This window comes from Trachemys scripta, chromosome 4 (genome assembly GCF_013100865.1).
Source record: "Trachemys scripta elegans isolate TJP31775 chromosome 4, CAS_Tse_1.0, whole genome shotgun sequence".
Taxonomy (NCBI): domain Eukaryota; kingdom Metazoa; phylum Chordata; order Testudines; family Emydidae; genus Trachemys; species Trachemys scripta.
The window spans coordinates 62,475,949-62,530,195 of NC_048301.1; the positions used below are offsets into that span (position 1 = coordinate 62,475,949).

A 54,247-nucleotide genomic window follows, 5' to 3' on the forward strand; every position below is an offset into this window, starting at 1 on the left:
GTGTAGAGGAATGTGCCCACTTTATCCATGCCTTGAACCGAGGAGTCTCTGCCAACAAACCAGGATCTTTCTCCAGGACTCGGCACAGTTCCTGATTGGACTTCTACTTACAACTCACCTCTGGCAACCTGGCTTCAAATCCTAGATGGGTCACAATACAGAAGGAGTTTTGTGGCCTTAACCAATCTAGTCCCCAATGTTCACTTGTCTACATCACCCACACTTCAGCATCCTCTTCTCCCCAGAGACCCATAACTAAAAACATGTATCATCAGATCAGGATTGTTACACCTCACATAAGCATCCGTACCACCCTGCACAGCTGGAACTTTGATGCATCTGTGACTGTGCTGAATATCAAGAGAGGAACTCCTTTCCCCTCAAAACGTACACCTAGTTTGGTTTCTCGGTACCGAACATTTGGCAATGAAAGACAACTATTGTCATCTCTTTGGGTTTTACAAACTGTAGTGGAGTACAAAAGAGGTTGGGGGTTACACCATATCGGTTGTAAGTTTTCAGTGTGAAATGTAGGGAATTTAACTGTGCTCCCACTCAGGTGAAAGTGGCTTGCAGCTACTTTACCCATCAGCATTCCTACTTTATTCCTGGGGAACTCTGCACCAAAAAAATTAAAAATTCTGCACACAATATTTTAAAATTCTGCAAAATTCTGCATATTTTATTTGTCATAACACAATATAATCACACCACTTTCAATTATTTTTGGTCATTTATTTCAAAATACCTGTCAGCAAGTATGTCTGTAACAATACAGACAACAAACAAAAAAGATTCAGAAAATGTTTTTTGAGAAATAGATTTCTTACTAGGGATATTAATACATAACTGAGTAATAATTCATTTAAACTACAATACATAACTGTATTTCCTGCACCCCTCAGAAGCAGAGCAAAGGCTTGGGGGAGTCGGAGGTGAGGGAGAGGGAAGTAAATTGCTGGGGAGGAGCCTGCGTGTAAACTTGGAGGGTTATTGGGTATGGGTGGGAAAAGTATGGAACAGGTTTTTTGGGGAGGACAGGAATTGATTGTTAGGGAGCTTCCCCCATGCAGACCCTGGCTGACCTGTATCTTCAGGCACATCTGCCCCTGTCCCCATGTGTCCTTGCACATGCTGTGTGTGTCTCTCCTCCCCCACTCAGATGCCCACTCCCCCACGTCCCCATGTGGCCCTGCATAGCCTCCCAAGTGTCTCTGAGCCCCCAACTCAGCCATCTCCCTGTCACTATGTAGCCCTGCACTTCCCTCCCCCCGTGACCCTGCACCTGCACTTCCAGTCACCCCCTGCCCCAGTCTGTCCTCCCCCACTAACCATTATGAGCCCCTGTCTGAGCCCCAGGAGCCCCACACTGTCTGTCTCCCCATAGTCCTGTCTCCTGACCTAGCCCAACATGTGCTGTGAAGAAGGCTCTGCAGGTGCTCTCTCTTCCCTAGCTGGCCAGGAGCTGCTGCTCTGTTCTATCACCACAGCGCTCTCTAGTGAGCAAAAGGTACAACTGCAGAAACTTTCCGGCAAAAGCTGTTTTCTGCATAAAAAATTAAAACTATGCGTGGCTTATTAATTATGCATCCATAGTGGCACAGAATTCCCTCAGGAGTACTTGAACCATATGTCTTTGGTGCATTGCAGTCCATCTATGTCCTATGCCAAGGAGGTTCTCATTGCCCATTGCCCTTCTTCAGCTTCCTCCTGCTCAGAGCCAAATTTAGGGCCTTTAGGAGTATGTCCTTGTTGTTCAGAACATTGTAGCAGTTCACTTCCACCAGCCTGTCAAAGTCATAGGGCTCAAAGGTGAAGTTTAGCGTGCGGTAAGGAGAGTCTTTTCCCTCAATGACAAAATCACCAAAGGATTTCTCATCTTCTGACTCACGTTCTATTCCTGAAATCAGAGAAAAATAAACTGTGAAAGTCTTACTAGAACCCTTTAATTGAATCACCAATGAAGGTCACAGATCAACTAAGCAGGTGTCAACTTTTGCTCACTCTCCTGGTCAGGAATTGCATGAGAAGAGATTTCAGCACTTCAGAGTAGGGTCACAATACTTTAGCTTTCAAACTTTGAGCCAAAGTACCATCTCCACTTCATACTTCCACCACCCTCCAAAAAAACACAGATTAAAGAGAAAAAAATTGTTTTGTTGCAATAAATCACAGTATGGCACACTACAGGATTAAGCTATAATTTTGAGGTGAGAAATACTAACCTGACTTCAAGGTAATAAAGTTAATTCTTCCTGGAAGGGGCCGCCCACATTAGGATAACAGGTGTGTTTTTAACACCCTAATATAGACAGGGCCACTTGGGCTTTAACACGTGTTACCATAATATAGAAAAAGGCCCCCATGCCTTCTATTGTAACTAAACTTGATTTTAAAATGACTAATGGGGTTCTATGAGTAAAAAGGTGTTTCAGGTTCTCAGGTGGAAAAATGGCTGGGAATTCCTAAATTATAATCCTTGAGGCAACGCTAACTGATTGTATTTCAGACCTCTTTATAATGCAAATACAGTGACCATCACACCATCAGGATAAACCCCAGAAATATTAGTTCACATCTACATCTAGCCATTATATGTGGCAGAACTACTTGGTAAGGAAAGAGTTGGTTCATAAAGGAGCAAATAATTGTCTATTTAGATTCCCCCACACTTTACATAGCTTTTGGGACAGCCCTGTTCCTCCCTTCACCAAAATGAAACACTTCTGTTGCTCTTTCTGTAAAAAAGTAATAGAGCTCAATAGCTTACAGGGAACTAGGTAAGGGAAAGCTGTGATATTTTATGGTTAGAGAGACAAGGTGGGTGAGGTATTATCTTTTTTTCTTCAGGGCAGGTCTAAAACCCGAGGAAGAGCTCTGTGTAAGCTCAAAAGCTTGTCTCTCTCACCAACAGAAATGGATCCAATAAAAGATTACCTCACCCACCTTGTCTCTCTAATATCCTAGGACCAACACTGCTATAACTGCATACATTTTATGGTTAGGAAAGTTCAGCCAGTCTCACATTCTAGCTAGCTAATCATACCTGAATACCTTAATCATAGGATCTTGATGCACATTCCCTTACCCGGTGCTTTGTATTTCCGGAATGTATCATTCACCAGTGGGAAGTGAAGCACTATGGGAGCTTTTGGGTTTTCATCATCCACAAACATGTAACATTCTTTTGGTTTCTTCTCATCTTCCTCACTCAAGATGATTTGTGGAAAGGGGATTTCCTGTTCTTCACAGTATTTCTGAGTCAACTGTAAAACCTGTGGTCACAGAACAAAAGTCAAATGTTAGGTCCTGTTTTACCCAGCGAAAACAGAAAAATAGAGAATATTTTTCTTCTAACGATTATATTTATGGCACTACTACAAACTATTCAATTTTCATAATTAATTTATGTTATGTAGCAAATATTTTATAAAGTAGAGGCAGCATGTTCTAAATCACAAGTTTGGGAACTTTTCCACTGGCTTCCTCTCTGACCTAGAACAAGTCATTTAACCTCTCTGCCTCGGTTTCCTCATCTGTAAAATGGGGATAAGTTACCTGACAGGGAGTTTGTGAAAAAAATCAGTAAATATTTTTGAAGTGCTGCACATGTGTAGACATCCTAAGTATTATTACATTTAGCAAGTTTTTTTAAAAACACTTTCGTAATATATTTCAAACAGAAAAGTTAGTCAGTCACTATCATTTTACATAGCCAAACCTACAGTTAGACTTGGAAGGATTGGACTCAGATTTCTCACTTGGCTAAAAACAAATAAAATGCTTTCATAATTAAAATTCAAAAATTACATCGAAGAAAAGTTAACAGTATATTCTATGATGGGCTCGTAGACAAGTAATACACTGTGTTGCTGTCACCTTTTTCTGGCAATAAAATAAGGTGTTGACTAATATATGGATTTTATTACTGAATCTGATGGAGCTCAATTTCTGTAGACATATTTTGAACAGCAACTAGACTTGATGGTGCTAGGGAAAATATTAAAATCGATAAAAATAAAAATACTTGGAAATAAATTATGTCCCTTAAAATATACTACAAATTAAAATTGAATCATTTCAAGATTATATATATTGAATTTGACTAGCTGCATGTAATATTTTCTGAACATACATTTGTATACATGAAGTTCACAGTGAATTGCCTGGTCTGACAACTGAAGCCTTGAGTGGCCTTAGAGTTACTACAACATGTCCTACTTCAGGAGACTCCCTATTCAAACATCTTGGACTGATCCATGTTATGAAAAATGTATGTTTCCATGCTTCTTTCCCTGTCTAATGTGCTCACCTCAAATGGAGCATCCCAAGAGTAGTTAAATGACAGGATGACATCTACATCTCTTTCTGGCTGGAGCACCACGGGAAAGGGAGAGTTGATCGAAAAACCACCATCCACCAAGTACAGGCTGTCTTCCATGGGAGTCAGCTGGTTGGGAAAAGCATCAAGGTGTGTACCTAACAGACACCCCCACCCCCAAAAAAATCACCTTAGTTACCAAAAAGATGGGGAAAATGAAACAACCACTGAGACCTTAAGGAGAAACCTCTAATACATATTCTGTACTCCCACACCAAAAATCAGACCTGCACTCTGGATATTCCAGAAGCAAAGTAGAAAACAGGTCTGTATCACCAGCTGGGTGATATTATTTCATAGCCAACAAGTTCTCCGATTGTATCAAATTCTCTGCTGCTGGTGTAAATTTGGCAGCACTCCACTGACTTCAATGGAGCTGTTCCAAACTTATACTAGCAAAGAATTTGGCCCAAAATGCTAAAGTTATGCATGATTTTAAAATATTAACAGAATATCCAAAGCACAGTGATTTATTTCAAAATGGCTACCTTTCCAGGCTACAAAATTCCTGTTGTTGACATAATTTCTGTGAAGGTACAAGCCTTGCATGAAGTTGAAGGTTTCCCCAGAGGTGACACGGGACTTGAAGAAATCCTGAAAAATTTGTAATAAGGGTCCCCCTGGTATAACCAGACGAGTCTTTAACCGAGTGGCTTCCCGAAAATGGAATCTTTGGCAATCATCTATAACACAAGCCATGATAAAAACCAGAATATATTTAAAAGCATGCTCATTCAAACCTAGCATTTCAAGATACTAATCTTTTCACAAATGAAAGTTCAAACTAATGTCATATGACTGTTTTTCCCCCTACATATGTGGGCACTGTAAAAACGTATTAGTCTGATTTCCAAATTAACTGAGTCTTTACTGAAGTTTCGTCATTTAGGATGTCTTTCAAATCTCACTCATGAGTCATGTAGCCATTCCAAACTGATGCCAATGAAAACAATATGACATCACGGATATGCTCTCATATGGGACAACGGTCATTAGAAATACTGAACATTCACTACAATATTTCTTATGGTTACAAATGGGAAATAGTGTAATGAAACCTAACACTGTGGTATGACAAATGCAGAGTGAGAGGAAGGATGTTCTTTCTACCTACCTATTGAAGGTACTTCTAGACCTCTCCCCATCACCACAATACCTACGCATCTCACAGTCTTTAATGTATTTATCCTCACAGCACCCCTTTGAGGTAGGGAAGTGCTATTATCCCCCTTGCACAGATGTAGAACTGAGGCCCAGTGTGACTTGTCCAACATTACAGAGAAAGTCTATGGCCAAGGGAATTGAACTCAGGTTTCTCAAGTCCCCAGCTAACACTCTAACCACTGGATCTTCCTTCTTCTCTTTGTAGTTTGGATACAGGACTGGGACTCAAGAGACATGGGTTCAATTCCTAGATCTACCATCAGCTTCCTATATGCCCTTGGACAAGTCACTTAACCTCTCTGCACTTCTGTACCACAGTTCCCTATCTGTAAAACAGGAGTAACAACACTTTCCTACCGCCCAGGGATGTCACAAAATATTGTAGTCAATGGAACCAGGTAAGGGGGTGGGGCGCGAGAGAGAAGTTAATGGTGACCATTATTATTTAGTCTACTGTGTAAATATATAGGCCATATTGTTGAGAGAAACTACATGACAGAGGAGAGTGGAATGCAGCTTTAGAGAAACTGTGTTAATGATCCAGCCCAGCTGAGGCTTGTCTGTCCTTGGACATTCCACAGGACTTCTTAAATTTTGGAGTTACATTTATGTGATCGTTCTGAAAAGAAACCTCTAGAAAACCCAGTTTTTAAACAAAAACTGACTATTTTACGGGGTACTGAATGGCCTTACCTATGACTCTGATTACATCTTTCAGAGAATCTAGAAAGCTCAGTCCTGAACCAACCATCTTCAGACAGATATCATCCAGACTTGCGGCAAAGGCACTGCCCCACATTCCTATAGGCAGAGGAAGGGGTAGTGGAGACAGAAATAAAGAAGGATTTAACACCCTCGTAGGCTTCTTAAACCCAGTGCAGTCAATAGAGGCTCTACCATCGGGTCATTGCTTGTTACCGACTGGGCTGGCCCTGTAGGAGGAGTTGAGCCCTACGCCTAATTATCCCTTTCCAAAGTGATGGGTTGGGCTTCGGGCAGTGGTTGGGTCAGGTTAGCAGGCATCAGGTAATGGTAGCTCAGGGATAGTACCATCCTGTACAAGGGAGTCTACTCTGTCAGAGAAAGGGAGATTAGGGAAGACCTAAAGGAGACATCTCTACAGAGAGGCCCAGTCTGGGGTACTCCCAAAAGAGAGATCTGGGATATGTTGTGTTAATTTTGATGGCATATATGGGCCCAAAGAGTCAAAGGTGTTAACATGACCCTGAAACTGTCCAACAATGAAGAGTTTTAAACAAGGTTCAGAGTTTAGTATAGAGAGTGCTTGCTTAGCACCATGGAAAACACAAACTGTTTAATGGTTTCAACCTTTTATTAAAGATATAGAAAAAAAAAGGAAAAACAGGTAAAGCATTTGGAATGTAAAGTATTAACGAAGGCTTTTATTTTAACCATAACTCTTATCCCCTTTTCCTTTAGCTATAGAGAGATTTTATAAGGAAAACCCTTTGTTTGACAGTCTTTTAGATTATATTAAAGATAGTAATAACTGTCCCTTTTGGGGAAAAGAGAAGAGGTCAATTGAGATAGGCTGGAACTGTTATTGAAGTTCAATCCTGTTTGCTAAAGGCAAACACACACAAAAGGGGAGAGAAGAGAATAGCAGAGATGCAAAATACAAATTCTGTCTCTGATGTTGCATCCATTTGCAACCGCATTGCTAGAAAAACACAGGCACAGCACTTGGCCTTATCAGCCATTCCAAGTACCAGCATCAGGATGCTTAGGGAACAACTGCAGCTTTTGTCAAAGGCTCACAACAGTGTTGCAAAATATAGTCTTAGCCAGCTAAGGTGGACTCAGACAGTAGGAAAAGAGAAACGGGTAGGAAAGAAAAGAAATAAGGCAGGGAAGGAAAAGGACACGAGGGGTAGTGAGGAGACAGTCTCATATCCCAGTGTTTGGGATTCAGCCAGAGCCAGTGGAGGTGGCAATGTCATTGGGGCCCCTCTCTTGGACGGTCTGGTAGAATCTCTCTGGTTCCGGACAACAAAAACCCAATGGTGTCACTGTGGACCTCAGGGTCCCTGGAGTCAATGGAGGTGGCAGGCCAGGATAGTGAAGCTCACTCCTCCTTCCCCTTCTTTCAGTTAGCAATTATGCTCATGCTCGATTTCCCCTGCCCCCCAAAGTCTTATCTTTTAAGGACCTGAAAGAGGTCAGATTCACCCCTGCGGCGCCTCCTGCTGGTTATCCTGGGAATTAGCTCAATCCAGCCTGGAGCACCCTCTGCAGGCCGGTGATCCACCTTGTCTTCAGCTGGCTCCCGTGTCCCTCCCAGGACCCCGGTGCCCCTTGGCAATACCCACACATGCTGGGTCTCCCCTCCCAGGGGAACCCCCACTCACTAACCCCACCTCGCCTCAGTACCAGTAGGGTTACCATATCTAATAAATAAAAAAAAGAGGACCCTCCACGGGCCCTGGCCCCGCCCATTTCCCCCGGACGGGGGTTTGACTGCCGAAAAGCCGGACATGTCCAGGAAAAAGAGGACGTATGGTAACCCTAAGTACCAGGCCACTGCCAGTCACTATCAAGTCCCCGCTCCCAGTATAGGCCACTCATCACAGGCAAGGTTGGGTTTGGACCTGCTGCCTTGGCCTACCTCTGGGCTGCCCGCTGCAACCCCCAGTACCTTTGGCCTAATACTAGGCCGCAGCCTGGGGCTTTCCAGGCTGGAGCTCCCCAGCTCCTCTGCCTTTCCCCAGCCCTGCTCCACTCAGGTACCCTGTGTCTAGCTCCCTGCTGAGTGCAGAGAGACTCTGTCTGAGCTTCTGGCTTCCTGCCTTTATAGGGCCAGCTGAGTCTGTTTGGGGCGTGGCCTACCTGCAGCCATTTCCCCCAAATCAGCTCAGCCTTCTCCCAGGGCAGTTCCAAACTCCTCACAGCAGGAGCAGGTATCCACCCCGCTACAGAACCCCAAAAGGAAGAGAAGGGCAGGATAGCCCATCCTTTCAGTTATTGTCCACCAATTAGGCCAAATTTCCAACACACTCATTTTGGTTCATTGATTTCCAGGCCCACATTTCTCATCTACTAGACATGATCTTAACACAGCCCTGGAGTTACATTAGGAGGCCTTTTTGTTTGGACTAAATCAGTCACAGCCAGTCTCCCTTTTACACCTTTCCCATCAACATGGATTGTTGTATGTGATTGGAACATTTCATAAACTTTTATCTGCTTTCTCACAGATGAGTTCACAATTAGTGTAAGTTTGTTGGCTCAGTTATTACAATATGTGCCGAGAGAGACCTGAAGCCATGACAGAAGGGTAAGAGGAGAGAACCTTGCAGGGAGCAGGAAGTCACATGCAGGGGACCAGAGGAGACCCTGGTTTGAGTTCAGTGGGGAAGACACTCTCCCTATGAGCCAGAGGGAAAGGCCTAGCTGGAGCAGGAGTAGGGTTGCCAGGCATCTGGTTTTCGACAGGAATGCCCGGTCAAAAAGGGCCATTAAAAGTCTGGTCGGCGGTGCAGCAGGGGCTTGCCCTAGCTCCAAACAGTTCCCGGAAGAGGCTGCCAGGTCCTTGCAGCCCCTAGACGCATGGGTGGCCAGGGAGGCTCCACGCGCTGCCTCTGCCCTGAGTGCCGGCTCCGCAGCTCCCATTGGTCAGGAACCGCAACCAATGGGAGCTGCGGGGGTGGCGCCTGTGGGTGTGAGGGCAGCGAGCTGAGCCTCCCTGGCCACCCATGCGCCTAGGGCTGCAGGGACCTGGCATCCGCTTCCTGGGAGCTGCAGTAAGCACCACCAGGACCCCGCACCCCAACCCCCTGCCCCAGCCCAAAGTCCCCTCCCACACCCAAACTCCTCCCAGAGCCCGCACCTCACACTCCAATCCCCTGCCCTTAGCCCCCTCCTGCACCCCAAACCCCTCATCCACAGCCCCTCCCCACTACTCACACCCCCAGGCAGAGCCTGCACCCCCACACACACTCCCCAACCCCCTGCCCCAGCCCAGAGCCTCCTCCTTCACCCCAAACGCCTCATCCCTGGTGCCACCCCAGAGCCCACACCCTCATCTGGAACCTGCACCCCTCCCCGCACTCCAAACCCCTTGGCCCCAGCCCCGCCCCAGATCTTACACCCCCCAGCCAGAGTCCTCAAATCCCGGCACTTCAACCCCTTGCCCCAGACCAAAGCCCTCTCCTGCACCCTGGATCTCTCATTTCTGGCCCCACCCATAGTCTGCACCCCCAGCCAGAACCCTCACCCCTCTCCTGCACCCGAACCCCAGTGAAAGTGAGTGAGGATAGGGGAGAGCAAACAACGGAGGGAGGGGGGAATAGAGCGAGTGGGGGCAGGGCATGGGGTGTTCAGTTTTGTGCAATTAGAAAGTTCGCAACCCTTATCAGGAGCAATACCTCAACAAGAGTATTAGGAACCCATGAGGGCATAATGGACTGCTAAGCCTTGAGAAAAAAGCTGAGAGATTCTACTTTTGAGTTAAACTGTTATTTTATATTAATAAGTCAGATCCCAAGAAGGGGTGAGTACTTCAAGAGCACCAGTTATGGTGGTTTGTTTAACTGAGCAAGGGGGAAACTGAGGCATGAGCAGGTTCAGACACTAGATGAAGCTTTCCTATTTCCCTTTCAAAGCAAGCTGCATTAGAGCATACCCTGCAGATAGCAGATCCTGAGCTCTGGATGTTTCCGGATCAGCCGCCCCATGAAGAACTCACTGTCAAAGTCTTCTGTTCGGACAAAGGCTCCATACTTGCGGAATCCAACCTCATAGGGAGTGAACTCACACCACTCTGAGAGTAAGACAGCAGATCAACAGTTATCTCAGGAACACTGATGCGCAGTCTCATTATCCTATTCTTATAGGAGTGGTTAAAGAAGAGTCTCTGCTTCTTCCAGGATCACCTATCAGCAATTCCTTCCCCATAAAACCCCATATATAGTAGAACTAGTGTGGCTGTCTTGGGGGAACAGATAGTTGGATCTTCCAGAGAGGCTCTGTAGGAACTCCCTGTGCAGCAAGGTTTGGGGGACTAATCAAATCACTGGTATGCAGATCCACCAGCCATTGTCCCTTGCAGAGTAGGGGCACAAGAGCAGCAGGAATGATTGCTGTTTCAGGGTTGCAGCAGCCACCAAAGAGCTCCTCCACTTCTGCTCTATGGCCTGGGTTCGTGAATTCCTTAGCTTAGTCCCCATGAATAGTCCCTGCACCAAGCTCAGCATTAGCACGTTTGGGTACAGAGGGGAAGAGAAAAAGGATTTAACATCTAGAACTGGGGAGGGGTAACCCTCTCAGATGAGAGCTCCTTAGCTATACCACAATTTAGGATTTCTCACTATATCTCTCAATTATGGCAATGAGAGCAACTTGACTGTCTAGATGTTTGTCACAGAATGGGCTCCCTCACCCTGGATTTCTCTTTGCAAGCAGCCCTCTCACACTCTTATGCAAGTTCACCACAGTGTACTTTATTTACAACATCTTATGCAGCTTCATGTCCCATCACCATAAGGGACAGTTTCAAAGCACCCCTGTGGCACAGGAATGGGAGGAGAAGGGGGAAGAAGTCTCACCTCTCTGAGATCCTGAGCTTCTTTGCCCATCCTTCCAGCCTTCCCCTCCTTTCTCCCATTTAATAGTTCCCAGCTAACATGCTGAATCCCCTTGTTAACTGGTTAACCACCCAGTCCTAATCAAATCTCTCCCTATTTGGTCCATGATGGAAACCTTACAACATAGTGAGCCAGCCCTAGGCTACTCCCACTCTGTCACATCGTTCAACGATGAAAACATTAGTTTTCATGCCTTCGGCGGCATGCCTGAGGGAGGTCCACCGGTCCCGCGGATTCGGCTGCAATTCGGCGGCAGGTACCCCAAATCCACGGGACTGGCGGACCTCCCACAGGCACCCGCCAAAGGCAGCCTGCCTGCCATGCTTGGGGCAGCAAAAAAGCTAGAGCTGCCCCTGCTCATACAGTATCAAGATGATGCCTGCCTGCCTCTCCACTCAGCCAATACCAGCCTTCATCACCCACTCGTTCAATTTTCTAACGGGCACTTTTGTGCTTTCTCCCATGCTGCCCCCCAGACAGAGGCGAGGCATGCGGGGGGGCACACAGCGTTACGTGCCAGTGCCTCCCCCTCATTTCTGCAAACGCAAAGCTGCTCAGCTTGGAGGCTGCATCTCCAGCTCCGCTGACTCGGCAGCTGAACGCAGCCTCCTAGGTCCTAGTGCCAGTTGTGCTCCCCTTCTGTGTGCTGGGAGTCTTCCGGTCTTCTGTGCAACAGTGAGTGCTCGCGGTGGGGCTGGGTAAGTGGGGGTGGGGGGAGTGAGGGAAGGGGGGGAAAGGGGTTGGGGGGGGGGAGAGGCAGTAGGGAAGGAAGGGAGTGGAATAGGGTGGGGGAGGGGAATGTGGGACTGAGCGGAGGGGGATAGAGAAGAAAAGGGGAGGGATGGGGAATCACAGGGGAAAGTGAGAGCCCAGCATGCGGCATCCCCTCAGAAGCAGCTGGGGCTCCCCCGTTAAGCAGGCCCATCAAACCCTCACCCTGACAAGCCCTACCCCCTACACCTGGACCCTTCAGACAACCCCTCACACCCAGACCCCCACCCCACTGAGCCCCAACCAGCTACACCTGGACGCCCATCCCATCAAGCCCCAGTCCCCCAGCACCCGAACCCCCCCCACACACACACACAGACCCTTGCCAAGCCACATCTCCCCACACCCAGAGCTCCCCTCCCCCGCTGAGCCCAACGACCATCATCTGGATTCCCTGCAGAGTCCCACTGCCCCTGCCCCAATGAGCCCCTGGGCATCCAGATCTCCCACTGAGCTGCCCACACCCAAATTGCCCCACACAGAAACCTCTCACCCCACACCTGGACTCCCCACACACTAAGCCCCTCCACACTTGGATCCTGCTGGGCTGAGCTTCCCTACCCACACCTGGTGGGCCTGGCACAGAGGGGCAGGGCCCCGGGGTGTTTCTGGGGCAGGCCCAGCTCTTGCACTGTGTCAGGGTCAGGTGCAGCCTCACTGCTGAGTCCCTGTACTGGGGGATCTGGGGGCTTCAGGGTGATCTCCCACCTCAATGCAGCCAGTGGCCTGTGCTCCCCACTGCTATGCAGGAGTCACATTTATTTGACAAATACAATTTGCAGAATTTTAAAATATTGTGCGCATAATTTTTTATTTTTTTGGTGCAGAATTCCCTCAGAACTGGATCTTCAGTGATATAGCGATGAGGAGAACATAGGTGAAGGTGAACTTTGCCAAGCAGTGTCCAGTTTGACATATTAGCTATTGGGCTCCCAAATACTGGCTAATCAGCACCTCATGTCTCATGCTCATTATCCAAGCTTCAGGGAATGGGGGAGCTGCAAAGGGGATTAAGTCTCAGTGGGAGGGAGTTATTTACAAATTTTAAAATAGAAAAATAAACCTGTCTCATTTATACCTGCAAAGTCTTCATCGCTAATATTGGGCCTCACATTGATTGCTGCATAGATGGGATAGGGGTTCTGTGCCCTCTTCACTGCTTCCTGTTGGTCAGACAGCTTTGACAAGTCTTTCTGGTTATAACAGGGAAAGAAAAAAAGCTTAATATTTTTGGTGCTATGCTAAAGCCATCTCGCCACCATGCTCCAGTATTCTGGAGCTCTCTCACTTTCCAACCTCAGCTATAATCATATCACAGGCTCTGAAGCTCCTCTCTCCCCAGTGTAGGGCTCATTATATTTTACTAGAATATTTACATGGCCTAGATATTTTGAATTTTACAGGCATTCTTCACTAGTTAATTGCTGTTTTAATCAGATTCCAATTTGTGATTTCATCTAACTGTATCATTTTACATTCTGTTTTTGAAAAACCATATTGCTAGACATACGCCACCATATTTTCTGAGCCTTAACATTCCAAATGGCTGTCAAATGAATGGCTTGTGAAGTAATTTCAAATAAATACCTAGCTCTTACATAGCATTTTTCATCTATAGATCTCAAAGTGCTTTATACATTAGGTAAATATCATTATCCCCATTTTATATATAGGAAAACTGAGGCAAAAAACTCCCATGTTTCTCCCAAGACTCCTCTAATCCCAAGAACAATTCTATACAACAGGGGTCAGCAACCTTTCAGAGGTAGTGTGCCGAGTCTTGATTTATTCACTCTAAGGTTTCGCGTGCCAGTAATACATTTTAACATTTTTAGAAGGTCTCTTTCTATAAGTCTATAATATATAAACTAAACTATTGTTGTATGTAAAGTAAATAAGGTTTTTAAAACGTTTAAGAAGCTTCATTTAAAATTAAATTAAAATGCAGAGCCCCCCGGACCGGTGACCAGGACCCGGGCAGTGTGAGTGCCACTGAAAATCAGCTCGCGTGCCACCTTCGGCACGTGTGCCATAAGTTGCCTACCCCTGCTATACAATTTATGCATACACAAAGAGAAATCATTTTCCAGAGCACAAAAAGGTGGATATGTTGAGGTTCTAATTTGAAGGCAAACAGCAATACACTTCAGAGTCTAGAATTCTTTACCTTCTGATATAGAAAATACTCTATAATAAGGCCCCACAAGTCTATGAAAGAGACTTTCCGTCCATCATTCTCCATTGAGTTCAGCTCCTGGAAGTAATATTTCAATCGTTCTGACGAAAGTGCCCCTGCTTTGCTACTAGATACATTATCCCTGGCATTACTGATTGCACCTTGGAGGTCCTTACAGGACCAGTCTGTGTCTTGATACAGTGCAGACAAACACCTGAAAAACATTTACATCAAGATCAGTGAATGATATTAAACATCAAACTGCAGCTAAGTATTGTTACTATTGCAGTATTGAACTGAGAACTGTAGAACTCGGACAACCTAGAAGACTAAATACTAAAGCTAACAAGCATTATGAGATGGAGTTTTAAGTTCTAAAATACGCTGGGGAACCTGAGACCAACCTTACTGTTATCACTCTGTCAGCTCATCTACCATTCAGGGTTGTTCTGGAGAGCAGATTAGCTAATGCTAATTAGTTTACAAACATTAGCTAACCCATCCTCACAACAGCCCTGCGAGCTAGGTACTGTATGGGGTTCCAAACAGAGCCAGGGTAACTGGTTTCCTTCTCTGCACAGCAGAGAATCTGGCTTTGCAAACCTCCCTACACAAGTGTATAAGCTAGAGTTTTAGATGAGGAGCAGTACATATTTATTTACATTAAGTTATTTACCATAACTTTTCCATAAAGGGGGTGAATTTTGAAGGTGCAAATGGAAGTTAAGTATCCAACCCTCACAAAACCTCAATGGGAGCTGGGCATCTACTTCCTCTTTGTGCTTTTGAAAATCTCCCCCCAAAAGTGTTTTCTTTCTGTAATGCAATTATATAGCTTCTACTAGACCCACTGCCGTAGGTATTAAAAATAGTAATGAAACTCTCTTTTTAACCACCCAGAACATGATGACTGTCAACATCTGATAGACAATAGCAATATATTGGACCTACTGTTTTTTAAAGATTATGTGCATTAAATCTAGCATCTCACTTGGAGCTACACAAACCCTATCCAGCTAGAAGTTTCAGGGACCATCATTGCATATTACACACCAAGTAGAACCTGAAATTCCACACAGATATGTTGTGCTGTCCAAAAGGCTGAGCTGCTGAAGCCCTGACAGGCTGCCATAGAATGATGTCAGTGCTCTAGTCCCACCACCAGATCCCAAAACTGCTACCACTGGGACCTGCAGAGAGGCAAGAAACCAGGGAATTACACATTCTGAGTTAATTTTTGATCTGTTGTTTAATTTTATATTTATTTACTCTTTACTTATGTAAGGATGAGACCCTTAAAACACAGGAATAGTTATACTCCTGTTAATATACTGATTAAATTCCAGTATAAAGTTAATCATGACTGATATTTTAGTGATATAGATCATGTATTATAAAGATCGTAGTATTGTCTAGAGAGTTGTCCATTTGCTGAAAAGATGTGTGATGTATATTATGCTCCCCAAATGCTAGTCATTTAATCACACGCCTTGCAATAGCACATCAAACGTACACTGTTGTAAGCAAAAAATACTTTAATCGTTTCTGTAGCACTAGCACCTAAGACCCCCAAGCAGAGATCAGGACTATTGTACCAGGCACTGCGTACACAGACATTCCTGTGTACACAGACATTCCTTCTGCCCTTCCCTTACAACCATGAGCTTTGCTGGGTCCAAAAGCTGGCTTTATTTTAACATCCTGACAGCACATGATGCAGTAGCTTTAGATGAGAGAATCCAAAGAAATTCTGGAACCTCAAACCCCAGAAATTTTCATTGACCTTTTTGGAAAATTTTTTGGTTTTTGTTAAAATTACTTTTTGTTCCATAAAAGGAACACCTACAAAAAACAAAAAAGTCTGAAAAGATATCAAAATCTAGAACTCAAAATTCTTGGTCTCTAAAGAGAAACTCACCATAGGTGATGCTGTGAATGTTCCGTGAATGAAGGAAAGTCCTGTGGTTTACCTGCAAAGAGCCCTAAATGTTTAAATGATTACCAGTCATAGTGGCTCTACAGCCATCTCTAAACACTGTGCTTCATACCTCATCTTTCCCAGGGGCTTCTCTTAACTTAAGTGTCTTCATTAGTGCTTGAGAAACTATTTTCTTCCTCTTGTCCAAAAATTCTCTCTCTTCTTCACAGAGGTCAAAACCAAGGCGTACATCAAGATCCCAAGTGCTGATTACAGAAACAGGGGTTAAAAAGAAATTAGGAGTTTTCATAAATCTAAAGGGTTTGAAACCCCTTGAAAAAGGGTGTATGGTAATCTTCTCTAAGCAAATATTCTAGGCTTACAGTCAAATCACTGTAACAAACACAAAACTTGACAACCAATATTCAGTTAAAAAACAGAAGAGCGTTTTTTGGTTAAAGGTGAACTTCACTCATCCTCACTATTTTAGTTTGTGGTAAATTCAATCCTACAGTGTCCAAAGACCACGATTTGATAGTTTCATACAAATATAATTAAAGTTATGATTGGTTTAAAGAAACATAACTGGGCAGAGGGATGTCTTTAGCAGAGGGGAAGAGTCTCAGAGGGAGGTAGGGGGAGGATGCAGGTTGAAAGGCTGGATTCACTGTGAGAAGTACAGGGAAGGAAGGTGTCAGGATTAAGATGATAGTTTTAAAAGTATTTTAGTCGGTTTAAGAGAAGAAAACATCTTACTATGGGTTTGTAGACGAGGGTTGGATCAGAAACTAATAAATGCTATGTTAAGAGGCAATTAGGGATAGTTCTATTATATTTTTTTAAAATTGTAAGCTAACAAAACATGAATCTATCCACCCCTTACCCTGATCTGTTTTGCTTCAATGCGCTAATCCTTTCCCAATGTTTTTTTTAAATTTTATTATCTCATTTTATTTTAGATTGTAAAGCTCTTTGTGCCAGGAGCTGTATCTTCGTCTTTGTCTGTACAGCTCCCAGCACATTTTGGGCACATTAGTAGTAATAATAAAATACAAAACAGCCACTTTACGTTTGCACATTTAGCTGCTCATTTTTGAGGCCTAATCCCTAGGAATTTATGAAAAATTTGTTCAGATTTCAGGCCCTTTCCTGATATCAGTGCAGCAAAGAATAATTTCACAGTGAAAATCAAAATAGAATTTGGTTAACAGAAGAAAAATATCCAACAAGATTTTATTTTTTCATTCAAACCCAAGAAAGCCTCTACTAAAATGAATGTGCTTCAGGAGCAGTTAACACAGTCACTCAGATCATTCACTGCGAGAGTAAAGTATTTCCTCATCATAGGATCTGCAAGGAACATACTCACCTCTGAGGCTCTGACTCACCTCTTTTCAGCCTTCACAGTCAGGTCCAAACTTTGTCCCTGGAAAAATACAATAAATCCCTGAACCAAAGGTAGTTTTACAGGTGAGCCTACTAACAGGGCATGGAGAATGCCTTCACCATTATCAAATATTATGCAAGATAAGCACTTCCACCAGCAAAAGCAAATACACAGCACACCTTATATTCTCCCTGTGGCTGTTTTAGTGCAAATAGACTTCTCTTAAAAGCTGTTACACTGGAGTTAGATAAAGTTGGAGGACAGGGGAAGAGTGCAAGTATTATTCCTCTTGTGCACTTTTGGCTTTTCCTTCCTCTCTTTCACAGTCTATTTAATTTTTCCCTTGCTTCTGCAAACTGATGGGCACTGATGCTCATTTTGTAGGAATCAGCCCTGAAAATAGCACATCTGAGAATGACTGTGTTGAACAGTCTGCAGTGATTAACTCTATGACATCATTCCAAGAAATGTCATCTTCTTGAGGTGTTAATTTTTAAAATTACAGCAAAACCTGGTAGATGTCAAGAGTTCAATTAAGTCTTCAGTTATGGCAACACTGGCTTTTAGTCCCAAACTTTAAATATGCCTATTTCTAAATGTTGGAACCTTTATCCCAAGAGTATTAAAATACACGCAAAAATATTAGTGGGTTACCTCTCCTAAAGGAACAGCCATGTCTACTTTCTGTCCAACAGGAAGTGATTTAACTGGTACAGTTCCCTGTCCCAGAAGTGTAGTGTGCTTTTCCAGATCAGAGCTTATTTCATCCTAGTAACGAGAAATAGTAATTCTACAGTCAAAGAAAAATAGTTTTCATTAAAATAGTAATTTCACCTGTGAAAATTTAGAACCAGAACTGTCACAAAGTGGAGTTATTCACATACTGCAACTCACTACAACTCTTCAGAAGAAGGTCTTATGATATCATGTACTTTTGACCACCTTACAGGCTCTTTGTCCACCAAGCCTTCTTTCTTGGGACTATTTCCATCATTCCAAACCTCTAAATTACTTCAAAAATCTAACTGCTCTCTTTTTAAAATCAACCTGTCATAAAAATGTTTCTCTTGCCCCCAAATGGGAAATTTCCCCCCAAAAGAGTTGCCCTGGTCTGAGGCCAGTAATGGGCAATATGCAGTGCTGCATTCCTAATGGGTTTAAAGTCCAATATATTGTGACGTGTTTCAAATAGCACTTCATTCTAGCCCTGGAAGGTCCATTGATATCAGACTCTAGAGTCATGACATTTTGTCTAGAAAAGCTATTTTAATTCTTTTGGGGAGGTTCATTTTTTACATAGTTAGTAAAGCAAAGCTCCTTCAATTCCTACAGAATTTGATTCATGATAACTGAAGCACCTTGTTTTACAAGGGAGGGATACAAAAAACCAATCCCAATAGAAAAATATTTGTGTTTCAAAATTGTAAAATAGTTTTTCCGTAGCACGTATCACATGCCCAATATATGATAGCATAGCATAAAGGTTTGATATTCATTTATTTGCACAACTAAATTCATGCTGATAAAAATCTTTATTCTATACCACACTAGTGTGGGTGGGTGGGTTTGTGGAGCTGGGGGGTGGGGCGGGTGTACGTACCCACAACGTTACAAGAACTTTATTAAGGTTGGACATTCAAGCACTTAAAAGTTAAGGTCATTCATACAACTTTAATTCAGCCCTCTATTGCATGTGACACAGTCTTTAATAATTACACAATCACATACTATTTTTTTTTCCATTCCACCTCTGTCTGATTCACTCCCACTTTTTTCCTTCACCCATTCCAGGCCCAGTCTCACCAGACTTGTTGTTCCAGTCTACTCCTTTCCCACCCACTTCCACACTGCTCCAACTTTTATCCACTCTGCATTCAAATCAGATGGCTTCCTCCTCCACATTGCCAGGGTGCCAGCAGGGAAGGAGTCACTGAGAGCATAAGGGAGAGAGGCTTCTTTGCGCTCAGTTTCAGTGACCAGACTCACTGAAAGCAGCCATTTCACACAGGATAAGTCCATTTTTGCCCCTGTAGCCTTGGGCTGTAGGGAGTATGCTCAGTCACACGGTGGGGAAGATGCATGTGCAATCTGGTCAGCATTAGTAGCTGTGAGAGGCTCAACAAAGCTCAGTGAGGATGGAATCTCCAGAGATTCCAGCTGTTTAATATCAAAAAAGTCTCAGAGCATGTGCAAACTCTGATTTCTAAAAGGCCTATAACTTGGTCAAATTTAGGTGGATTTTCACAGGGATGGCAAAAGGCATATCCTGAGACAAAGACCATCCACTGCCAAATTTAATGTCCCTTGTGAAAAGCACGGGAGCACCACAGCTGTTCGAAGAAAAGGTCTCAAGAATTTTTTAAAATTTTTTTTAAACATGGGCAAAAACATATTTTTCCCTTACCTTGTTCTCAGAAACAGCTGAACTGCTTAGTCTGAAATTTTCTAAAAGAATCCAGCCTAAGACTGATACCCAGCATGGAAAATTTCAGACTGAACAATTAAAGTCTGACAAAGTTATAGGCTACTGAAAAGAGGATCTTATAATGGGAAGTGTCAGGGAACCGTCATAATAGGCAACACTACCATCCCCATCTGTAATTGCCAGTACTCCATGAGAAAATTGCTTTCAACACCAGTATCTGACTACTATACAATGGCAAACCAGAAATTGGTTTCCTCTAAAGAAATTTCTGGCATGATGATCATAACCATAAATCAGTACAAATTACTCTTCAGTCTATTTCATGGACCAGGAGACACCTTGCTTCGGAATGGATTTGTTCCAAAAGTGGTTGGTAGGCTATGTAGATGTCAGCACAGATGCTCACCTGTATGACAGTTATTGTTTGCTCCAGTTCCACCTCCAGGTCTGGACATATTTCTTTGTCTACATGAAAGACAAACGGGGTCCCAAAATCTTGTTCATTGTCTAGTGTGCAAGGAATGCACAACTGTTTCTCATAGGCCCCCGGCATTGATAGCTTGATCTGACAGCTCCCTGACAGTAGGGATGAGAGATTTAGGTCAGAACAGTCACTGAAACACACATTGAAAACTAGAGAATTCTATTAGAAATGACAGCCAGACCACAGAGACAAAAACTAAAGCCCCCAAGTTTTCTTTCATATGACACTTTATGGAAAAGATGAAATAGCATTCCATTTTTATTAACAGATTTATTAAAAAGCCACTTCTTGAAAGAAAGTAGTAAACAACATGTTACATGGAAAGTGAAGCAAAGCTCCTTAGAATTGGATGGCAAGAGGCAAAATTCAGGTGAGGATCCAAACTTCCTCCAGGATGGGATGGATGTGCTAAAGAGCGAGCAATAGAGTAGCTCTTCCTTGAAATATACAAGCAGACATACCCTTTTCACTCTGCTTTGACTTCTCATCTTTGTTGATTACACCTTGGAGACACAGGCAGGGATGAGCCTATTTGAAAAACAAAACAGCTCTGGTTATGAGATTCACTTCAATTCCCCACTGAAGTATAATCCAGTGACAATAGGAAGTGGTTTAGAGCATTGATCCTGTAGCAAAACAAAGGTTTGGGGGGCAGATTTGTTCCTTCAAATGGACAGGGTTTGTAGGGCAGGGATTGTTGCTGTTTTTGAACTGAAAATCACTTCCCTACACCATAACTTCCTCACACCCTATTCTACACAGCTACAGACTGTCAGGATACACAGACTTTTTTCTATTTTTTTATTTAAACTTACTAAGAATGTGCTTTACATTCAATCTCTTTCCCCTCCAAAAATTTAGGGAAACTAAAAGCTGGCTTGATTTGTATTTAGATCCAAATCAGAATGGAACTGAAATACAAGCTGAGCAAACAGCCAGCTTTGCACAGAAGAGAAAAATTGCTTGCCATCCATCCCACAATTCACAGAAACTGCCCCATTTCTGCCTATGCAAACACCTCTTACACTGTAGTCTCAAAACCCTGCCTTCGAGTGACCATGTGGAGAGAGAGGAGGTCGGTTTCCCACGCCATTTAGTCCTTGGCTTCTCTGATGAGATTGTGGACAAGAGACTTCACGGATGTTAACTTTGCTCATTAAATTTTATTAAAGCATCAACATTCCTCCACAACTCTACTGGTCCCCACAGAGAGGGTACATGTCTACCTTTGAGCTGGAAGGTGTGATTCCCTGCTCATGCAGAAGTATCCACTCTAGTTCTGCTCAAAATTGCATGCTGGAAATAGCAGCTCAGCCAGGGTAGCACATACCCGCCCAGCCCACCTGGGTACAAACTGAAATGGCTAGGCCAAGCCACCACTCATGCTACCCAGGCTACACTGCCATTCTTAGCATGCTAGCTTGAGCACAGCGAGTGCAGATACGTCTATGTGAGCTGGGAATCGTACTTCCCTAACACATGGAACCAAGCAGTTGCTTAAAATGGAAGACTGACATGCTGGGAGGTATAGGTCCATGCTCTTATGAAGCAGCCTATAGAATGAAAAGATTTGAGAATGACTGCACTAGGAAATGAATTGATTCCCACCCATTCAGTTCACATACAGGCTATTAGGCAGCCTCAACAGTTATTTTCAGACATGATTTACCTAGGCTGAATTACAGTCAGTGACCTAGAAGCAAAATGCTCCATATTAGAACTGTGCAGAGGATGGAAATTCCATTTTGGGAAGGATTTTGAGATTTCGGAGTTTGGCTTCATTCTAAATCACAACAAAACCCAAAAATTTCACAATTCTCCATGAAAGAAAATTCTTACAAATCCTTCATTTCTGATTGATCAAAACTTTTCTTCCCCCCACACCTTGACACCCAATTTTTCTTCAAGATGAAATTTCAGTGAAATCAGCATGATTTCACACAGCATTACATTCTCCAATAGAAAATGCTTCAGCCTAAGTTTTTCGGATCCTCTCCACTCCATATCCTCCTATCCTGTTAATTTCCTTAGCTAACCAGTCCTTCCCTCCATCCCTCATCTGCGATTGGGATTCTTCACTATATAAGATACCATTTTCATACTACCATTTTCTCTGAAGACTTAAAGAAATTGCCTGAGATCAGGCCCTCTGGCTTCAAATTTCAGATTCAGCAGCCAATGCTGCAATGATTTATCCCATTTACTATCACTAATAAGAAATGATTGGAAAGAACGTATGCTGAACTTGCATATTACAAAAGTACAAAGGAGCACAGGTAAGTGTCAAGGACTGGAGGATAGAGGGGTCCACAAAATATCCACTGACGCTCCAAAGGCATTGTTTTGAAACAGCATCCTTCCTTGGCTATGAAGCCATCTGACCTACTGGAAAAAATAACCCCCATCACAGGACAGTGCCCTAATTTCCAGAAATCCAGATTAAATATTTTTATATAAGCAAATGCAAGAAGGGACACGTGTGAGGTAGAGGAAATGAGATGCATGGATTTTGGGGACCCTCTAATTTTGAAGTGCTCATCCCCTGTTTAACCACTGAAAGCTGCATTAAGTAACAATTCTCTAATGAATAACCAATTATCTGAAGAAGTGAGGTTCTGACCCACGAAAGCTTATGCTCCCAGTACTTCTGTTAGTCTCAAAGGTGCCACAGGACCCTCTGTTGCTTTTTACAATTATCTCCATTCACTCACCACAAGGACACCATTGGTGAGGATCTCAGTAGGGGCATCTGAGCTGTGAAGGTAAAGGGTAAATATGAATGAGTTTTGATTTTAATTTCCCATTGGTCCCTCATTTTGATGCCCCTCACACCTCCCTTTCCATACTGAGTGCTTGGAGGCACCTTGTGTGCTCACGATCTGTAATCAGACACTGAGAATGGCAGCTCAGTAAACGTTTCCTTCGTAGGGCAATGGAAAAAATGTTACTATTAAAAGGAGAAACTGCTTCCTGGCTTTGTGCAGCTGTCACACGCACATGCAGATTCCCACCTCAGTTTCCAGAAAGGAGACTGGTTTCAAATGAAAAGAGACCAAACATAAAAAAGGTATTCTGGATAGGCAGGTGTAGTGTTAATTGTATTACAGGGATTATTGCAGTAACCTTCATTGTAAGCTAAGACTTCATCAACATGAGCTTCACCACAGCAATGGCAGATAGACTCCAGTACTGAGATTTCCCTTATTGGAATGCCACAGCAGCAAGATTCCAGCAAAGTAATATTCCAGAGCACTGTGCCAGTGCCCTAAGGCTGAGGACGCCATAGCCTTGAAGGCATTTATACCTCAGAAATAATACAATTCTTTGCAAGAGGTGAGAGACCAACACTTCATTCTAAAATAATGCATTAACAATGCACATTTACATTGAGCAGTGTACTTAGATGATCAGACTCACCATTTTTCTAAGTAGAACTCTACATCCAACTCCTCCTGAGCCTTTACAAAAAAAAAAAAAAAAAAATCAGACACAGAACAAGATAATCTCTGACCATTAGAAAGAATATGAAGCAGGTCCAGGTTCACCCAGCAGCTTTGCCTATAAGGCAATCTTCACATTAGGTTATATACTCTAGAGATTGTTTGCCTTTTTTTTTTTTTTTTTAAAGTGCAATTATATTCTGAAGTGACCAAGAAAAAAATGAGAGAGAAGGTGGGTGAGATAATATCTTTTACCCTATCCCCAAAAGCACATGACTAGTCCCATTGAAGTCAATTCATATAAATAACGCTCCATAACTGCGTAAGTGTTACCAACATCAAGGCTTTAATTTTCAATATACTGATCTTTGACTATAGCAGTTCTGTAGACGTCAACTAGGACACCCTACCAATAGTGGCATTTAAAAAAAAAAAAAAAAAAACATTTATAATTTAACTCATTATAAAATGTAGTCTAAAGTTATAATAGCACAAATTTTCAAGTAAGTTTTACTAAGCCTCAACCTCATTTAAATCAATTACTTAAAACTGCACCCCCCGCATTAAAGTCATTTGATCCATTGGCTTAGGGTAGTCAAAAGGATCTACCAGGAGAGGGCAGGAGAAAAGACAACAGACGGGAGTGTGTTGTGAAAAAAGCAGGACAGATTTATGTGGGACAGAGCTGTAAAATGCTTTGAATGGGAGAAGTTAGAAGTTTAGCCAGAGGAAGAAAGAAAGCGAGTACAGAAAGAGGGTTAGAGTGAAACTGTAGTCAAAGCAGTGGGACTGTACAAGGATTTTTTTTTTTTTTATGGTTTAGGAGAGGTGACATTGTCTCGCAAACTGATCATGTGACTAGGAGTTGAACTCCTGAATCCTAATCTTGATTGTTGTGTCCATGGGTATGTCACTTAGATCAACATTTTCAAAATCAGCTGCTAATTTTAGGTACCTCAATATCTGGGCATCCAGAGTCTGATTTTCAGAGGTGATGAGCACCTACAACTCCCATCAACTTTGTCTGGGTGTTCAGCACTTCTGAAAATCAGGTCCTACATGTCTCAAGCTGGGCACCCCAAAACAGAAAATCCTAGAATCAGAAGCAATTTTTGAAAATGTTTGCCTTAACCTTGCTGTGCCTGTTTCCTGATATGGCAAATAGGGATATTACTTACTAATGCATCTTACAGGTGGGACAATAGAATTATTTAGGACTTGTATAGATGAACGGCTAGTGTGTGGCAAACTGGGGTGTAAATCTACCTTGCACTAACTGTCTTTGTGGACCCTACTACTACGTGCTAAAAATTCCCCAGTGAATTTGGAGTAGGTGAAAGTGCACTAGAGAACTTACAGTGTGCTGGTAGCAGGTAGTATATACATGGATAGTTGGTGAACAGTAGGCTAGTCTAAGGTAGTTTCACACTACAGCTTGCTGCAAACTAATAGTTTGTCTACACAAGCACCTTGCTAATGTTTAGTGCTGAACAATGCTTTGAACTTGAATATGCTAAGTACTATATACATACACAGGTTACAGGGGAACAAGGGGAACTTTGCTCTCAAATCTGTCCCTACTTTATTCAATGAAGCCCTTTTGAACTCCAATACCCATATGTAGCTATAATCAATTATGTTGCCATATGGGCTACCTATGTTTAGTTTCATTTCTTCAGCAATTTGCACTCTGAGCTCATTGCTGTCTTTAACAGCCTTCTGCAGACTTTGGCCCATCTCCCATTCACAGCACCCAGCAAGCATTCAGTAACTGATTACAAAGAACATAACTAATCAGGAAATAAATGTAGATCCTAACTCAACTGTATTTGGCACTTCTCCCTGGGGCACTAATTTTCAGTTCCAGATCCACATCAGTTTTTCAGGATCACAATTAGTGGCCAAGACCACACTAATCAGGCTCTGGCAAAAGAGGGGTAAAAGTGTTACAAAAGGCCCTCCAGGGTCATGTGATCTGAGCTTCTATGTAGACAGAGCTTAGACTACTATACATCATCTAGGTTGCCTAGATGAGGGATCATTACTCCTCAGTAACAGTGTACACAGGTAAGTTTGCTTCTGAACTCAGCCATTCCAGCTTCTAAGTAGGATCCATTTGAATAGTATTAAAGAAGTTAGCACACATTTCTTAAAGAAGGCTGAAATTGGTTTGTCTTCACCCAGGCCTATTGGGTATAACTTGGCTGAGGCAATGACCATGGATGGGATATCTTGTTGCAAAACAATAAGATTGGAACTAAAGTAACTGGACCAATAGTAGTTGAAGAGCACTTACATCTCCAGCACGTGCAAAATCTGTGAATTTGACTGAATGTAGCAATTCAAGATTTTAACACGAGGACGGTGGTTATTCTTAAGTTTTGAACTTGTTAAAATTGAGAGGTAGTCTTTGCAGCAAAGAATATTGATCCTTGCAAACTTTATATTATATATATATATATAGGCTATGTTTTCATAAGTGACTAGTGATTTTGAGTGAATCAATTTTTGGGAATCCAATTTGAGACACTTTAAAGGGACCTAATTTTCAGAAGGTGGGTGGCTCAGCACTTTTTGAAATACAGGGACCCCTTTGAATTGTCTCTAGTTGGGCATCCAAAAAACTTAGAAACACCAAAATCACTAGTGACTTTTGAAAATGTAGGGTGGCTGTATTTGCATGTAAACTAGCTTACTGTATTTTCCCCAATATTTTGTAATTACTTCAATACACTGGGTCAATCCGAATGCTTCTTTGCCAGGGAAATTAAGATACTTTTTATAAAATGGCAGTTCTGAGCCTAGATGATAGCAGCTCTTGTAACATAAGAGATATTGCCTATGTGCTGTACTGCTTGTCTGGGCCCACAGAGGATACGAATCCTTCTATACCCAAGAGAGTCTCCTTTTATCGTAAGTAGTAGGGACTTGTGGTTTTGGACCAAAAGGTCCCTAGTTCTATCTATACAGAAGTCCACACAGATGTGGAATAACTAGTGAGCAACCTGCTCTAGAATCTGAACTCCTGGTTACACTGGATTCCACAGGACGAGTTTTAGTCAATTGGTGGAAAAGAGAAGAGTAAGTATTGTGCATGTGTAGCACTGGTGCTTAGTGAATAAATAGCAGACCTGCTCAAACATGTGCAACTGCGTCACCCTCTACAGTTGGTTATAGGGGTTTTGGTTACAGCTGGACCACAGAGAACGTAAAGCCTGAAGAATGAAGTGTGCATGGCCAGTGATATAACATTCAGGATACCAGTCAGCAAAGGAAGTGCGCAAAAGAGAAGTGGTCCCTTTGTTTAACATGTATGGGGAAGCATCGAATATCAGTGTTCCAAATAATATCAACTGTCACCAAAATGGCTGCCAAGAGAAACTAAAACCCCTATAACCATAAGAGCATTATCAAAAGTACTCCACAATTTCTGCAATGCGGAGAGGTTTCTCTCAGTGTGATTGAACCTCTGTGTGGCTGTATTGAACAGATTTGTAAAGGTGCTTGGTCACAGGGTGAATGGTACCAACCTCTGGGTTTAACTTGAAAGTGCGCTTTAAAGGCTGGCCTGGCTTTATACCCCCCACATCAAAGACAATAGAAGTAAGTTCATCATTTATCAGAACGTCTTCGTCGAAGAGAGACAACTCCAGAATGTTCTAAAACAAAATAGAACAAAACAGTATTCAAGGGATGGGTTGGAATGGGGGGGAAGATAGACACACTTTGTTCTCTCTCTCTCTCTCTCTCGCTGTGTGTGTGTGTGTGTACATAGCTGATAAACAAAGGGCCATATTCATGTTAACAAAAGCAAGTTGATGGATGAAAGTGTTATAAATTACTTAGTATTGCTATTTGTTTTACTCTCTATTGTTTATAATACACCCTTTTAGAGGCCTGAAAAATTAAGAGTCCTTCTGCAACAATTTTATCTTTCCCCATTTGTAGAATTTGCCCTGTTCCAAAGAGCTCATGACACAGTGGAGGATGTGGGCTTGTTAGCCCGTACTTGGGATGTTTTTTCTGGAAGAGATTTCCTAATGTTTTGATGGTTCCTCTGGAAGAGGTTTCCTAATGTTTCCCAGTTAAAAGGAACACACAGGACCCAACTTGTTTGGCATTTCTTCTTAACTCAGCACTGGTTTGCCTGAGGAAAGGATAGCAGTTTCCTCCCTTTCAGGGTGATTCAGGAGCAACCAATAACTTCCTGATCATCACTGCTACTGGGCAGAGGCAAGCCCAGCTGGGATTAACAGACAGGTGCACTAGTACACAAAGTACAGTTGCCTATAAATGGCCTGTGCAGTAGCGTCATGTTTCAAGGAGACTGCTAAACTACAGAAATGCTCCGGCACAGCCTTAGCAGTAGCAGCCAGAATTTAAGTGTCCTCATGAATTAGGGGGAATATAAAGCTCTTTGTTATTTTATTGCTTTTATTTTGGTAATCTAACTCCTACCTGTTTGTAACTTTCTGCCGACTTGTCAGAGTCATTTATCAACCCAACTCACGCTCCCAGCAGCCACAAACAACCATGACACAAACCTGGGCCAGCTGGGAATCGGTATCTGTTAACTAATTTCTGCAGAGAGGGTTTTGGTGGGGCTTTTTTTTTTTTTTTAATAAAGAGATGCCATCATCTTTTAAAAAATAATATCCTTATTTATTTATCACTAGTGTCAACATAGAGCACTGTCACAGACAGAATTTGAAAAGTTTTCATCATTCATGCTACACTACCGTCCAGCTTTGTCAATATGTGACAAATTTACTCTCTCCTCTCATGACTTTTAATTCTGTATTTCTGTAATATTGGAATTATTGCAGCCAGTAAAACAAACTCACAGTCAACTCATATCACAAACTTATTTGAATTTAGTTGATCCCAGCATTCTTGCCCACACAGTGATATTACCCTAATGACTAGGACATTAGGGCAAATACAACCATGAGAAGACAATAGCCCCGGGGGGGAGAATGAATAGCCCAGGAAAGTTTACCTGAAGGAATTTCCCAAAACTTTATGGGGCCAATATCAGATTGCTTGATCACGGTCTATGATGGTGACCAATATTGTCTCCTTGTTTCCTTATATTCCTGGTCTGTCTGTATTCATCTATTTTCTCTTGCTTTATGCTTTGATTATAAGCTTTTTGGGGCAGGAACTCTTTTTGTTCTGTGGTTGTATGGTGCCTAGCACAATGGGGTCCTGGTCCATGACCGGGGCTCTAAGACACTACAATAATACAAATATAATATTCATAATACTCTTTTCCCCCAAAATGCATCAGACGGTACTAGAGAAAAAAAATCCTTCTCTTTCCTTAGCTGTGATTTTCAAGGGTGTGAGCAGTTATGAATCAGCTCTTTTGGTGACTATGCAGGGACTTGGGGAACACATTTGGGTGTTGCGAGCAAAGGGCAACTGCAGGCTCATATGAGACATTTTACATGAAATGACTTTTTTTTTGTAATAAGATCCTTTGATTTTTTTTAAATTCAAGATCCTGCCACCCCTGGAGCACCAGATAATCTGATCTTCTCCATATCAAAAGGCTCTCCCTCACCTTGACAGCACTGTGGATTCTGTACTGGAAGGTTTCATTCCACTCTGGATTACTGGAGTTGTCAACAACCCGAGTTCGATAACTGACTGGAGATGCAGTTGGTAGACGCAATTTCACAAAGCAGTCTGCCTTGGACACTGGAATTAAAAAGTACAGAATAATTCTAATCAGGTATGTGTCATTGCTTTTTATATTCTATCATGTCACAGGATTGTGCAGAATTAATCAGAAAAAAACAGCTGGACTGGCTGGGAGAGTATTCTCATTAAGACACAAATATTTTCAACAGCAGCAAATTGAATTTCTTTTCACAGAAATAGTTCATTTTTCAGGTATGTCCCAGTGTTAAACCCCCTCCTTCAAAGGGACACTGTTGGGAAAAGGGCTAGTGCTCCAAAGAGGTTTCTTCTTCTGAAATTATTTTACTGCTATTTGGACAGTAGAGGAAAAGATCTCACTCTGCCATTCTTTAAGTATATTAGCTTATACCATGCTTTCATGTGCAGAGGGATCCATGCCCCAGAAGCCTAATGCAAAAAATCAAACCACGTTTTTGAGTGCAACAAGAGTATCAGAATACGGGCACTAGAATAAATCTAATTCTACTGTACTAAGGTAAAGTGCAACACTCAGGTTGTGTAACATGCATTGGTTTTCTGTTCTCCCTAACACAGACCATAAAGACTGCATAAAGACACTAGTGCTGAGTTCAGAGGATATTCCAAACAAGTTAGATCCTATGTGTTCCTTTTAATTGGGAAATGTTAGGAAATCTCTTCCATAAAGTACCTACATGACAGGAAATTCTGACACTTAGATCCAAGCATGTGATCTAGTCCTGCATTCACAATCAGGATTTCATAGGTTTGTGAATTCTGGCAGAGACACACACTACTAAGAGCTGGAAAGCTCATGTGATACAACTCAGTGGGTCATAATCTAGATTAGATACCCTCACAACTGTCTTAACATATATTAAGCCATGAGGACCTACAGATTTTTTCCAGGTAGCCCTGAAAACAGGATGCAGCATAGAAAGAAACTTGTTCAGGCAATACATTTTCTTTAAATTCCCACATAATCCAGCCTGGAATAAAATTCTCTTCAGGCCTGTTCTACATGAGTCACATCTTGGCCTATTAAACCCTGCAGCTTGCCCAGGAAATATGGCTTTCATCTGAAATGCTTTTTGCTAATGTCCTTATTTCACTGTAATGGCTTCACTTTCAGGACTGTGCAACTAGCCAAGGTACAACGTCGAACAATGGCGCTTCAATGAAATACAAGCGATATTAAACTGAAGATTTGGGGAACTAATTATTTTACCACTATACTGCCTCACCAAACCTACACAACTGCCATCTGCCTTCATCCTGTGGTTTATCCTCCACAGCAGGGCACTCCCAGATAGCTTCATGTTCCCATAGAAACTGTTTCAGGATGTGGGACTTCCCCCTTTTCCCATCCCCAAAAGGGAACAGTTCTAGTCTTCCAGCCAGAATACCCTCCAGCCAGGCTCCACCCCTTCCCCAATGAAGTCAAATAATTTTGGATGGCTGATTCAATCCACTTCAACAAACAATCATAATAAGGACTTGTCAAAGACAAAGAGAGAATCATACAGAGATGGGCTGAACACTTCAATAGTCTACTCAACAGACCATCCACAGTCAATCGACGCGTCCTCGACCATTTACCTGAGAAACCCATCGAAGAGGATCTCGATCTCCCTCCATCAGTTGAGGAAGTTATAAAAGCCATCAAACAACTGAACTCTGGCAAAGCATCTGGAAAGGATAGTATCCCAGCAGAATTGTATAAAGGAGCAGGCCCAAAGGCTATCGAGGTGTTTCATGACATCCTGAGTAGCATTTGGGAGGAAGAAGAAATGCCACAAGACTTCAAAGATGCTATTATCATATCACTGTTCAAAAACAAAGGCATCAAAGCTGACTGCAGAAACTAAAGTCATTGCTCTCCTCTGTACAGCAGGCAAAATACTAGCTTGCATTCTACTGAACAGACTCATAGCTGACATATCTGAGGAGAATCTGCCAGAAGCGCAGTGTAGTTTTAGACCAGGTCATAGCACTAAGGACATGATCTTTGTTGTAAGGCAGGTCCAGGAAAAATGTTTAGAGCAGAACACGGACCTGTATGCAGTTTTCAATCGATTTGACCAAAGTTTTTGATTCGGTCAACACAGAGGGTCTATGGGCTATTCTACATAAACTGGGCTGCCCAAGAAGATTCATACAAATCATCTGTCTGTTCAATGTCCACATGACAGTACAAGTCCTCACCAGTGGTGACTTTTACGAAGCATTTGAAATCTCGAATGGAGTGAAGCAAGGCTGCATACTTGCTCCAGTGCTGTTCAACTTGTTCTTTGCTTGTGTTCTCAACCATGCAACAAGGGACTTGGATCAGGGGAATATACATCCCGCTACTGACTTGATAGCTCCCTCTTTGATCTTCAAAGACTCACTGCTAAGACCAAGAGGCTTCTCGTCGAGGCACTTTTTGCAGATGACTGTGCCTTGATGGCTCATAGACAAGACGACCTTCAGGTCAACGTTGATAGATTTCCTGAAGCATTCCAGCTCTTTGGCCTCACCATCAGTCTTGGAAGACAGAGGTCTTGTTCCAACCAGCACCTCATTCCGATGCCCCAATGCCAGCCATCTTCATCCAAGGCACACAGTTGAAAAATGTGGATCAGTTTAAGTATCTGGGCAGTACCAGCTCAACTGATGGTTCCCTTGATAAGGAAATTTCCTCCAGAATTAGTAAAGCCAGCCAGGCCCTTGTCCGACTTCGAACAACAGTTGTTAATCAAAACAACATCCGTCTCTCCACCAAATTGAAGATCTACAGTGCAGTGGTTCTAACGTCTCTCCTACATGGATCGGAGACAGATTCATAGCTTTACAGACATCACATTAAACAGCTTGAGCAATTTTGCATGTGACCCTCGCTCAATAACGAGCATTCACTGTTAGAACAGAGTGACCAATATTAAGGGCCTTGAGAGAGCAAACATAACCAGCAATGAGGAAATGTTATTAGGTGGACTGGGCATGTCATCAGAATGGAAGACCACCTCTCCCAAAACAGATTTTGTATGGGGAGTTGAGTCAGGGCCAAAGAAAGAAGGGTTGTCCATATAAGCGCTTCAAAGATAATCTGAAGAGCAGACTCCAGTGGGCTGGCATCAAACTCAAAGAACTTGAGCAAATGGCTCAGAACAGGCTCATTGAAGGTCTCTGACAAGATCAGCATGTGATAAGTTTGAGCGGGATCGATGAAATTATCTCCAGGCTGCACGTGAAAGGTGCCACAGAGCTGCATCATCAAATAATATAGATTCAGACTTCCCATGCCCTCAGTGCAGCTGATTCTGTGCATCAGGATTCAGACTGCGGAGTCATATGCGTAGCCATATATGAGAATTTCGACAATATCATCACCACTAGTGATGGACTACCAACATATGGTGTTATTACAGAATCCAGCACTTCAGCATTATCGTAGCTTTAGCTGTATAGATACTCAATATTTAAATAAATTTAGTATTGATGTTATATATGAATCTAAGACTACCTCAATCTCAAAATCCATACTAATTAAGAAAACACAGTAAACCCAAAATGACTAAGGGGATTTTAAAAGTCATGAGGCTGTAAAAGCAAATATTAAAAAAGGGAAAGGAAAAAGTAAACAAAAATGGATGGGAGGGCACAAAACAGCTTTACTTTTAGCATCATTCATGCACATTGTGTCCCCAAAGGCTTTACAGAGTTAAACAGTAAGCATAACAAAGGGAGAAAGAAAAGGGGGATTGTAGTCCAGGGAGAAGACAGATGTATAGAGGCTCGAACTAAGACGGAGAGTTGATGCAAATAGTTGCAGGAAGGCAAGAGTTGCAGGGTAGAGTTGCACTGTGGTGAGACTGTGTGAAAGAACACAGTGAAGGCCATGGCTGGATGTGCACAGGGAGCAGAAACATAAGAGGTACTAATTTGAATCCTGGCTCTATTTCAGTCCTTGAAAATATATAAATACATTTTAGTAGGAAAAAGTTTTATGTAAATATATACTGAAAATGACCGATTCATAGATTCCCAGGTCAGAAGTGACCATTGTCATCACCTAGTCTGACCTCCTGTGTAACACAGGCCAGAGAACTTCCCCCAAGCAATTCCTAGAGCAGATATTTTAGAAAAACACGCAAGCTGTGGGAATGCAGTGTTACATCAACCAGAGGAAATCCGGGCTATACTACAGTTGTGCATTGTGTAAAACATGAGTCTGCACAACATTGTCAAGTACTTACACAGATCTGTACCCTGGATGTTTCTGGCTCTGAGGACTTTTACTGTGAGGTTGTAGTAAGGATGCTTCTCACGCTGTAAAGACAAGCAGGTTCTGTGTTAAACTCAGCCTCAGCACACCTTCCACAAACATGCAAATATCAAGATAAGGGAATGACGTGGAACAACCCGCACAGGGTCCACGATAGGTAAATCTCAGTTTTGAAATATAAGAACTATCAGAAATTGAGAAAGTGAAGACATAAGGTGGTATCTCTGAATAAGGTGGGTGAAGGACAGAGACAGAGCACCTCAGTGAAGGGAGGCTGAGAATTAAATGAATTCTCATCTCACCACAGGTAAAAGTAATCTTTTTTAGGGTCAAACTGAGAGTCATAGAAGAAAGAAGAACTCTTTAGGGCTCACTGTTGTTACAGCTCAGTTTCAAATAGGTTAATTAACCCTATTACTGCTGAGCTATAAATTAGATATGTTAATTTTTAAAACCTTCCTCCTAACTTAGCATGTCCCATTAATTTGTACAGAACACTTGAGCTACATTGCTATATTGACTACAAGTCAGTTGGCTTGGGTTCTGAGACTCGCTGCCATGGGTCTTTTTTTTTTTTTTGGTAGTGTAGACATATCCCCATTTTACAGATGGGCACTAAGGATAAGATTCCTCCCCCAGCTTACCTCACAAGGGTGTTGTGAAAATAAGTTGTTTGTGAAGCACTCAGATACTATAGTGATGAGCATCATAGAAAAGCCTATCAGGAAATTAATAATTCTGTCTTCAGAGCAGGGTTTGAATGGGACAAATACTGAACTATGAAGATAAAACAAAATATTCAGTGCACTGAATGAGGCAGGGGTCCAGTGGAAATATACTAAGTGATCATGTAATTAAAGACTATTGCAATGCATGCAAACAAGGGGAGCAAACTAAGGTTGCACAGACAATGTTAGTAGTGACATTTCCTAAGTTTTGAGTGTTTGTCTTTGTAACCTTAACATTCTTATAATTTTCTTTTTAGTGTAATATACATCAGAGCCATAATTAGATCTTCTTCTCCCCTCTGCCAGGTTAAACACATTTTGTTTTTGAAGCTTTTCTTAATAGGTTTTTCTTCTTTCAATATCCCAAACTAACCTCTCAACCTAAACCATCCGCCTCTCTACCTTCCCAATACTTGGTCTACAAGTTTAAGGAATGAGATACATGGCTGTATGTAAGGTTATTTTTCCTTCCTCCCTGGTGGAAAATTGCTACTGCCCTGTAGGCTGTTAAATGCAGTAAGGATTTGGTTGCAAAAATGCCTGCCATCATGAGTGACTGAACTCTCCTGACTTGAGACATAAGGTTCCATAATATTGACATCTGGGAGATCACACAACACCAGCACCCATCCCACTCCTTCACTTCACTCTGAAGGATGTCAATGTACATCCATGTGTTGCAATCCCAATGATAATGATCCTCTCCAAGAGCCTCTGAGAAAAGATGTTTGTCAACAACAGTCACTCAGCTGAATCAACATTCTCCAAACAGAGGAACTTCCACAACATAAATTAAAGCCTCAGGAGCATAGCAAAGATCTCTGCCAGCTATGAGAGCTAAGTCTGTTCCAAGTCCCATGCTTTTAAGTAAACTGGCACCTTTCTGAGTCTAATGCAGTTTTATTTCATCAGAGATAAGGTGGTGTCATAACACATTACAAGATAAGCATGCACAGTAAACCCAGAAATTAAATGTGACATCACCAAGTTTGCACTACCTGAGTCCCAGGGGCGAGACAGGCAGGGCTGGAAGAGTAGCTGGTTCCTAGCAGAGCAGCTGTTCTATATGAGGAATGAGTGTTTGTGCAACACATTCAAGTGTGAGACAGCTCTTGGAATTGAGTTTATAGCCCATGTGCCCTTTCTCCATATTAGGCATATTGCACCCTAGGTGAAATGTACTTCCCTGAATGAGTGGCCCTTTTTTGTAGGGGACTTCACATTGCCTAGGATGGAATTCTCTTTCCCGCCCCCCACTAAGAACTGGATGCCACTTGTCCATCTGTGGGCTGGAATATCTGCTGGAGCTCTTCTGCAGACCCCTAAGAGGGGCTTCCCAGCCACTGGATTAACACAGCTACAAATCTAGTGGTTCTGTCTATAACAGAGCGCAGAACTCCTCGCCTTCCCCATTTTATATGGGTTCAAGGCAGAGACCCCCTTCACACACACAGTGGAGTAGCCTTTTGTAGGCCCTTGAACAATTTTCACCCCAAAATTATTCTCACTAGTGCTGAATAAAAAAATCAATTTTCAAAGGACATACCAACCTTAACTCTGCTTCATTTGGATTCAAACCTAAAGATTAAATCATCACTTTTGTTTGAGGCAATTTCAGGTCCTGCAGGTCTTACATCTTTTCAATCTGCCTCTGGATAAGCACATTTTTGGAGAGAAGGAGTTTCATAAGAAAACACAATGGACGGGTCCACGACCGGTCTTCTGGCTCAGTGAATTGCTAAGCGTAACAAGCACAGAACATTGCCAGGTTTGCTATCTGAGTTTGGATGAGCTTGAAACCTCTAAGTGAAACTCAGTGGGTTTGAATCTGAATAAACCGAAGGGACAGCATCTGTGCACCTCTAATTCTCAACAGCAACATTTCACCTGTAAATAGTTAATGTGGCACAGAATTGCTCTGCTTCTTTATAGACAAAATAGACTATGGATGAGATTTGCAAAAGCATTTCCTCACCTTCGCTATCCAAACCCAGCCTTAGGTAGCTTCTCCCACACATGACAAAGGCTGTGCTCACCCGGTTTTAGGGTTGCTTTTATGCATGTTTCATAACTTTTAGTTGCTTCTTTATCATGTGGGTGATGACACAAAGGAAGGGCAAAAGTTTACATTACCTGCCAGTGAGAGAGCCCGGTATTCTTCCTCTCTTTCCTCTGGAATAGCACAGCAGCCAGAAGTGGGAACATGCGGGGTGACACCCGGCTAAGCAGCACAGCACGGAACATGGGAGACCTTCCCAAACCTTGAGGTAAACAAACAGGAGTGAAAACACCAAGTCACTGGAATGTGACCGGCTGCTTCTCCTCGGTCCTCTGAAGTGCTGTAGCTTTGTCCTGAGTTACACCCAGAGCTCTGCTCCAACAGGGAGAAGCGATCACGGGCGGCTGGGGGCGTGGCTTGGAGTTGCCGAACAATCCAGTTTACAGCCTCACTGGCAGGTTTTTCCAAACACTAGCAGTAGAACATAAGGGTGGCAAATAAAGTAGCTCGAGCAAGCGGAAAGAGGATCTGACAAGAAGCACTACGTTTTCTTCCAGACTCTGCCACAAACTTGTTCTATGACTTTGGGCAAGTCACGACTTCTCTGGGCTTCAATTTCCGGGTGTGTTGAAATCCTTATGTCACAGTTAATTAGTGTCTGTAAAGTGCTTTGAGATCCTCTGATGGAAGGCAACAAAGAAAGACTAGATAACAATCAAAGTTAAGAATCCAAAGAATTAAGGGGATAAGGAAGATATTTATGTCTATTACGGGGCGGGGGGGGGGGGGTAATGAGGAAGGAGGCAGAGGAAATTATTAGTTAAAAATAACAGTTGTTAATAGCTGAGACACTGAAGTTTGGGATCTTAAAAAAAAAACAGCAACCAAATTTACTGCAAATAAAAATCAAGTGGGGTTTGGACAATTAGAATGGGATTGAGACCTTGGGCCAAATTCTGCTTACTTTTCTCATGTAAGTAAAACTCTTTGACTTCATGAGATTACTTTGGTGGGCAATGCAAGCACAATTTGGTCCCTTCTCAGTATGGACCCAGTCCAACACTCATTGCCATTGACTTCAATAAGCATTGGATTAGATACTGTAAAAATTATTAAAAGTAGGTACTAGAATACTTTGGAAAAAATATAAACAATCAATAGTTTCAGATTTTATCCCGGGGCTTTAAGGTATTCGTTAATGAATTTTCTGAACTACTGGCAATTAATTTTTAAAAGGTAGAGAGAACTGGGGAAACCTCATACATTGTAAAGCCAAACTTCAAGTCACCTGGTTATTTGTCCTGAATCTAACTTAATTCCCTAGTAAAATAATAGGACAAACTGAGCAACACACATCTGAGGGTATGTCTACACTACGAAATTAGTTTGAATTTATAGAAGCCGGTTTTATTGAAATCGGTTGTATACAGCCGATTGTGTATGTCCACACAATAAAATGCTCTAGGTGCTCTAGTCGGCAGACCGCGTCCACAGTACGAGGCTAGCGTCGACTTCCGGAGCATTGCACTATGGGTAGCTATCCCACAGCTATCCCACAGTTCCCGCAGTCTCTGCCGCCCCTTGGAATTCTGGGTTGAGATCCCAATGCCCGGATGATGCAAAACAGTGTCGCGGGCGGTTCTGGGTACATGTCGTCAGGCCCCTCCCTCCCCCGTCACAGCAACGGCAGACAATAGATTCGCGCCTTTTTATCTGGGTTACCTGGGTTACCTGTGCAGACAACATGGAGCCCGCTCAGCACAGCTGAGCTCACCATCACCATATGTCCTCTGGGTGCCGGCAGACGTGGGACTGCATTGCTACACAGCAGCAGCTGCTAACTGCCTTTTGGCGGTAGACGGTGCAGTAGACTGGTAGCCTTCATCGGCGATCTGGGTGCTGGCAGCCGTGGGGCTTGCCTTTTGGCAGTAAATGGTGTATTATGACTGTTAGCCGGCCTATTACAAGTCGGGTCATCGCACGTTAGCAGAGTCTTCCCTGAGCAGCAGCTCGTGCAATAGGCCTGAAGACCATCGTCATACACCGCCCAGTATTTGCTGCCAAGCACCCAGAAAGATGCCGAGGGCTATCAGTCACGCTGCACCGTCGTCTTAAGATGTAAAAAATAGATTTTCTCTGTATTCATTTGCTTCCCCCTCCCTCCGTCAACAGGGTTTTCAGTTTAATCTTTGGGGGGGACCAGTCTGTGACAGTTGTTTGTGTCTCTCCCTGATGCACAGCCACCGTTCTTTATTTTAATTCCCTGTGCCTGTACGCCATGTCGTCACTCGGCCCCCCTCCCTCCTTCCCCTAGGCCGTCAGATACTACGTTTGCGCCACAGCTCGAGCCGAGAAGCGGTTCGCGCCTTTTCTTTGAATTCTGGGTTGAGATCCCAATGCCCGGATGATGCAAAACAGTGTCGCGGGCGGTTCTGGGTACATGTCGTCAGGCCCCTCCCCCCTCGTCACAGCAACGGCAGACAATAGATTCGCGCCTTTTTACCTGGGTTACCTGTGCAGACAACATACCACGGCAAGCATGGAGCCCGCTCAGCTCAGCTGAGCTCACCGTCACCATATGTCCTCTGGGTGCCGGCAGACGTGGGACTGCATTGCTACACAGCAGCAGCTGCTAACTGCCTTTTGGCGGTAGACGGTGTAGCATGAGTGATAGCCGTGGGGCTGGCAGCCGTAGTGCTGCATTGCACCAGCCCCTTGCAGACGATGGTATATTATGACTGGTACCCGTCGTCGTCGTACTGGTATGGCTGTCAATCATGGCCACCTGGGCAGACATGCTACTGTTTCGATGATGACGGTTACCAGTCATAATATACTATTTTCTGCCAATTGCCCAATATTGTCTGCTAAGCACCCAGAAGAGGCCGAGGGCGATGCTGGGTGCTGGCGGACGTGGGGCTGGCAGACGTGGGGCTGCATTGCTACACAGCAGCAGCCCCTTGCCTTTTGGCAGATGATGGCATATTATGATTGGTATCCGTCATCGTCATACTGGTATGGCTGTCACTCATGCTGCAGCGTCGGCTGCCACCTTAAGATGTAAAAAATAGATTTGTTCTGTGTTCATTTGCTTCCCCTTCCTCCGTGAAATCAACGGCCTGCTAAGCCCAGGGTTTCCAGTTTAATCTTTGGGGGGACCATTCTGTGTGACAGTTGTTTGTGTTTCTCCCTGTTCCTGTACCTGTACGCCATGTCGTCACTCGGCCCTCCCTCCCTCCCGCCCTCCTTCTCCTGGTCCATCAGATACTACTTTCGCGCCTTTTTTCTGACCAGGCGCCATAGCTAGCACTGGGATCATGGAGCCCGCTCAGATCACCGCGGCAATTATGAGCACTATGAACACCACGCGCATTGTCCTGGAGTACATGCAGAGCCAGAACATGCCAAGGCGAAACCCGGACCAGGCGAGGAGGCGATTGCAGCGCGGCGACGAGAGTGATGAGGAAATTGACATGGCCATAGACCTCTCACAAGGCACAGGCCCCAGCAATGTGGAAATCATGGTGTTACTGGGGCAGGTTGATACCGTGGAACGCCGATTCTGGGCCCGGGAAACAAGCACAGACTGGTGGGACCGCATCGTGCTGCAGGTATGGGACGATTCCCAGTGGCTGCGAAACTTTCGCATGCGTAAGGGCACTTTCATGGAACTTTGTGACTTGCTTTCCCCTGCCCTGAAACGCCAGGATACCAAGATGAGAGCAGCCCTCACAGTTGAGAAGCGAGTGGCAATAGCCCTGTGGAAGCTTGCAACGCCAGACAGCTACCGGTCAGTCGGGAATCAATTTGGAGTGGGCAAATCTACTGTGGGGGCTGCTGTGATCCAATTTGCCAGGGCAATGAAAGACCTGGTGATAGCAAGGGTAGTGACTCTGGGCAACGTGCAGTCAATAGTGGATGGTTTTGCTGAAATGGGATTCCCAAACTGTGGCGGGGCCATAGACGGAACCCATATCCCTATCTTGTCACCGGAGCACCAAGCCACCGACTACATAAACCGCAAGGGGTACTTTTCAATGCTGCTGCAAGCCCTGGTGGATCACAAGGGACGTTTCACCAACATCAACGTGGGATGGCCGGGAAAGGTACATGATGCTCGCGTCTTCAGGAACTCTGGTCTGTTTCGAAAGCTGGAGGAAGGGACTTTCTTCCCGGACCAGAAAGTNNGACGGGATAAGGCAGCCCTCCCCAGAAACCTTTTGCAAAGGCTTTGGGAGTACATGAAGGAGAGCTTTCTGGAGATGTCCCTGGAGGATTTCCGCTCCATCCCCATACACGTTAACAGACTTTTCCAGTAGATGTACTGGCCGCGATTGCCAGGGCAAATTAATCATTGAACACGCTTGCTTTTTTAAACCATGTGTAATATTTACAAATATTTACAAAGGTACACTCACCAGAGGTCTCCTGTGTGCCCTGAGGGTCTTGGGTGAGTTCGGGGGTTACTGGTTCCAGGTCCAGGATCACAAACATATCCTGGCTGTTGGGGAAACCGGTTTTTCCGCTTCCTTGCTGCTGTGAGCTATCTACAGTACCTCCATCCTCATCTTCCTCGTTCCCTGAACCGTCTTCCCTGTGTGTTTCTCCATTGACGGAGTCATAGCACACGGTTGGGGTAGTGGAGGCTGCACCCCCTAGAATGGCATGCAGCTCCGCGTAGAAGCGGCAAGTTTGCGGCTCTGCCCCGGACCTTCCATTTGCTTCTCTGGCTTTGTGGTAAGCTTGCTGTAGCTCCTTAACTTTCACGCGGCACTGCTGTGTGTCCCTGCTATGGCCCCGGTCCTTCATGGCCTTGGAGACCTTTTCTAATACTTCGCCATTTCTTTTACTGCTACGGAGTTCAGCTAGCACTGATTCATCTCCCCATATGGCGAGCAGATCCCGTACCTCCCGTTCAGTCCATGCTGGAGCTCTTTTGCGATCCTGGAACTCCATCACGGTTACCTGTGCTGATGAGCTCTGCGTGGTCACCTGTGCTCTCCACGCTGGGCAAACAGGAAATGAAATTCAAACGTTCGCGGGTCTTTTCCTGTCTACCTGGTCAGTGCATCTGAGTTGAGAGTGCTGTCCAGAGCGGTCACAATGAAGCACTGTGGGATAGCTCCCGGAGGCCAGTAGCGTCGAATTCCGTCCACACTACCCCAATTCCGACCCGCAAAGGCCGATTTTATCGCTAATCCCCTCGTCGAAGGTGGTGTAAAGAAACCGGTTTAAAGGACCCTTTAAGTCAAAAGAAAGGGCTTCATTGTGTGGACGTGTCCAGGCTTAATTTGATTTAATGCTGCTAAAGTCGACCTAAACCCGTAGTGTAGACCAGGCCTTAGTGTTCCTATAGAAGTGAATAATCTACAAAAAAAATGGGTTCTCTCTTGCTCCTCTCTTACTTTAGATAATATATTTTTATGGCAAAATCTGTTCTGCCCTTTTATATTATAGTATAAGGATACATATTACACAGGAACTGTGGATATTGATTGCAATTAATCTATTGGTTTAACCAATTTTTCATCATCTTTGGTGGTGATTACATTTTACTCTAAGATTCGAAATATTCTATTGTGAACAGAAATTTGATCAATGGTGGAGGGGAAGGAGTTTCCAAAAACATTTTTCTGGCTATTCATCAGAACTTGGAGTTTAGACTAGCCCCACACTACTTATACTGAAATCCCTGCACTGGGCTGAAAATTCACCATTCTGATTCCTCTATATCCTTAAATACCACAGTACTGGCAACAAATAGGGTCCTACCAAATTCACGGTCCATTTTGGTCAATTTCACAGTCATGGGGTTTTAAAAATCATATAATTCATCATTTCAGCTATTTAAATCTGAAATTTCATGGTGTTGTAATTTTAGAGATCCTGACCAAAAAAGGAGTTGTGGGGGGGGGGTCACAAGGTTATTGCGGGGGGCAGGGGTTGTGGTATTGCTATCCTTACTTTTGTGCCACTGCTGTTGGCGGCAATGCTGCCATCAAAGCTGGGCCCTTCACACTTCTGTAAACACAAGTCCAATGGTCAACTTTCCCACTCCAAACTGGTTAGTGACCGATCGGTAGCAGTCTGGAGTAGCCAGCTTCCACAGTGCAATTGCCATGCGCTTTTCCAATGGCAGGGCAGATCTCATTCTTGTATCCTTGCGCCATAGGGCTGGGGCAAGCTCATCATACAGTGCCATGAATGTGGCTTTCCTCATCCAAAAATTCTGCAGCCACTGCTCATCGTCCCAGATGTGCATCACGATGTGATCCCACCACTCAGTGCCTGTTTCCTGAGCCCCAAAGCGGCGTTCCACTGTGGTCAGCACCTCCGTGAATCCCACAAGCAATCTCGTGTCATAGCTACTACACCTGGCGAGATCAATGTCGCACTCCTCTTGCCTTTGTAGTTTAAGGAATAACTCCACTGCCACTCATGACGTGTTGGTCAGAGCGAGCAGCTTACTGGTCAGCAGTTCGGGACATAAGCGCCAACTTTTCCAGGCACTGGTGGGTGCTTGCCCCCAACCCCACCTCGCCTCCACCCCGCCCATGCCTCCACCCCCATTCCAATCCCTTCCCAATAGTCCCCACCCCAACTCTGCCCCCTCCCTACCCCTATTGGACCCCTTCCCCAAATCTCCACCCCGGCCCTGCCTCGCCTCTTCCCCGAGCCCGCCGCGTTTCCCCCTCCTCCCCCCTCCCTCCCAGTGCTTGCCACCACAAAACAGCTGTTTCGCGGTGGGAAGCACTGGGAAGGAGGGGGAGAAGTGGAGCCGTGGTGTGTTCAGGGGAGGAGGTGGAGGTGGAGTGGAGGTGAGCTGGGGTGGGGGGCCGGGCGGGGAGCTGCCAGTGGGTGCAGGGCACCCACAAATTTTTCCCCTGGGTGCTCCAGCCCCAGAGCACCCATGGAGTCAGCGTCTATGGTTCAGGATCCATTCCTGCAGCCTGAAAGAGGCAGAGCGCGCAGTACACAAACCGTTGAAAGATGGCACCAAATGTGGACGGAAGCACAGGGATTGCTGGAATGTGAAGCAATGCATCACGGATCACTGCAACAGGACCCAGGATGCTCTGCGACCCCCTCCGCCTTCCCACAAGGCTTAGCAGCAGAAGAAAAAGAGGTGCTCTGTGGGTTAGCTGCCCAGAGTGCACCACTCTGAATACCATTGCAAGTGCTGCAAGTGTGAACACACAACAGTGGTTTCCCTTCAGCGCTTTCTGAGCAGTGCTGTAACTGCTGGTGCTGTAACTCTGCCAGTGTGGACATGTCCTTGCATTGGTAGGAGCACCACTAGAGACTCACATAGTTCGGTGGACATAAGCTGCCTTACTTCCAGTGTAGACAATCTAACTCTGTAGTGTAGATGGGGCGTTAGTTTTTCAAAACTCTTTTGGTTTTTTTTCAGTTTCAAGTTGTTTCAGTGTCTTTCAATTAAGTCTAATGGTCCATCAGTGTCTTTTCCTGCGCTGTACAATACATGGGTACTCGAAGCTAGTTTTGTGTAAACAACTAGCTTTGGATGTAGCGCTGCCTGATTGCTTCCATGCCCAGTTGTGTGATGATGCTAAAGTTGCACCACAGTTACAATTTTCTATACATACACACCCACACATTCATAATCATGGTCTGTATACATATCTCATAATGACCATCAACAGAACATTACCATCTTTCACAAAAAAAGTATTCTACACATTTTAAACTACAGTAATACAGTATGCAATCAGTTGGTTTAACTGCTCATTTGGGAGAGGTGGGTGAGAAGCCCTGAACCTTTTGTTCTTCTCTTGGAGCATATGGACCCTGATTGTCACAGGAACCATCTAAAGACTTTGCACACCAGAGACCAGCTTGGGGTAAAAATAAACACAAAGTTTCTGTGATAGAAAAACCACAGATTCAAAGATGAAACAGTAAGCGAAAGCAAACAGAAAAGTTAAACAAAAATTCAACCTCCAGTTTTACTTTCACATTAGATAAAAATCTCTTTTCTAATACCAGTTATCAATTGCCTTTCAACAATTTCTCAGAGAACACCCGAACTATAGGAGGGATGCAATGTTCATGGACAGCCTCCTGTTGTCCCCCAAGTTCTGGATAAGAGATTTACATCCCCAGCCTGCTTTAAAAGACTTTTTATCTTTCTGTTCTTTTTATCTTTTTTCCCCCCTCTCTCAGTCCATGGTGACTCATGGTTATTCAGAGTGGGGAAATTCTCTCTTTCCATTAATCTAATGATCCATCCTTGTCTTTTCCTTGGCTGGACAATGGGTAGTTATTTGAAGCCAGTTTTGTGTAAACACCTGGTTTGGGAGGTTTCCCTCTCCACTTGACTGCTCACAGCCCTGCTGTGAGGTGTTGTTGAAGTTGTAGTATAAATTATGAGCACAGTTTTCTATAACACAAATATATAGATTCATAAACAAAGTCTGTATCTGTATCTCATTACTCAGACTTCAAGGCCAGAAGGGACCATCATGATCATCTAGTCTGACTTCATGCATGTCACAGGCCACTCTGGCAATAGGCCCATATCCTCTGGCTGAGTTACTGAAGTTCTCAAGTCTTGATTTAAAGACTTAAAGGTAAATAGAATCCACCATTTACTCTAGTTCAAACCAGCAAGTTACCCATGTGCCCTGTGCTGCAGAGGAAAGTGACTCCCCCCCGGGGTGTCTGCCAATCTGACCTGGCGGAAAATTCCTTCATGATGCTAAAAATGGCGATCAGTTGGACCCTGAGGACGTGGGAGACCCACCAGCCTGATACCTGGGAAAGAATTCTCTGTAGTAACTCAGACCCCTCCCTATCTAGTATCCCATCTCCAGTCATTGGAGATATTTGCTAATAGCAGTCGCAGATGGCCCACTTGTCAGTGTAGGCAATCTGATCATCCCATCCCCTCCATAAACTTGTCAAGCTCAGTCTTGAAACAAGTTAGGGTTTTTGCCTGCACTACTCCTCTTAGAAGCCATACCATCAAGTTCAGAACATTACAAGTTTTCATAAAAGACCTTACTCAATATGTTTTTATAATACAATACCACCATATGCAATCAGCTGGGTTAACTGCTCATTTTTGGGGTTTAAACCTTCTGCTCTCCCCGGGGGGTGTCTGGATCCTGATTGTCACATCCCTCTTAGGAGTTTGGTGCTGGAGTTTTGTCCACGGGCCATAAAATAAGCTTCACCTCTGCCCCTCCTTTCTAGGTACCTTGATCTCCCACCGCTCAATATGTTTAATCTCTATATCATACTCCTGCAAAATTATGCTTCAGCATAGCAATCTGGAGTCTGTTCCTTTTGTTCTATGGAGCCATATGAATGGCAAATGGTCTGTTAACACCATGAATTAGTTATTGAATAGGTAGTATCTGGGGTGTTTTACAGTACACACAATAGCATAACACACTTTTTCTGTGACAGAGTAATTCTGTTCAGTGAGAGACAGTTTGATCAGAAACATAATGGAGTATTCCCTGTTATCTTCCTCTGTTTGCATCAATATGGCTCCAAGATCCATGTTGGATGCACTAGTGCAGAATTCAAACATTTTCTTAAAATCTGAACTGGCCAAAATAGATTTCTTTGATAAAATTTGTTTCATTGTATCAAAATCCTTTAGACAGGTATCTGCCCAAAGCATTTTTTCTGGCACAGACTTGTGATAGCAACAATATCACTGAAACCTCCCACAACATTTTCTATAGTTAGCCAGACCTGTAAAAGATTGAACTAATTTTTTTTAGTTGTAGGAACAAGTCTGAGGTGGATTTGGCCCCCAGGTAAGGAATCTTTGCAGTGTAGACATGCCCACAATCAACATGTCAGTGTACTGTGTGGGTAGCAAACGAACAAAACAAAAAATGCAGCAGCAAGTCCCAGAGCCCAAGTCAATTGACTCAGGCTCGCGCTTTGGGGTTAAAAATAGCAGTAGAGATGTTCCCACTCGGGCTGGAGCCTGGGCTCTGAAACCTGGTGGGAAGGGTGGGTCTCAGAGCCTGGGCTGCAGCCTAAGTAGCAATGCCTATACTGCTAGTTTTAGTCCCATAGCATGAGCACTGTGCGGCTGAGTCAATTGACCTGAACTCTGGGACTCGCTGGCACCAGATTTTTTATTTTTTGCAGTGTAGATATACCTAGTGAGGGCTGATTTCAGAGTGATAGCCGTGTTAGTCTGTATCAACAAAAAGAATGAGGAATACTTGTGGCACCTTAGAGACTAACGGATTTATTTGGGCATAAGCTTTCATGGGCTAAAACCCACTGCATCAGATGCATGCAGTGGAAAATATGGTAGGAAGATAGATATACACACACACACACACACACACACACTATGAAAAAATGGGTATTGCCGTACCAACTCTAATGAGACTAATCAATGAAGGTGGGCTATTATCAGCAGGAGAAAAAAACTTTTCTAGTGGTAATCAGGATAGCTCATTTCAAACAGTTGACAATAAGGTGTGAGTAACAGTAGGGGAAAAATTAGCATGGGGAAATAGTTTTTAGTTTGTGTAACGACCCATCCACTCCCAGTCTTTATTCAAGCCTAATTTAATGGTGTCCAGTTTGCAAATTAATTCCAGTTATGCAGTTTCTCATTGGAGTCTATTTTTGAAGTTTTTTTGTTGTGTGGTTGCTGGTGAGTATTTGCTTCAGTTTGGGGGGGGGGGGGAAACACGGGACTGTCTGTAAGCGAGGACTGGCCCGTCTCCCAAGATCTGAGAGAGCAAGATCGTCCTTCAGTATAGGTTGTAGATTCTTGATGCGCTGGAGAGGTTTTAGTTGGGGGCTGAAGGTGATGGCTAGTGGCATTCTGTTACTTTCTTTGTTGGGCCTGTTCTGTAGTAGGTGACTTCTGGGTACTCTTCGGGCTCTGTGAATCTGTTTCTTCACTTCAGCAGGTGGGTAGTGTAGTTTTAAGAACACTTGACAGAAATCTTGTAGGTGTTTGTCTCTGTCTGAGGGATTGAAGCAAATGCGGTTGTATCTTAGAGCTTGGCTGTAGACAATGGATCGGGCGATGTGGTCTGGATGAAAGTGAGGGCTGCCTCCCTACAAAACCTTCCTCACATGTGTTTTGTGTTCCTCGCAGGAATTGCTAAATACAGCAATATCATGTATGTAGCTGAGAGCAAAGTCCTGGAACCCATGTAATACTCGATTAACCAGACTCTGGAATGCAGCACCTGTATTAATTAATTCAAAGAATAGCACTGTGACACAGAGGCCCATTGGTGGTTCACTACCCTGTGTCAGCAACTCTTGTCAGACCTGACGTACTCACTACATCTAACAACATGCTGTCATGATATATACTCAACAGGTGGCATATAAAATATATCACTGGAAAACTAACAACTCACTGATGACTAATATTATTGCATCGTGTATGTACAGGTAACATATGCAAAATTACAAACATGCTGAAACTGTGTTCTTAAAATGTGGGGCAGGCAGGATATAAGGTACCCTATCCTAGGCAAAAGAATGTGGTTGGGCCTGCTTGAATGTAAGTCAGACATTGGAGATGCATTTACATAAAAGGTAAACAAATACATCATGCTAATACAGGGAGGATCCAGCATGAAGTGTTCACCAGACTGCATGGCATCTCTTCCCAGCAGGAGAAAAGGAACCATCTGAGAATACATTTCAAACATTTACTGGTCTAAATAAAGGGGGCCTGAACTTCAATTGATAAGCAACTGAATCTATACAATATTACTGTATTATACAAGTGTATCGCGTAAGATCTTTTGTGAAAGTCTGTGACACACTGGTGATTAATATAGTTGCAAAATACATGTATTAACATTATGAGGAATAATGGATACTCACTGATATTATGCTTTAAAGCAGAGGTGGGCAAACTATGGCCTGGGAGCCATATCCAGCCCTCGAGCTCCTGCCGGGAAGTGGGGCCTGGGGCTTGCCCCGCTCCAGCCAGAGAGTGGGGTCAGGGTCTTGCCCCACTCCGCACAGCTCCCAGAAGCAGCGACACATCCCCCCTCCAGCTCCTACACATAGGGGCAGCCAGAGGGCTCCATACGCTGCCCCCACTCCAAGAACCACCCCCGCAGCTTCCATTGGCCAGGAACCACAGCCAAAGGGAGCTGCAGGGGCAGCACCTGCAGACAGGGCAGCGCGCAGAGGGGGGATATGCCACTGTTTCTGGAAGCTGTCCACAGCCTGCCCCAGCCCTGATCCCCCTCCCACCCTCCGAGCCCCTCAGTCCCAGCCTGGAGCACCCTCCTGCATCCCCAACCCATTCCCAGTCCCACCTCAGAGCCCACACCCCCAGCTGGAGCCCTCCTGCCCTCCCAGACCCCAACCCCCAATTTCGTGAGCATTCATGGCCCACCATACAATTTCCATACCCAGATGTGGCCTTCGGGCCAAAAAGTTTACCTGCTTTAAAGTCTGTGTCCAATGTAGGGAGAAACAGGGTCTTTTGCAGACAAGAGCGAAGGAAGCTATCTACTTGTCTGATGTAAATTAAGCAGTATGGAATCAAAACAAGAAAGCCCTGTTTACATATGAATCAGCAAAGGGATGGAAAGCCCACAGGAAGGGAAGAATAGTTTTCCTTCCCAGCTCTTAAAATAGAGACAATGAACTTTGGGATGATATAAGGGGGAGCAAAAAGATGAGTTCGTTATTTGAGGGATTCATGGGGTCAGGGCTTTGAAATCATAGACCACTGGGTCCTTCAATCAAGTGGCTAGAAGTCTCTGGGAACTAAGTTTAGGTAAGAAACCTGCTTAGACAAAGATTGTAACTTGCCAAAATTAAGTGAAGCTTCTATCTTTATTCCTTATTAATATCACTTAAACCAATGACTTTTTGTTTAATAAATTTGTTTTACTTTTACTATAAAAAATTCAATGCTGTGATTATAACAAGAGTGTTTGTCAAACACCACTTAAATTAATGAGTTGCAGTGTACTGACTCTTTAAAGAAGCAACAAACTTAATTATTTCTAATAGTGCTCCAGGAAAGGGAGAGGCAGAGGCAGACAGTTCCAGGGAAATGCAGGATTGGGATGCTGTTGGGTCACTCTGCAAAAACTACCTGGGTGGTGAAACTCAAGGTGACACCTGCATGCTTGTAGCCCAGCTGCTGGTGTCAGTGTTGTGAGTCACAGTGGCATAGCATTTAGAGCACCCAGAGTTGCAGGGCAGGTGGTGACAACCTCTTACTGGTCTGGGTTGAACTTCAAAGCATCACGAGTACCGTAATCTTAAAAAGTCTAAAATTGGTAATGAATGCAGACCTTTTCTGTGACTCAGTGTCCCAAGGAATTTGCTAGTATCCTTTGGTTAAATCCACAGTAGTTATGTTAAATATTTAGCTCTGCTAAGCATATCTATCTCCACACAAGGCATAGGGTAAGTAACGAACTATAAGAGCATTACATTTTCTATAATCCACACAAAACTTACGGTACAGTCTTTCTTGGGGACTAGGACAACTGGGAAAACCCAGGTGCTGTCTGACTGCTACAATTCTATGTATACAATTATATGTCTAGCATGCTTTCTTTGCACCTCCCCCTTGATCCATTCCCTCATTGTCCCTGTTGTTCTGTAAGCCCTGTTAGTTAGTGGGTGTTCCTCACTGGTATCAATGTGATGTTCTCTCAGGTGAATTTGTTAGAAAATGCCCTTTTCTGGCTCTGTAACACAGCCATGATTTCCTTTTCAGTGGGGTTAACTCTTCACTTAAAATTAAATCTAAAGGGGTGTCTCTCCCCCTCCCCCATTCTCAGATATTAAGTCTAGGAGAGGTGATACTTTGTGGTTCTCACCTGCGCAGTACATCATGTTCACTACAGCCTCCCTGTTACGGAAAGCTTTCAATCTGTTAATACATACCCTTTGGGTGGGTCTTGACCATAGGGTTTCTGACTTCGTAAGTGATTTAATTTCATCACCTCAAAGAGACCCTCCCATGAGTTCTACCTTTTATGCTTTTTTACAGGGGTTCATACCAGAACCACATCATCTACATCAAAGACTCTTCCACGATGCTTTTTGTACAGCTTGACTTTCTCCAAGGTGATGCTGTTCAATAGCTCTGCCCTGAACTTAGATACAAATTCAGTCACTGGTTCCCCTTCTGAGTCAATGTTACCTTCCCACAAATCGCTGATCAGATCTAGGGGGCTTCTCACCTTCCTTCTGTATAAGAGGTCAAATGGGGCGACCCTGTAAATTCTTAGGGTACGTCTTTGTAAGCAAACAATAGGTAAAGCAGTAGCACATCCCAGTTCCTTGCCTTCTTGTATACATACTGAGAGTATGTATGGGACATGAAATTTGACCGACAATCTGACAGTATTTCTTTTGGAAAATCCACCCTAGTAAATACGTAAAGGACTTACACATTTGCCACTGTTTCTGCTTCTATATTAGCTAGAGCCGCTGCCTCTGGGTATCTAGTGGCAAACTTAACTACCACCAATATATATTTTTCACATTTTTGGATGGCTTAGGGACTGGACCAGTAATGTCCATTGCAACCCTATGGAATGCTTCTCCAATTACAGGTAATAGTTGCAATGGGGCTTTGTCATAGGTTTCACCCCCACTCTGAACTTTAGGGTACAGATGTGGGGACCTGCCTGAGAACCCCTAAGCTTAATTACCAGCTTAGATTAGTATGCTGCCACCACCAAATCATTTATGAGTCATTTGGAAACTGTTCCCCTCCCCCAAAAAAAATATCTCCCTCCCAAGTACTATAAAACTTCCCTGGGTAGCCTTGAGAGACTTCTCCACCAAGTTCCTGGTGAACACCAATCCAAACTCTTGGATCTTAAAACAAGGAGAAATTAACCATCCCCCCTCCTTTTCCCCACCAGTTTCTGGTGAGTCCAGATCCAACCCCCTTGGATCTTAAAACAAGGGGGGAAAAAATCAATCAGGTTCTTAAAAAGAAGACTTTAATTAAAAGAAAAAAAGGTGAAAGGAAAACCTCTGGGAGAGAGAGCATACAAGCTTCTCTCACAGACAACAGATTCAAAACAGAGGATGTTTCCCTGGACAAAACCTTAGTTACACAAAAGAAATGCCAATTTGATTATCCCTCTAATGCACAAGACAAGTCATAAAGAAAATAAACATAAACCTATTTATTTCTTCTCTAATACTCACTACTCTGATAGGAGGCTGATTTCTGGATCTTTTCTATCCAGCACAAAACTTAATGAACTGACTGAACAAAGGAAAACTTCCCTCCTTCCTCTTGAAAAATCTTGTCCCCCCATTGGTTCCTCTGGTCAGGTGTCAGCTAGGCTAGGTGAACTTCTTAACCCTTTACAGGTAAAAGAGGCATTAACCCTTAACTGTCTGTTTATGACACGCCCTCCCAAATCTCAGACAGTGTTGGACCGCACTGGCTGTGATTTCTTCCTAGAACTTTAGGATAAACAGAATAAAACACATGCACCTTTACATATGGTACTGGTTATGCAAAAACTAACAATATTTTTCACATTTCAAGGATGATTTAACCAGTTAATTCTGGGAAACTTTCATGGGAGAGTGCATCAGCCACTTTGTTAGAAGCTATTGAAATGTGTTGCATTTCAAAATCAAAATATTGGAGAGCTAAACTCCAAAGAAGTTTTTTGTTTTTTCCCTTGGCGGTATGAAGCCACTTTAGCGCAGCATGGTCGGTTTGTAGCTGGAAACGCTGGCCCCAAACATATGGGTGTAAAACTGCTCCTACACCACGCTCGGATGTATCTGTGGTTACTAGGAATGGTTAGCAAAGTCGGGGGCCCTTAGCACAGGGTCAGACATGAGTGTTGCCTTAAGCTGGTTAAAGGCCAATAGTCTTTTTCTGCTTTTGGCACACATCACAGGTCTTAGAGCAGGGTTGCCCAGCTTATGGCCTGCGGGCTGCACATAGTCCACCAGAGCATTTCAGAAGGCCCACAGCCTGTTCAACACAATATATTAACTGCTGAGTCATTAACATTTTGTCATGTTTACATCATTTTAGTTTACACAAGTGTGTAAATAGACAATACTATACATAGAAACAACCAAATACATACAAAACCAGTTGAATTTAAAATATAAATAAATATAGGTGACTTTAAATCTTACTACAATATGTAGAATCTGTTTGGCCCACACAAGGTTGTGCTTATATTTACGTAGCTCTCCTGTATAATAAGGATGGGCACCATGGTCAGTATTTCTTTACTACTAGATTTATACCATGCAAAAAAACATTTTCTGAAGCCTTTCAAATGTCCTCTCTACTCCTAGATGTCCAGAAAATGGACAGTCATGGGCTAAACACTAACACTGCCCTGTATTTACTGCTCACCAAGAACTGTTTGTGGGGTTCCATATGGTCCCTGTTCTCGACCACTGGGGCTTCCCTGTATATCCTGGTTCCATAAAAAAAAAAAAGACACCCCTATTTTCCTTTGTAAGGGCACTGCTGTGAACTGCCTTCCTAATGCACTCCCCTTGGGAAGGGTTTGTGTCCTGATCTTTAACAAACGCTACTTGTCTCCAGCTTATTTGGAGGCTCCCTCAGTAAGAGCAGCTGACCCCGTCTCCCCCGACTCTGGGAATGTGTGTCCCTGCCCTGCAATACAGGGAAAGCATTCTTCCCTGTTCCCTCTCTCTTCCTCATCTGGGGTAGACAAAGGGGATTCTGGGGTGCACACTTTCCCACTGCAGGTTACCACATCACTAAGGCCTTGTCTACACTACGAGAGTAGTTCGATTTTACTTAAATCGAATTTTTGGAATCGATATTGCAAAGTCGAACGTGTGTGTCCACACTAAGGACAGTAATTCGACTTTGTGAGTCCACACTAACGGGGAAAGCGTCGACATTGGAAGCGGTGCACTGAGGGCAGCTATCCCACAGTTCCCGGAGTCCCCGCCGCCCATTGGAATTCTGGGTGGAGCCGCAAATGCCTTCTGGGTAAAAAAAAAAAAGGGACCAGGGTGCTTTTGGGTAACTGTCGTCATCCGTCCATCACTCCCGCCCTCCCTCCCTCCCTGAAAGCGCCGGCGGGAAATCATTTCGCGCACTTTTCCAGTCATTGACAGCGCGGACGCCACAGCACTGTGAGCATGGAGCCCGCTGCAACCATCGCTGCAGTTGTGGCTGCTCTCAACGCCTCGCAGCTTATCATACAGGTTGCCCTGAGGCAGATGCAGAAAAGTCAGGCGAGGAGGCTACGTCAACGCGGTGATGGCCTGAAGTCTGAGAGTAGCACAGACCTCTCAGAAAGCAGGGGACCCAGCGCCGAGGACATCACGGTGGCAATGGGTCATGTTGATGCTGTGAAACGGCGATTCTGGGCACGGGAAACAAGCACTGAGTGGTGGGACCGCATAGTGCTGCAGGTCTGGGATGAATCACAGTGGCTGCGAAACTTCCGCATGCGGAAGGGAACTTTCCTTGAACTTTGTGAGTTGCTGTCCCCTGCCCTGAAGCGCAATGACACCCGGATGCGAGCAGCCCTGACTGTCCAGAAGCAAGTGGCCATAGCCCTCTGGAAGCTTGCAACGCCAGACAGCTACCGGTCAGTCGCGAACCAGTTTGGGGTGGGCAAATCTACCGTGGGGGTTGTTGTGATGCAAGTAGCCAAGGCAATCGTTGATGTACTGCTGCCAAAGGTAGTGACCCTGGGAAACTTGGAGGTGATCATAGATGGCTTCGCAGCGATGGGATTCCCAAACTGCGGTGGGGCCATAGATGGAACTCACATCCCTATCCTGGCACCGGAACACCAGGCCAGCCAGTACATTAACAGAAAGGGCTACTTTTCCATGGTGCTGCAAGCACT

The 54,247-nt window shown here is 43.9% G+C and overlaps 1 protein-coding gene across 1 annotated transcript; it reads right to left on the reverse strand.

Annotated features, from left to right (window-relative positions):
- Window positions 1-1,356: 1,356 nt before the first annotated feature.
- LOC117877180 (cytosolic phospholipase A2 zeta-like) lies at window positions 1,357-36,904 on the reverse strand. The gene is made up of 20 exons (XM_034770033.1): window positions 36,542-36,904; window positions 33,652-33,724; window positions 29,316-29,452; window positions 27,280-27,408; window positions 23,727-23,767; window positions 23,021-23,063; window positions 20,771-20,837; window positions 20,232-20,401; window positions 18,055-18,168; window positions 17,402-17,439; window positions 16,144-16,279; window positions 15,149-15,285; window positions 14,087-14,309; window positions 12,998-13,112; window positions 10,188-10,325; window positions 6,239-6,346; window positions 4,870-5,064; window positions 4,313-4,479; window positions 3,089-3,275; window positions 1,357-1,900 (listed from the first exon to the last, which is right to left on the reverse strand). Exons 1-20 carry the CDS (start codon window positions 36,650-36,652, stop codon window positions 1,680-1,682), a joined length of 2,550 nt encoding a protein of 849 aa, XP_034625924.1. The 5' UTR covers window positions 36,653-36,904; the 3' UTR covers window positions 1,357-1,679.
- Window positions 36,905-54,247: the final 17,343 nt, after the last annotated feature.

Coding starts and splice junctions, on each gene's coding strand:
- LOC117877180 (XM_034770033.1), bottom strand. CDS start 36,652: ATGTTCCGTGCTGTGCTGCTTAGCCGGGTGTCACCCCGCATGTTCCCA. Junction 23,768..27,279: donor CTTTCAAGTTAAACCCAGAG/GTTGGTACCATT, acceptor TTTTTTGTAAAG/GCTCAGGAGGAGTTGGATGT. Junction 13,113..14,086: donor AGTATTTTCTATATCAGAAG/GTAAAGAATTCT, acceptor TGTTATAACCAG/AAAGACTTGTCAAAGCTGTC.